The 72089-nt window shown below is 47.5% G+C and overlaps 1 protein-coding gene across 1 annotated transcript; it reads right to left on the reverse strand.

Moving 5' to 3' along the window:
* Nucleotides 1-4829: 4829 nt before the first annotated feature.
* HPX (hemopexin) lies at nucleotides 4830-46760 on the reverse strand. Its single transcript, XM_075851269.1, has 10 exons — nucleotides 46655-46760; nucleotides 44647-44714; nucleotides 39373-39450; nucleotides 38849-38991; nucleotides 11166-11319; nucleotides 10821-11036; nucleotides 9358-9474; nucleotides 8985-9115; nucleotides 7210-7363; nucleotides 4830-5832 (listed from the first exon to the last, which is right to left on the reverse strand). The coding sequence occupies exons 1-10, from the start codon at nucleotides 46717-46719 to the stop codon at nucleotides 5615-5617; spliced, it is 1344 nt and encodes a 447-aa protein (XP_075707384.1). The 5' UTR covers nucleotides 46720-46760; the 3' UTR covers nucleotides 4830-5614.
* Between the last annotated feature and the right edge of the window lie 25329 nt (nucleotides 46761-72089).

A 72089-nucleotide genomic window follows, 5' to 3' on the forward strand; every position in this document is an offset into this window, starting at 1 on the left:
TGTGGACAGGTGAGGTGTATAGCATGGTTATATAGAACTAGTCTATACAGACAGGTGAGAGGTGAATGAGATCTGTGTACAGGTGAGGTGTATAGCATGATTATATAGAACTAGTCTATACAGACAGGTGAGAGGTGAATGAGAACTGTGTACAGGTGAGGTGTATAGCATGGTTATATAGAACTAGTCTATACAGACAGGTGAGAGGTGAATGAGATCTGTGGATAGGTGAGGTGTATAGCAGGGTTATATAGAACTAGTCTATACAGACAGGTGAGAGGTGAATGAGAACTGTGTACAGGTGAGGTGTATAGCATGGTTATATAGAACTAGTCTATACAGACAGGTGAGAGGTGAATGAGATCTGTGGACAGGTGAGGTGTATAGCATGGTTATATAGAACTAGTCTATACAGACAGGTGAGAGGTGAATGAGATCTGTGCACAGGTGAGGTGTATAGCATGGTTATATAGAACTAGTCTATACAGACAGGTGAGAGGTGAATGAGATCTGTGTACAGGTGAGGTGTATAGCATGGTTATATAGAACTAGTCTATACAGACAGGTGAGAGGTGAATGAGATCTGTGGACAGGTGAGGTGTATAGCAGGGTTATATAGAACTAGTCTATACAGACAGGTGAGAGGTGAATGAGATCTGTGGACAGGTGAGGTGTATAGCAGGGTTATATAGAACTAGTCTATACAGGCAGGTGAGAGGTGAATGAGATCTGTGTACAGGTGAGGTGTATAGCATGATTATATAGAACTAGTCTATACAGACAGGTGAGAGGTGAATGAGATCTGTGTACAGGTGAGGTGTATAGCATGGTTATATAGAACTAGTCTATACAGACAGGTGAGAGGTGAATGAGATCTGTGTACAGGTGAGGTGTATAGCAGGGTTATATAGAACTAGTCTATACAGGCAGGTGAGAGGTGAATGAGATCTGTGTACAGGTGAGGTGTATAGCATGGTTATATAGAACTAGTCTATACAGACAGGTGAGAGGTGAATGAGATCTGTGCACAGGTGAGGTGTATAGCATGGTTATATAGAACTAGTCTATACAGGCAGGTGAGAGGTGAATGAGATCTGTGTACAGGTGAGGTGTATAGCATGATTATATAGAACTAGTCTATACAGACAAGTGAGAGGTGAATGAGATCTGTGTACAGGTGAGGTGTAAGTACAGTTATATAGATCTTATTTGTATGGACAGGTGAGATGGAGATGAAGTCTCTGAACAGGTGTGTTGTGTGCTCTATCGATCTTTTATATACAGACAGGTGAGATGGTGATCAGGTAAATGGACAGGTGAGGTATGTCCTCTAGTTATATAGATCTAGGTTATACAGACAGGTAAGATGTGGATGAGATCTATGGACAGGTGACTTCAGGGCCTGGGTTACCTCACCGCCCTGCCTGACGCTTCATCTCGCTCCGCAGATTGGTTATGACCCGTACAGGTTCACGTTCTTTACAGCGTTGCGAGTTATTATCAGCACGATCTGGAGCGATTATGGTTCTGGTGGGATGTTAGGGACCTGGTTTTTATGTTATTCCCTAATAAGTTCTTTAAACTTAAACTGTGAATCTCAATGAGGAAACCATCAGATGAAAACAGAAGTAAACTTTATTGTAGTATATGGAAGATAAACTCATTTTATCTGTGAATGATCCATTGTTCTGGTTTCATTATTGTTTCCCTTCACTTTCTCTGAAGGCCGACTACAACATCGGACCTCATCATGGCTTTGTTCACAAAGGCGTGGGAATCGGTAGGATTTTTCCAGACCGTTAACTCGGTGGTTCTGGGGCTTGTGGCCCAGATCAATAACTCCGCAACATCAGAGGAAATCGAGTTTGTCAAGAAGTCCTTGGAGTCTATTGATCGGCAGTTGGCCATAGGAAAGGGCTTGATGAGAGACTCTGATGTCACCAGGTGTGAGGATGACATCATAGTTGTGTACCAGCAGCTGGCTGCCGTGGTCCGGGCAGGAAAGTCTTACAAAGACAAAGAGAAGGAGGTGTTCATACAATATGTGTACGACTACAAGATTGATAGACAGCTGAATGCGCTGTACAATCGACTTCTCGGAGTTTCTGTCCTGGCAAACCATGTCACTCTCCTACAGCAGGTCATAAAAGACCACCAGCCACGTCGCTGGGAGATGATCGCCTTCTGCCAGCAGGTGAACTTTGTCCTGGCCACTGGCCTGCTTTGTCATTTTGTCCAGGGATCTCTGACCGGAAGAGACACCCAGCTGATGATGGGCCGATGGACAGACAAAATGACTGTTCTTTATAGGAGAATGGAGGATACTTCCAGAGATTGTGCGGCATACTTCAGGGAGCAAGCCCAGGAGGATGTGGAGAAGTATTTGCCCCTCAATGAGTCATTAACAGATGAAGAAAAAGCATCCGGCATATTGAAATTGATGGAGAAGAATTATGACTGGCTGCGCTGGGCAGTGATGGCCTCTCGTTCACCAGTAGATCAGGCGGGAGAGGTTCTAGTGACTGGAAGCTACATCTCAATTAAGGGGGATTGTGGTACTCAGGTGGTGCTGAGTTATAGTGAGAACCCCGTCTCCCTCGACAAGGCAAAGATAAATCAACTGATTGGTGAGCTGGAGTGGAAAATACCAAACCCACCCCCGGATGTTTACGCCAACATTGAGGCTGATCCAGGTTATGCCAAGCGATACCTTGCCCAGCGCATGCTCAAGAAGTTGTCAGAGGGCCTCCGCAAGGGAGTCACCATCCACACTGTGCCGGGGAAGCTGCAGATGAGCGGGAACTTCCCTCCGGCCTCCTGTGTCTTGTATGAGTATAAGCATCGGATGGCATCGGGGACCGTGTGCATCTTCGGCTGAAGGGTTTGACATATTTTACAGATATCTTATGTTATTGAATCATCAACAATTGTATCTTATCTTTTGATTAGGGCCATGATCCCTCCATTAAACCCATGTACAAATAATAGTCTTGCTTTATTTCACCTGGAATCCCACAGCCAGTCTCGTCATACAGACGCTATGTGGCCACACGTCTCACCAGAATTCCTACATTGTTTCTCCATTAGTCCGAGTCCGGAAAGGAGAATACACCAAGAGATCTTTCCCACAATGGGAGGAGCGCTCATACTGTATGGTGAGGAATATCATCCTAGTGTTAATCTGCAGGTATATATATCGTGAAAATAATGCGATCATCCAAGAGTTTACCAAAAAACCAACAAGAAAACGTTTAAAGCATCTGTGATAATTGAGCCGATCAACGCAGCAAATTTCCTGCAGTCACAACCAATCATGTCAACAACATAACCAGGAGGGAATAGTTACATGTGACATCTCATGAAGGCGATGCCTGTCTAGAAGTCCTAGTAAAGCACGTGGGCATCATATGATCAAGTTGATCGCTGGGGGCTTCCGAAGCCAGACCCATGGTGATCAATTGATCGCCAGACCGGCCTCAGTATAAGAAGATGCACTGCAGGAGGTCTCAGTTATAAGATCTATGGCATTATATATGGCCGGTGAAAAGGGCACTTTATTTTGCCCGTCCATGGCAGTACAGTAGTAGAATAAAACACTTAAAATGTCCTTCCAGCTTTCCTTGAACAGCACTGATCTCAGCCCCATAAGAGGGGTGCAGAAAGAGAAGTTATAGGACACTCAGGGGAGAGATCTCGTAGCTCCGGCATCGCGGGCAGATGTGGGTGACGGGGCTTGACAACATTGGCACTGAGCGCCTAAGAGCTTGTTTTAAAGGGTTTGCATCATTACGACAATCCCTGTCCATATTGCCTATTAAGGCATATGGAGGTCATAAGGGGGTCCCCGGCATGAAACCCCCTCTGTGAGCCAGAGCAAAGAGCAACTACAGACTGCGGCCCTTCCATGTATGCCATCTGAATGTCCAGCATGTTAATAGTTGCCAACACTCCTGAATGAGCCGGCACCGTCCCAAATTTAGAGAGACAATCCCGGCAAAATACTGTCCTGGACCGTGTCCCGGCAACATTAACTGGCGACTGCTGTATTCAATTGTATCTGCATCCTCAGGATGCAGATACAATTGAGTACCATGGAGGAGAAGGGAGCCTGCTCTGCCGTTCACTAGGCTTCAGGCCACGTTAGGCCTACAGACTCTAAAACGCTGGGACAGGATTCCGGCGCGATGATGTTACTAGATCGCACCGGACTACGCAAGGATCCTGTCCCAGCGCCTCGTAAGCTGCAGGACTGTGGAGCTCTGTTCTACATGGCAACGGGGTTAGGTAGTATAAGTTTTTTATTTTATTTGTAGTGAACCTGGGCCTTATCTAGAGGGGGACTGTGTGGCACTATAAAGTGGAGGGGTGGCACTATCTACATAGAGGATGTGTGCCACTATCTACAAAGGGGGCCATGTGGCAATATCTACAGGTGTGTTTGTGTGGCATTATCTACAGAGGGACTGTGGCATTATCTACAGGGGGCTGTATGGCACTATCTACAGAGGACACTGGCACTATCTACTGGGAGCCATATGGGGCACCATCTACAAGGAGCACCAAGTGTGGCAGTATCTACAGGGGGCACTGTGCCATTATCTACTGGGGCAGTGTGGAGCACCATCTACAAGGAGCACTGAGTGTGGCACTATCTACGGGGAGCAATGTGGGGCACTATCTATATGGGCAGTGTGGAGCACCATCTACAAGGGGCACTGAGTGTGGCACTATCTACGCTGGCTTTTACGCTGCCAGTAGTGGTCGGCACATATCACCTCACCCTAGTGATAAAGTGAAACATAACCAGAGAGAGACACCGGCCACCACCGTAGTTGTCAGCCAAACTAGTGCAGACATTTTTATTTATTTATTAGTAAGCAGAAATTCTGTGAAGAAAGCCACGCCCAAAACATAAACCACACCCCCATAAGACACACCCACCAGATGTCACACCCTAAGTGTCCCTGTAAAAGAAATTAAAATGTTTGCAGCCATGCATGTAATATTACATATGGGAATGTATGGCGAGCTGCAAACACAGTTAATAGCTGGGGTTTCCGAAGCCAGACCGGTGGTGCTCATTGAATCGCCAGGCCGCCCTCCGTGTAAGAAGGTGCACTGCCGGAGGTCTCACTTAAAAAGGTCTTTAGCATTATATATGACCGGTGAGAAGGGGCGCGTTATTTTGACTGTCTATGGATGTCTCTTAAATAGTGAGACGCCCCCCAGTGGTAGGTGAGGTGCAGCGAAGGGCTCCGTTTTGACAAGTAATCACAATCTGCACAGTATTTGCTCTATAAATATGTTAGACTGGATTTAGGAGACACATGGAAGAGACTTTCAGCAATATGTCCTAATTGTGGCATGGACTTGTTGGAACCAATGGTGGTGAGGCCCCAGTAGAAGAGTGAGGGGGCCCGGCCTACGGGTTTATTGTAGTATGAATGCTGGGGGTCAGACGTGTTGTCAATACATGAAGGTTGATCAGAGCGCTGTATATATTTTATCATTGCTGCTATTGAGATATGGCGGCATTAAGACAACGGGAAAGTCAAGTCAATGTGACGACATCACGTGTATCGTTGTGTATGAGGCCGGGTCCTGGTCCATGGATCTAGCAGTCTAGGAAGTACGACCTCGTGTCCCCGGGGGCCGGAGCTTCCACCGTAGACAGCAGTTCCTCCACATTCTTGTAGTGGTAGAAGGATGGACCATGGAAGAGATACAACCCGTGAGTGTTACACATGGCACTGTCCACCTCGGCGTGGATGAGGGTCTGGTCTTCTCCGAAGCGTTTGCGAGTATTCAGGTCCACAAGGGTGAGCTTCTTCCCTACGTAAAAAATGAAGGCTGGTCAGTGAATAGGCTCAATAACTGCTGCAACGTAACGACTGCTGGACGCCAACGCTCGCCTGTTCTATAGTTACGTAGGTTGAAAAAAAGACACTTCTATCACGTTCAGCCTTTTGACCCAGTTCACACAGTTTTTTGACACGGAAGCCGCATCAGAATAAGTCCGAATACGGACAAAAAAACTTCCGAAACCGCCTCCCATTAATTTTATTGGGAGGTAGGGGCTTTTTTTTTTCCTGGTCAGCTTTTAGCAGCTTGCGGGGGGGGGGGGGGAGCACAATGTCCTTTCTTGCCGCGGTTCCGCCTCTGACCTCCCTTTGAAATCAATGGGAGACAGAAAAAGCGATTTCGCTGCGTTTTTGTTGTGTGAGACGTTGCATAGACACGAGAGCGTTCACACAGCAGCAGCAGTTGTTATACGTTCTCAGCTATTGTAACAATCATTAAAAAGACACTCCAGCCATTTTTTTCATGTAGGGTAGGCCGTCCTCTTACCGGGCGCTTTGTTGCAGAAATATCCCAGCCACATTTATGTCACGTCACCGGTATGAGACGGGCCGATTCCTACAATTTCTGCTGAGTGGACCGGAAGTCTCTTTCACTGTACGTTCCTATGAGACGCGCAATGTGGTTCTCATGGGAATGTGTAGGAACTTCTGGTCGGCACAGTCACGTGGCATAATTGCAGCCGGGATACTTCTGCAACAAAGCACCCGGTAAGAGAATGGCCTGCCCTACCGTTTACCTGGTGTACTGTACACAGGGGGAACACAATAAAAAAAAAATTGCTGAAGTGTCTCTTTAAGTCTCAATGCACCAAAAGATAAAGGCTGAATGGTAAAGCGATCGCTGACGCACCCAGCAATCATCCCTGGGAGCGCGGTCAGTAATGACATGTACATTTATAGGTGCCGCTATGAGGATTACACATGAGCGATGATCGTACTGACCGGGCGTTTAACTAGCAGGAACTTCTGGGATATAAGGAGACGTCAGGAAAGGTGTGAGAAGCTCTGAAGGTAATGAAGATCTGGTGGACGTCAGGTGCCCTCCGACTGCTGCTTATAAAGACCCTTTACACGGCCGATGATCGGGGGACACAATGCTCCTTCATCGGTAATGTGGCACTAAAAATGATAGTTGTCGTCAGGACGTCTGGCCAGAGGATGCACTGCCGATAATGATGTAAAGTATATGGGGACGAACGATGTCACTTATTTCCCTACAGTATAATGATTGCCCCAAGGAAATGGAGCGAAACGCGTCAATCACTGCGCTATATCATCAATCGTTTACTGGCAGGTCTGGCAAATCCCCCCTAGTCCCGGAAATGTTACGTCTGCGCCACACACTTACCCTTGATGAGATATAAATCACTGGAATGGGGGCAGGTAAAAGCAGCATCTACTGCCGTCACCCCGGGCACCTCCCATTCTTCCTGCATCGGCTTCGGATACCCTGCCACTGGGATGTATATTTGATCTGACAAGTAGACAGTGACCTGGGAACCCTAAAGAAAGAGAAGGTACAGAGAAATGATCCTCGTTCTCTAACAGGTCCCACCAAAAACCCTACAAAGTGCCCCATCACTCTGTAGATATGAAGCAGCCATAATGAGCTGCCCCTGCCCCCTCTCTCAGCACGAGTCTCACACATAGGCGGAGGCAGAGAGACGGATATGGTTAAGAACATCTCTAAGGCACACATCCAGACCTGTAACGCGGCCCCATTTTAGCATCCATATTACGGCTGCAAGTCCCGGTTCCTCCACAGTTCATGTGAACTGAACATTGATCACCTAGGGTTCTGCCGGATCGAACCTCAATACGTGAATGATGGGAGTCCGAGTCTTCAGGATGTTACAGACACTAAAACGCGGCAGCATTACAACCGCCTTGATGTGGCCTAAATATGAGAAACTGTCTTATCTTCTGACGGATGAAGGGCCGCTGTGCTCATAACCAAACACTCCGTGGGGTTATTGGCCATTGAAACCTAAAGTCAGGTGAACACAGAACTGACCTCGGCATTTACCCTTATCAAAACTAACAGGAAAACCGCGCTGCCCTGTAATTGGTTTCTATTGGTGACGAGCAGTTCTTCTATGAGCTGTTTTTGATAAATGCGGCCTATTACGGATCTTCACATCCGGTTGTTCATTATCGGACCGCACTGTGCACCAATCTAACCTGTCCATTCCATTTCAGCAGATATTTGTCGGCCGTCAGATTTTTAACCGATAAAAACTTCCCCATGGCTGGCTGTAGTCTAAGGTCTATGGCCTGTCCTAGAGAGGCCTCATCAATGGTTGGATGTTAGATCTGGTCACAACTTCTCTATGGCTGGCTGTAGTCTAAGGTCTATGGCCTGTCCTAGAGAGGCCTCATCAATGGTTGGATGTTAGATCTGGTCACAACTTCTCTATGGCTGGCTGTAGTCTAAGGTCTATGGCCTGTCCTAGAGAGGCCTCATCAATGGTTGGATGTTAGTTCTGGCCACAACTTCTCTATGGCTGGCTGTAGTCTAAGGTCTACGGCCTGTCCTAGAGAGGCCTCATCAATGGTTGGATGTTAGATCTGGTCACAACTTCTCTATGGCTGACTGTAGTCTAAGGTCTATGGCCTGTCCTAGAGAGGCCTCATCAATGGTTGGATGTTAGATCGGGTCACAACTTCTCCATGGCTGGCTGTAGTCTAAGGTCTATGGCCTGTCCTAGAGAGGCCTCATCCATGGTTGGATGTTAGATCGGGTCACAACTTCTCCATGGCTGGCTGTAGTCTAAGGTCTATGGCCTGTCCGAGAGAGGCCTCATCCATGGTTGGATGTTAGATCGGGTCACAACTTCTCCATGGCTGGCTGTAGTCTAAGGTCTATGGCCTGTCCTAGAGAGGCCTCATCCATGGTTGGATGTTAGATCGGGTCACAACTTCTCCATGGCTGGCTGTAGTCTAAGGTCTATGGCCTGTCCTAGAGAGGCCTCATCCATGGTTGGACGTTAGATCTGGCCACAACTTCTCCTTCAATCCATTTAGTTTTCTTATCTATCTACCTTTTTATACTGCACATTATTGCTGATGATGAACCTGCCCCAGCAGACGATGTTCTTGACCCCAACAGCTCCGCCAACACACCTGAATAAAATACATCCGGCTCTCAAAGGTGAAAGCAGCGTCCACCACCCCCTGCAGGGTACTCCAGGTGTGTTTGAGAGGCCAGGCATGCCAGCCGTCCTTATTGCTGTCCAGGCGGAAGTACAAGCCTCCTGGAACAAAGAAAGGGCATCAATGGGTCAGAGATGCTCATGACAGCACACGGGTCAATGTCCTTCCTCACAGTAAAGCCACAAATATCTCCAGCATTGACCAGAGAGCCTCCCACACACGTGGCACAGTATCCGTGGTGGGAGAGCGTGGCACTCCACATTCATTTGCCCACACTCAGCGCGTCTATGTGGACCACTACATGAGCCTCAATCATTCTCTTCATATAGGTCCAGTGTGTCACCTCGGAAAGCGTAGGTCCGGGACCTGTCATCAGAGCTGAAAGCCTCAAACGATCGATTGCTGCAGCGATCTTGGATGGATAGAAGTGTGGCGTTCTTCCGGGCAGCGTGTCCATGTCCTGGGAGGAGACACAAGTCATTAGGTCAAGGAGATGGACATTGGCACCATACAATATATATGCCCTCGCTGAACACCCTCATTTCTGGGGGCCGGCAGTGCAGGGACCTGATGTTCTAGAGGACCATCAGTCCATATTACCTTAACCCCTTAAGGACACAGACAATTTTATTTTCGTTTTTTCCTCCCCTCCTTCCAAAAGCCATAACTTTTTTATTTTTCCATGGATTTTGCCATATGAGGTCTTGTTGATTGCGGGACAAGTTGTAGTTTTTCACAGCATCATTTATTGTACCATTAATTATGGGGTAAAAGCGAATTGGGGCGATACCAAATTGATACGGGTTATTTTAGGTTTTACGACATTTACAAAGAAAAAACTATTTGTTAAAGACAAGTAGTTTTGTCTACATTTTCTGAGAGCCGTAATTTAGTATTTTTTTTGTCGCTGTGCGATGTGACGGCTTATATTTTCCGGGGTGAGCGTAGTTTTTATTGGTACACTTTGGGGTACATGCGACTTTTTGATACATTTTCATTACATTTTTTGGGGGAGCTAAGGTGACCACAAAACCACAATTTGGGCATTTTTCATTAGGCCCCCAGACTGCCAAGACAGCCATAGGCACCCCACGATGGGGGCAATAGACTGAGGAGGGGGCCGCCCCCCTTTCTAACAACTTAGATGCCACGGTCGCTATTGACTGGGTCATATAAGTGGTTAAACAGGCGAAATCAAAGTGATCTTTCATTGCGCCCGTTGCAGTGAGGTGTCGGCTGTATTATACAGCAAACACCCGCTAACTATGGAGCGCGCTCAGCCCGTGGGCCCATTCCATACTACCCCTTAGTGGCTGCCACGTACATGTATATAGCATGTCGTTAAGGGGTTAAGGTTATACCATAAAATATAAAACTTTATACATATCCGGCTAGATCTCATTGGTCATGCGGTGCAGGGTGCTGTGTACATCTCTGACCTGCGGGGGCGCTGTGGATTGTGACTTCTCTAACTGTAGCCCGCTGCGCTGTAAAGCCTGATCCATACGTTTCTCTTATTCACAGCGGTAACGGAGGATCACAACCGATCTCAATTGTCAGATTTTAAATCCATCTTTGTATTGAGAATTATTTTTGTTAGATCCGAAAAGATGCAAATGTGACTCCACAAAATGTATTTTACATGAAGAAGTCGTCGCTGACAGGGGGGGGGACCCAAAGACACCGGATCATATCCTAATCTACAGATATAATGGGACAGAGCGCAGATTATCTATGGGGGGGGGGGTGTCCATGAAATGAGGGAAACCTGTCAGAACCAACTCCACCACCCAGAAACCATCTCACCTCTCCCCGGACACCTCACAAAGTAATCTCTGGTGTCCAGTGGTCGTGGCGACAGGACCTGTCCAGTCACTGGGTCAAATCGAGTAAAGTTGATGCCATTGAAGCAGTAATATCTCTCCAGCCACCTGACTGCAGCCGAACAGGTCCCGAGGGTGGCCCAACGTCGCTGCTTCACTGCAGGCTCCTCATGGAAGCTGTAGATATACACAGTGTCACCTGGCGGAGGGAAGGACAGATACAGGCTCAGTCACTGGTGGCAGAGGTGTGACATCCTATTATGACGTTGTATTGTCCCGGGTGTATAGGGGTTAATCCCGCGTTCTTACTCTCACAGCAGCTTCTCACCTTTAAAGAATATGACACTGTCCGTCCTGCACTCGCCCGGGTGACACTCCACAGCAGCGTCCAGGTGGTCGGGAATCCCAGGAAACGCTTGGCCGATAAGACGTGGGTAACCTTCCAGCAGCTTTCCTTCAAAGTAGCTCCAGACTTGTGTGTCCTGCAACAAATCACAATGTCTGCGGGGAAACTCCAGGCATATAAAACAAGTAACACAAATTATATATATATATTTTGGAAAGTTTGTGTGAAGCCCGATTTTTCATTGTTTTAAAATCAGTCCATGTGACCACTGCAGCCTGTGATTGGCCTGTGATTGGCTGCAGCCTGTGATTGGCTGCAGCCTGTAATTGGCCTGTGATTGGCTGCAGCGGTCACATGGGATGAAACGTCATCCCAGGAGGCCGGACCGGAGGAAGAAGCAGGGAGTTCTGGGTAAGTTAACTTTTAATACTTTTAACTCCAGCGGTAGTCACTGTCCCGGGTTCTGAGTTACTGCCGATCAGTTAACTCTTTCAGCACCCTGGACAGTGACTATCCCCTGACGTCGCCTAGCAACGCTCCCGTAATTACTGGAGCCCCATAAACTTCTATGGGCCTGCCCGTGCCGTAATTACGGGAGCCCCATAGACTTTTAGGCCTCATGCACACTTCCATCACCGTTTCCACGGCCGTTTTTCACAGATCCATGTGTCCGTGATTGGATCAGTGTGCTTCCCATGTGTACTCCGTGTACACTTCTGTGTTTCAGTTTTTGAGAGGAAACTGAAACCCGTTCACACTATGTACACAATATTGTGAGCGCTGCACATGGCTGGCCTTAGCTATGTTCGACCAGTGCGGTCGCACAGGGCGCCAGCCACCACACTGCAAGAGGGGCACCATTGAGTGTGTGTATCCCCGCGCCTTTGCAACTACCAGCGGGGATACACACACTAACTGCAGTCGTCTTTCTACCCGGGCGCTTCTTCACTTAGTGGCCGTCGCTACCGCTGTAGCAGCCATAGCGGCTGCTAGAGGTGACACCGGGCATGAAGACGGTGGAGCCGCTAGCATCTGCTGCAGCTGCTATAGCGGTAGCGACGGCACTATAGCAGAGCAGGGAGATATCTCCCTGCTCTGCTGTCTACTAGCGCCAATGCAGCTCCCTGAAGGAGCGGAATCCCCGTGTGGCCGGGGATTCCACTCCTGGAGCGCTGCTTGATGTCTCTGTCCATATATGGACAGTGACATCAGGGGAAACTCCTAAAGCGGAATCCCCGGTTACAGTGGTGCAGACTCTATGACCGGGGATTCCACTCCAAAAGAAGCCAATGACGTCATGGACACAGACGACAGGAGCTTTTCCTGGAGTGGAATCGACGGTCACAGCGTCAGCAACACTGTAACCGGGGATTCCGCTTTAGGAGTTTCCCCTGATGTCACTGTCCATATATGGACAGAGACATCAAGCAGCGCTCCAGGAGTGGAATCCCCGGTCACACGGGGATTCCGCTCCTTCGGGGAGCTTCAGTGGCGCTATCTATACTGGAAGGGGGGGGGGGGTTGCTATCTATAGGGGGGCTGTGGGCTTTGTGGCACTACCTACAAAGGACAACTGTGCAGGAGCACACAAAATACCCAGCTTTCCCGGGTATAAAAAAAAAAGTGTGGAAATAAACTAAGATATAACTTTTATTTAATCTATCTGAAAGGGTTAATCCTTTACTCAGACTAAATAAAAGTTATATCTTAGTTTATTCCCACACATTTATTTGATAGCCGGGAAAGCTGGGTATTTTGTGTGCTCCTGCACAGTTGTCCTTTTTTGAATGTCTATTGCCCGCCAGCTATCAGGGTCATTTCGTAGTCCTTGCACTACCAACCAGGGGGCTGTGGGCTGTGTGCCACTACCTACCAGGGGGCTGTGTGCCACTACCTACCAGGGGGCTGTGTGGCACTACCAACCAGGGGGCTGTGTGGCACTACCAACCAGGGGGCTGTGTGGCACTACCAACCAGGGGGCTGTGTGGCACTACCAACCAGGGGGCTGTGTGGCACTACCAACCAGGGGGCTGTGGGCAGTGTGGCACTACCTACCAGGGGGCTGTGTGCCACTACCTACCAGGGGCCTGTGTGCCACTACCTACCAGGGGGCTGTGGACTGTGTGGCACTACCTACCAGGGGGCTGTGGACTGTGTGGCACTACCTACCAGGGGGCTGTGGGCTGTGTGCCACTACCTACCAGGGGGCTGTGGGCTGTGTGCCACTACCTACCAGGGGGCTGTGTGCCACTACCTACCAGGGGGCTGTGTGGCACTACCAACCAGGGGGCTGTGTGGCACTACCAACCAGGGGGCTGTGTGGCACTACCAACCAGGGGGCTGTGTGGCACTACCAACCAGGGGGCTGTGTGGCACTACCAACCAGGGGGCTGTGGGCAGTGTGGCACTACCTACCAGGGGGCTGTGTGCCACTACCTACCAGGGGCCTGTGTGCCACTACCTACCAGGGGGCTGTGGACTGTGTGGCACTACCTACCAGGGGGCTGTGGACTGTGTGGCACTACCTACCAGGGGGCTGTGGGCTGTGTGCCACTACCTACCAGGGGGCTGTGGGCAGTGTGGCACTACCTACCAGGGGGCTGTGTGCCACTACCTACCAGGGGCCTGTGTGCCACTACCTACCAGGGGGCTGTGGACTGTGTGGCACTACCTACCAGGGGGCTGTGGGCTGTGTGCCACTACCTACCAGGGGGCTGTGGGCAGTGTGGCACTACCTACCAGGGGGCTGTGTGCCACTACCTACCAGGGGCCTGTGTGCCACTACCTACCAGGGGGCTGTGGACTGTGTGGCACTACCTACCAGGGGGCTGTGGACTGTGTGCCACTACCTACCAGGGGGCTGTGGGCTGTGTGCCACTACCTACCAGGGGGCTGTGGGCTGTGTGGCACTACCTACCAGGGGGCTGTGGGGCACTACCAACCAGGGGGCTGTGGGCAGTTTGGCACTACCAACCAGGGGGCTGTGTGGCACTACCTACCAGGAGGCTGTGAGGCACTACCAACCAGGGGGCTGTGTGGCACTACCAATCAGGGGGCTGTGTGGCACTACCTACCAGGGGGCTGTGGGCTGTGTGGCACTACCTACCAGGGGGCTGTGGGCTGTGTGCCACTACCTACCAGGGGGCTGTGGGCTGTGTGGCACTACCTACCAGGGGGCTGTGGGCTGTGTGCCACTACCTACCAGGGGGCTGTGGGCTGTGTGGCACTACCTACCAGGGGGCTGTGGGCTGTGTGCCACTACCTACCAGGGGGCTGTGGGCTGTGTGGCACTACCTACCAGGGGGCTGTGGGGCACTACCAACCAGGGGGCTGTGGGCAGTTTGGCACTACCAACCAGGGGGCTGTGTGGCACTACCTACCAGGAGGCTGTGAGGCACTACCAACCAGGGGGCTGTGTGGCACTACCAATCAGGGGGCTGTGTGGCACTACCTACCAGGGGGCTGTGGGCTGTGTGGCACTACCTACCAGGGGGCTGTGGGCTGTGTGGCACTACCTACCAGGGGGCTGTGGGGCACTACCAACCAGGGGGCTGTGTGGCACTACCAACCAGGGGGTTGTGTGGCACTACCAACCAGGGGGCTGTGTGCCACTACCTACCAGGGCGCTGTGGGCTGTGTGCCACTACCTACCAGGGGGCTGTGGGCTGTGTGGCACTACCTACCAGGGGGCTGTGGGGCACTACCAACCAGGGGGCTGTGGGCACTACCAACCAGGGGGCTGTGGGCAGTGTGGCACTACCAACCAGGGGGCTGTGTGGCACTACCTACCAGGGCGCTGTGGGGCACTACCAACCAGGGGGCTGTGTGGCACTACCAACCAGGGGGCTGTGTGGCACTACCAACCAGGGGGCTGTGTGCCACTACCTACCAGGGGGCTGTGGGCTGTGTGGCACTACCTACCAGGGGGCTGTGGGCTGTGTGGCACTACCTACCAGGGGGCTGTGGGGCACTACCAACCAGGGGGCTGTGTGGCACTACCAACCAGGGGGCTGTGGGCTGTGTGCCACTACCTACCAGGGGGCTGTGGGCTGTGTGGCACTACCTACCAGGGGGCTGTGGGGCACTACCAACCAGGAGGCTGTGGGCACTAAAGGGGCATTATAATTTTTTTATGGGGCATTTTTTTTTTTTAATGATGGGGTGGGGCGCCGAAAGATAATTTCGCACAGGGCGCCATCTATTCTAGGACCGGCCCTGGCGCCGCACATGCTATTCCCTGTCCAGCGGTACTCACTGTCCCGGGTGCTGAAAGAGTTACTGCCGATCAGTGCACCCCTTTAACTCTTTCAGCACCCTGGACAGAGACGACCGCTGGACAGGGAATAGCATGTGCGGCGCTTACAATATAGATTAATAGTTCATTAAAAAAACAAAAAAACGCAACAATAAATAAAGTTCCTACTTACCCAGAACTCCCTGCTTCTGTCTCCAGTCCGGCCTCCCAGGATGACGTTTCAGCCCATGTGACCGCTGCAGCCAATCACAGGCCAATCACAGGCTGCCGCGTCATCCAGGGAGGTCGGACTGGATGTCAGAAGAGGGACGCGTCACCAAGACAACGGCCGGGGTACGTATGAACTTCTTTTTCTTAATATCGCTGCGTTCCAGCACTGTTCAGCAGCCTCTTCTCTCTAATAGTGCTGACAGAGATTAGGGGCTGCCGATTAGTGCAGTATCTGTCTGTATGTGTACCTCTGCCCACCCGGCCGTTGCTAGGCAACGGCTCCGTCACACACGGACGGCACACGGATGCCTTCCGTGTGCCTTCAGTTTTTTTGACGGCCCCATTGACTTGCATGGACCTCACGGTCACAGAATCTCAGACCAAAGTAGGACACGCTGTACTGTCGGAACGGAGCAACGGGACGGTCAAAAAAACTGAAGTGTGCCTGGCCCCACTGAAATGAATGGATCAGGGTACTAGCCATCAGAAAAACAGCCATTACCCTGAAGAAAGCAGCTAGCCCCCTGAAGAAAGCAGCTAGCCCCCTGAAGAAAGCAGCTAGCCCCCTGAAGAAAGCAGCTAGCCCCCTGAAGAAAGCAGCTAGCCCCCTGAAGAAAGCAGCTAGCCCCCTGAAGGATAAGACTGAAGTGTGCATGAGGCCTTATATTGCCCTGCCCGTACTGTAATTACTGCCTGAAATAGGACATGTTCTATATTCTTCAATAGCCCGGGCACCTTCCTGTAAGCAAACGAGAAGGTACCCGTGGCCAATAGGAGTCTCCGGGCCTAAATCTGTCATGAATATTTTGCTTCATTTCATTCCTTTTCTGCTTCCAATATCATTCTTTACACTCTCTAGCAATTAAATTCATACTGAGAGGTATTTAAATAATGAGCTTTTACTCTATCCATACCGTAAGTCACCCTCCCGAGCAACGCCGGGTATAAAAGCTAGTATATATATATATATATATATATATATATATATATATATATATATATATGTATGTATCTCTATACAGTATATTGCATTGTAAGCCTGTGGCTGGGGAGGTACTGGAGGGGGTGTATTTCCCACCTGGCTGGGTGAGACGAGCCTTCCAGGTAAGTTGGTGTAAAGGATCTGCCAGGCACTACGTCTGGGTATACTCCCAGGATTAATCAGTCGACACCTGAGGCCAGACCTCTGAGACTGACACCTGCTCCCACCAATCAGGGTGGCAGGCTCAGGAGTGGGAGAGCCTATCGCGGCCTGGTCAGTCAGAGTTAGCTCCGCCCCCTGTCCATTTATACCTGCCGTTTTCTCTTCCTCCTTGCTTGTTATTCTTCTTGGATTCCTGGCCCCACTGCTGCCTTGCTCCAGCCTGCTTCTGCCGTGCTTCTGCCTTGCTTCAGTTCCGTTTATCCTGCGTTGCTCTGCCCCTGGCTTGCTTCTGCTCCGTGCTCCCGTTTGTATACTCCACTACTTCCTGATCCTGACTGGCTCATTCACCGCTCCGTTTCCTGGCGGCGTTCCGTGGGCTACAGTATTCCCTTGCGTGTTCCCTGTTTGTACTCCCTTGCACTTAGACAGCGTAGGGACCGCCGCCAAGTTGTACCCCGTCGCCTAGGGCGGGTCGTTGCAAGTAGGCAGGGACAGGGCGGTGGGTAGATTAGGGCTCACTTGTTCCCTTCACCTCCTTCCTGCCATTACATAATAACAAGCCCTTACCTAGTCTACCATTTCTTCTACGCTGACGCTATCATGGACCCCCTTGAGACCCTGACCCAGCAGATGCAGGGCCTCTCCCTACAGGTCCAGGCCCTGGCTCAGAGGGTCAATCAGTCTGACGCTGCCTTTGTAGTACCCCTCACCTCACCTTTAGAACCCAACCTCAAGTTACCTGACCGGTTCTCAGGGGACCGTAAGACTTTTCTCTCCTTCCGGGAGAGTTGCAGACTTTATTTCCGCCTAAGACCTCACTCCTCAGGTTCCGAGAACCAGCGGGTGGGTATCATTATATCCCGACTCCAGGAAGAGCCCCAAGAGTGGGCCTTCTCCTTGGCTCCTGACGCCCCTGAACTTTCCTCCGTTGATCGGTTTTTCTCTGCCCTCGGTCTCATTTACGACGAGACTGACAGGACTGCCTTAGCCGAGAGTCAGCTGGTGACCTTACGTCAGGGTAGGAGACCTGTTGAGGAATACTGTTCTGATTTTAGAAAGTGGTGCGTAGCTTCTCGGTGGAACGACCCGGCCCTAAAGTGCCAGTTTAGGTTAGGATTATCTGACGCCCTGAAGGATCTGCTGGTTAGCTACCCCTCTTCTGACTCCCTAGACCAGGTTATGGCCCTAGCAGTACGACTTGACCGACGTCTCAGGGAACGTCAGCTTGAACGTTTCAATGTTTTCCCCTCTGACTGCCCTGCGATTCCCCCCGAGGTCCCGTCTCCTCGCTCTTCCACGGAGGACTCGGAGGTACCTATGCAACTCGGGGCCTCCATGTCCCCTCGACAACGTAGAGAGTTCCGCAGGAAGAATGGTCTCTGCTTCTATTGTGGGGACGACAAGCATCTACTGAACACCTGTCCCAGGCGCAAGAATAAGCAGCCGGAAAACTTCCGCGCCTAAGTGATCATCGGGGAGGTCACTTGGGCGCACAGGTATTTCCCGTTAATACTAAACGCAATAAGATTTTGCTTCCCTTTAAGGTCTCGTTTGCTGGCCGGTCTGCCACTGGCAGTGCCTTCGTGGATTCGGGCTCATCTGCTAATATCATGTCTGTGGAATTTGCTATGTCTCTAAAAATGCCTTTTATTGATTTACCTTATCCTATCCCGGTAGTGGGTATCGACTCCACTCCTCTTGCTAATGGTTATTTTACTCAGCATACCCCTGTTTTTGAACTCCGTGTTGGCTCCATGCATTTGGAGCAGTGCTCTGTACTGGTGATGCAGGGATTATCGTCCAATCTGGTATTAGGTCTTCCCTGGTTGCAGTTGCATAATCCCACGTTTGATTGGAATACTGGGGATCTCACCAAATGGGGTAGTGAATGTCTTATGTCATGTCTTTCTGTTAACTCTATTTCTCCCCGGGAGGAGGTAAACACGCTTCCTGAGTTTGTTCAGGACTTCGCCGATGTGTTTTCTAAGGAGGCCTCCGAGGTGTTGCCCCCTCATAGAGATTACGATTGCGCCATCGATTTGGTGCCTGGTGCCAAGCTTCCTAAGGGGAGGATATTTAATCTTTCATGTCCTGAACGTAAAGCTATGAGGGAGTATATCCAAGAATGCCTGGCCAAGGGTTTCATTCGCCCCTTGACTTCTCCTGTAGGTGCTGGCTTCTTCTTCGTGGGGAAGAAGGATGGTGGTTTTAGGCCGTGCATTGATTATCGGAACTTGAATAAGGTCACAGTAAGGAACCAGTATCCCCTTCCTTTGATTCCGGATCTTTTTAATCAGGTTCAGGGGGCCCAATGGTTCTCTAAGTTCGATCTACGGGGGGCATATAACCTTATCCGCATCAAAGAGGGGGATGAGCGGAAAACTGCGTTCAACACGCCCGAAGGTCATTTCGAATACCTGGTCATGCCCTTTGGGTTGTGTAATGCCCCTGCAGTCTTCCAGAATTTTATTAATGAAATTCTGAGAGATTACCTGGGTAATTTTCTTGTAGTGTACCTTGATGACATACTGGTGTTTTCCAAGGACTGGTCCTCGCACGTGGAGCATGTCAGGAAGGTCCTCCAGGTCCTTCGGGAAAATAATCTGTTTGCGAAGACCGAAAAATGTGTGTTTGGGGTACAGGAGATACCATTTTTAGGTCAAATCCTCACTCCTCATGAATTCCGCATGGACCCTGCCAAGGTTCAGGCTGTGGCGGAATGGGTCCAACCTGCCTCCCTGAAGGCGCTACAGTGTTTTTTGGGGTTCGCTAACTATTACAGGAGATTTATTGCCAACTTCTCGGTCGTCGCTAAGCCTCTTACGGACCTCACTCACAAGGGTGCTGATGTCCTCCATTGGCCCCCTGAGGCTGTCCAGGCTTTTGAGACCCTCAAGAAGTGCTTTATCTCGGCCCCCGTGCTGGTTCAGCCCAACCAAAGGGAGCCATTTATTGTGGAGGTTGACGCGTCCGAGGTGGGAGTGGGGGCCGTCTTGTCCCAGGGTACCAGCTCCCTCACCCATCTCCGCCCCTGTGCTTACTTCTCTAGGAAGTTTTCACCCACGGAGAGTAACTATGATATTGGCAACCGCGAACTTTTAGCCATTAAATGGGCTTTTGAAGAGTGGTGTCACTTCTTGGAGGGGGCCAGACACCAGGTAACGGTCCTTACTGACCACAAGAATCTGGTTTTCCTATAATCTGCCCGGAGGCTTAATCAAAGACAAGCTCGTTGGGCACTATTCTTTACCAGATTTAATTTCTTGGTTACCTATAGGGCTGGGTCCAAAAATATTAAGGCTGATGCTCTGTCACGTAGTTTCATGGCCAATCCTCCTTCTGAGAAGGATCCTGCTTGTATTTTACCCCCTGGTATAATTGTTTCTGCCACTGATTCTGACTTAGCCTCTGACATCGCGGCTGATCAAGGTTCAGCTCCCGGGAACCTCCCTGGGGACAAACTGTTTGTCCCCCTGCAATACCGGCTAAGGGTACTCAGGGAAAACCATGACTCCGCACTATCTGGTCATCCTGGCATCTTGGGTACCAAACTCCTCATTACCAGAAACTATTGGTGGCCTGGGTTGCCTAAAGACGTTAGGGCTTACGTCGCCGCTTGTGAGGTCTGTGCTAGGTCCAAGACCCCTAGGTCCCGACCTGCGGGCTTACTGCGTTCCTTGCCCATTCCCCAGAGACCTTGGACCCATATCTCCATGGATTTTATCACCGATTTGCCTCCATCTCAGGGCAAGTCGGTGGTGTGGGTGGTAGTAGACCGCTTCAGCAAGATGTGCCACTTTGTGCCCCTTAAGAAACTACCTAACGCCAAGACGTTAGCTTCTTTGTTTGTGAAACACATTCTGCGTCTCCATGGGGCCCCAGTCAATATCGTTTCGGACAGAGGGGTACAATTTGTTTCCTTATTTTGGAGAGCTTTTTGTAAAAAGTTGGAGATTGATCTATCCTTCTCCTCCGCCTTCCATCCCGAAACTAATGGCCAAACGGAAAGGACTAACCAATCCCTGGAACAATATTTAAGGTGTTTCATTTCTGACTGTCAATTTGATTGGGTCTCATTCCTTCCCCTCGCCGAATTTTCCCTTAATAACCGGGTCAGTAACTCGTCAGGGGTTTTCCCGTTTTTCTGTAATTTCGGGTTTAATCCTAGGTTCTCCTCAGTTTCCCCTGGTTGTTCCAATAATCCCGAGGTAGAGGACGTTCATCGGGAACTGTGCACAGTCTGGGCCCAGGTTCAGAAGAACCTAGAGGCGTCCCAGAGCGTACAAAAGATTCAGGCTGATTGTAGACGTTCTGCTAACCCCCGGTTTGTCGTCGGGGATTTGGTGTGGTTGTCGTCGAGGAACTTGCGCCTTAAGGTCCCGTCCAGGAAGTTTGCTCCCCGATTTATTGGACCTTATAAGGTCATTGAAGTCCTCAACCCTGTATCCTTCCGTCTGGAGCTGCCCCCATCCTTTCGCATACACGACGTCTTCCATGCCTCCCTCCTGAAACGCTGCTCCCCGTCCTGGTCCCCCTCGAGGAAACCTCCCATTCCCGTTCTCACCCCTGAGGGGGTGGAATTCGAGGTGGCCAAGATTGTGGACAGTAGGATGATCCAGGGCTCCCTCCAGTACCTGGTCCATTGGAGAGGATACGGGCCGGAGGAGAGGACTTGGGTACCTGCTCGAGATGTTCACGCTGGGGTATTGATCAGGAGGTTCCACCTTCTCTTCCCCACTAAACCGGGTCCTCTTAGTAAGGGTCCGGTGGCTCCTCATAAAAGGGGGAGTACTGTAAAGGATCTGCCAGGCACTACGTCTGGGTATACTCCCAGGATTAATCAGTCGACACCTGAGGCCAGACCTCTGAGACTGACACCTGCTCCCACCAATCAGGGTGGCAGGCTCAGGAGTGGGAGAGCCTATCGCGGCCTGGTCAGTCAGAGTTAGCTCCGCCCCCTGTCCATTTATACCTGCCGTTTTCTCTTCCTCCTTGCTTGTTATTCTTCTTGGATTCCTGGCCCCACTGCTGCCTTGCTCCAGCCTGCTTCTGCCGTGCTTCTGCCTTGCTTCAGTTCCATTTATCCTGCGTTGCTCTGCCCCTGGCTTGCTTCTGCTCCGTGCTCCCGTTTGTATATTCCACTACTTCCTGATCCTGACTGGCTCATTCACCGCTCCGTTTCCTCGCGGCGTTCCGTGGGCTACTGTATTCCCTTGCGTGTTCCCTGTTTGTACTCCCTTGCACTTAGACAGCGTAGGGACCGCCGCCAAGTTGTAACCCGTCTCCTAGGGCGGGTCGTTGCAAGTAGGCAGGGACAGGGCGGTGGTTAGATTAGGGCTCACTTGTTCCCTTCACCTCCTTCCTGCCATTACAGTTGGGTTTCTCAGCAGAGCTTGGCTTGTTGAGGACTTTGTGAAGTCTGTTTTCCGGTTTTGGATTTTTATGGAACGGTGGGTAGGATTGATAGAAGGACTTGCCATTCCCTCTCCGCTCCAGTGTAGGGTTTTCCCTGGTATATATCAGTACAGGTTTGCTCACTGGGCTATTTAGGGCTGCAGCCAATGTGGCCCAGTGTCAGAGCCCGGGAATCCACACAAGGATAGTGTAGAAAGTCTGATCCAAGGAAACTGCTCATGCTTTATAATAGGTGCCTCCATGATGTCCCTGAAGCACGATCACCACCGAGGGGCGCTAGACCTGTGACATCTTCTGGTAATAAGTTCCATTTTTTAAAAGAGAGTGGAAACCCGCTGTTTAGTCAGTGCCCAGACGGGCCGGGCCTATTATATTTATATGCTGCAAATCTTGAATGCTGGATAAGCACTGGTTTATTTTTGGGACTGTAATAAAGCGTGGACCTAAAACCTGACCGGTATTGACATTTTTCATCGCCAACCATAACCATCCATATGCACAGATCCCAACAGTTAATGGAGGATGCGGACAATGGTTGCTATGAGCAACGGCGTGACAACTGAAAGTGATGTATGTCCTGGGTAAAGTCGGCGGCTGCACAACAAAGTCAGTCAAATGCCATGGAAGAGCCAATCGAGGAACTGGCGCCGGCCAACGGGCAACAAATCAACCAGTTGCTGATGGAGGAAATTTCTGCACTTTGAGGGACTCAGATGATCCATCCAGAAAGAGGAGGACAGGTCTCCTGAGATCTTACATGTGAGGAAAGCTGTGGAACGTGCCTAACAAAAAATGCCACCAGAGGAGGACACGGAGGCCTAGCTAACCATGTTTGACAGAGTTGCTGAACGATAGGGGCTCCCGGCTGTTCTCGCACCTTTCCTGACCACTGAACCTCAAAAAGCATATTATGGCCTCAGCGAGCCGGATATCAAGGACTATGCGAAGCTGACAGCAAAGATTTTTGCCCATCTAGGAGTTACAGCTGCTGTTCGTGCCTGGAGGGTCTATAATTGTAGTGACAGCATGGACAAGCCTGCCAGGAACCAAATATATTGAAAATATATAACCCCAGCACTCACAGAGGTACGCAAAAGATCCAGATGCAAACAAATTTAAGTTTTATTGCAACAAAAGATGGTAAAGTTGAGGTGGAAAGCGACTTGGTCGCTTTCCACCTCAACTTTACCATCTTTTGTTGCAATAAAACTTAAATTTGTTTGCATCTGGATCTTTTGCGTACCTCTGTGAGTGCTGGGGTTATATATTTTCAATATTGTGGGATTCTCGTCCCTACCTTACTAGCACCACGCCAATTGATTGAGGAGTGCATCCCAATATCTATTTTTGAGGAACCAAATATATGACCTCGTCCGCCTAGCAGGAAAATGTCTGGAACCAGATTCTTCTGCCCTTGCACAGATTGTGGAGAAGGTGGTTGTGGACGCTATATCTGGGCCCTTCCTGCTGATTGGCATCGCTGGGTCAGGTATGGAGACCCCACAGACGCAGACCAACTCGTGGACCTATTAGAAACGTTCCTCGCGATCGACTAGTACCTCTGTAATGTCCCTGTAGCATGATCACTTCCCAGGAGCGCCCGACCTGCGACATCTTCTGTTAAAAAGTTCCATAAAGGAGAGTGGAAGAGGGAAAAGGGCCCTAGAGGTTTCTCGTGGGCAAAAGACTGGTGGTTATCCCAAGTGGTCAAATGGCCCTAGAAAGAATCCCCCTCAAGGAGACCAGGGCTGATCCAGGGCTGGAGATGCCATGAAGTAGGACATATAGCTGACCATTTCCCTCTTTCCTCAGAGCTCGTGGAGTGTGACATGGATCGGCGTCAGTTGCTGTTTGCGGAGCCAGTTTGTCTTGTATCACCAGGACTAGACATATTTTCATGTCTACAACATTGTGGTGAACCCCTGTCCTGTAGGGTCCTTGTTGGACTCAGTAGCCTTGTCACCTTGGTTCATGCCAGTTTATTATTCCTGACAAACATGTGAGTGGGCTTTACATCCATGGAGATACTGAGGTTTATCCCAAAGCCCTCGCTAAACTTGAGACTGTGTTTGGTTGTGTCACCTATGAAGTTGGTGTGGTGAGAAATCTAATATATACTGTGATACTGGGGTGAGACTTCCCCTTACTTTGGGATTTGTGAGGAAAAGGTAAATTCCCTGAAGGGGGTGCGGAAACTCCTGGAGAAAATGTCCTTCCCTGTAAATGTCACATAGGTGGAGAAATGCAGGATGACGAGGACAATTCACCATTGCAGGTCTTACCTGGAGAGGGAGGGGATCCTCCTCCTGATCAGAACGCACCTGATGTAGAGGTGTCCCCAGATACGGCGGAGATCCTGTTCTCATAAACGCTCAGGAAGGAATTACGGTCATAAATGGCGCGCCACAGGAACCAGATACTGACACAATTCCCACGTCTCTTGTATAGAGTTACTAAGGATCACAGTGAAATAGTGGAACAGCTTCAGGTACCTCGGCCCTACAGACGCCCGGCGCTGGTCATGTAATCCTGTACTTGGGGGACATTTATGGACTGACAAAACACAGAAGAGAATTCTGCAAAGGTTTTTCTGGCCAGAATCATATAAGGAAGTGAAGAAATCCTGCGAGTCGTGCCCCACAAGTCAGAGAAGTGCCCTATAGTCACACTTTCGTAGCCCCCTGGTTCCCCTTCCAATTATTGAGGTAACGTTTGAGAGGATTGCTAAGCATGTGGTGGGTCCCATTGTCAAGTCAGATAGAGGACACCAATATAGTTTGGTTATTATGGATTATGCAAGTCGCTATCCTGAAGCCGTGCCCTTACGAAAGATTGAAAAGGATAGTGGAGGAATTGTAAAGGAACATTTAGAGGGAGAGAGAGGCTCAAAGCAGAATCTACAGTCGGTCCAAAAGTCAATGATTTCAGTGCTTATCTTCTACCCACTGTAGGAAGGAAGGTTTTGGCCAAGTGGCCAGGCCCCTATGAGGATGTGGCAAAGATTGATGAAGTAAACTACAAAGTTCACCGGCCAGGCAGAAGGAAGACCCTGTCACCTCCACAACTACAAGAAGCCAAACAATTCCTCCAACAAAACAAACAGAATTCTTCTGAACTACAGGGGGGGGGGGGGGGTACTAAACTGAGGCCAAAACCAAAATTAATCTTAAGCCATACTGATTTCCTGAGGCGCGTGGAGAGACAGTCTGGGGTCAGACGTATGATTAACCCGGGTGTGATGGTGAGTGGGCAAAACCAATTGTTTTAATTCTAGAGCTTAATAGTTCTTGGAGGTTTTGTGATGACTTTAGAAAACTGAATGAGTGTAAAGGATTTGCCAGACACAGGTTCTGTGTCGACGCCCGTGGGCAATCAGTCTGCACCTGCTCCTATGTCTGTGAGACTGACTCCATCTTCCACCACTCAGGATGGCAGGCTTAGGAGTGGGAGAGCCTATCACAGCCTGGCCAGACGGAGCTAGTTCCCGCCCACTGTCTATTTATACCTGCCTTTCCTGTTCCTCCTTTGCCTGTGATTCTTCTAGGCTTGTTTCCTGGCTTGCTGCTGCTGCTTGTACTACTGATCCTCTGCTTGTTATTGACCTTGGCTTTCTGAACACTCTCCTGCTCAGCGTTTTGTACCTCGCTCACTCCTGGTTTGACTCGGCTCGTTCACCACTCTTGTTGCTCACGTTGTCTCCGTGGGCAGCTGCCCCGTTTCCCTAGCTTCTGTGTACCCTTGTCTGTTTTGTCTGTCTTGCACTTACTGAGCGTAGGGACCGTCGCCCAGTTGTACCCCGTCGCTTAGGACGGGTCGTTGCAAGTAGGCAGGGACTGAGTGGCGGGTAGATTAGGGCTCACCTGTCTGTCTCCCTACCTTGTCATTACAATGAGGTTTCAATATTTGAGGCTTATCCTTGGGTTGGGTAACGCACAACGCTTCATCCTACAGAAGGTTTAGGCTGGATTCACACGACCAGGTTACGTCCGTAATGGACGGAACGTATTTCGGCCGCAAGTCCCAGACTGAACACACTGCAGGGAGCCGGGCTCCTAGCATCATAGTTATGTACGACGCTAGGAGTCCCTGCCTCCCTGTAATCATGTTTTCAGTACGAGACAGTTGTCCGGCAGCGAGGCAGGGACTCCTAGCATCGTACATAACTATGATGCTAGGAGCCCGGCTCCCTGCACTGTGCTTGGTCCGGGACTTCCGGCCGAAATACGTTCCATCCATTACGGACGTAATCTGGTCGTGTGAATCCAGCCTAAAGCCAAATCCTGTTAACAGATAAGGCTAAACAAGAGATGGCCTTCTCAACCACAGAGGGGTTCTTCCAGTGTGTACAGTGTGTAGCGATGCCGCTCGGATTCTTCCAGTGTGTACAGTGTGTAGCGATGCCGCTCGGGTTGTTCCAGTGTGTACAGTGTGTAGCGATGCCGCTCAGGTTCTTTCAGTGTGTACAGTATGTAGCGATGCCGCTCAGGTTCTTTCAGTGTGTACAGTATGTAGCGATGCCGCTCAGGTTCTTTCAGTGTGTACAGTATGTAGCGATGCCGCTCAGGTTCTTTCAGTGTGTACAGTATGTAGCGATGCCGCTCAGGTTCTTTCAGTGTGTACAGTATGTAGCGATGCCGCTCAGGTTCTTTCAGTGTGTACAGTATGTAGCGATGCTGCCCAGGTTCTTTCAGTGTGTACAGTATGTAGCGATGCCGCTCAGGTTCTTTCAGTGTGTACAGTATGTAGCGATGCCGCTCGGGTTCTTCCAGTGTGTACAGTATGTAGCGATGCCGCTCGGGTTCTTTCAGTGTGTACAGTATGTAGCGATGCCGCTCAGGTTCTTTCAGTGTGTACAGTATGTAGCGATGCCGCTCAGGTTCTTTCAGTGTGTACAGTATGTAGCGATGCCGCTCAGGTTCTTTCAGTGTGTACAGTATGTAGCGATGCTGCCCAGGTTCTTTCAGTGTGTACAGTATGTAGCGATGCCGCTCAGGTTCTTTCAGTGTGTACAGTATGTAGCGATGCCGCTCAGGTTCTTTCAGTGTGTACAGTATGTAGCGATGCCGCTCAGGTTCTTTCAGTGTGTACAGTATGTAGCGATGCCGCTCAGGTTCTTTCAGTGTGTACAGTATGTAGCGATGCTGCCCAGGTTCTTTCAGTGTGTACAGTATGTAGCGATGCCGCTCAGGTTCTTTCAGTGTGTACAGTATGTAGCGATGCCGCTCGGGTTCTTCCAGTGTGTACAGTATGTAGCGATGCTGCCCAGGTTCTTTCAGTGTGTACAGTATGTAGCGATGCCGCTCAGGTTCTTTCAGTGTGTACAGTATGTAGCGATGCCGCTCAGGTTCTTTCAGTGTGTACAGTATGTAGCGATGCCGCTCAGGTTCTTTCAGTGTGTACAGTATGTAGCGATGCTGCCCAGGTTCTTTCAGTGTGTACAGTATGTAGCGATGCCGCTCAGGTTCTTTCAGTGTGTACAGTATGTAGCGATGCCGCTCAGGTTCTTTCAGTGTGTACAGTATGTAGCGATGCCGCTCAGGTTCTTTCAGTGTGTACAGTATGTAGCGATGCCGCTCGGGTTCTTCCAGTGTGTACAGTATGTAGCGATGCCGCTCGGGTTGTTCCAGTGTGTACAGTGTGTAGCGATGCCGCTCAGGTTCTTTCAGTGTGTACAGTATGTAGCGATGCCGCTCAGGTTCTTTCAGTGTGTACAGTATGTAGCGATGCCGCTCAGGTTCTTTCAGTGTGTACAGTATGTAGCGATGCCGCCCAGGTTCTTTCAGTGTGTACAGTATGTAGCGATGCCGCTCAGGTTCTTTCAGTGTGTACAGTATGTAGCGATGCCGCTCGGGTTCTTCCAGTGTGTACAGTGTGTAGCGATGCCGCTTGGGTTCTTCCAGTGTGTACAGTGTGTAGCGATGCCGCTCGGATTCTTCCAGTGTGTACAGTGTGTAGCGATGCCGCTCGGATTCTTCCAGTGTGTACAGTGTGTAGCGATGCCGCTCGGGTTGTTCCAGTGTGTACAGTGTGTAGCGATGCCGCTCAGGTTCTTTCAGTGTGTACAGTATGTAGCGATGCCGCTCAGGTTCTTTCAGTGTGTACAGTATGTAGCGATGCCGCCCAGGTTCTTTCAGTGTGTACAGTATGTAGCGATGCCGCTCAGGTTCTTTCAGTGTGTACAGTATGTAGCGATGCCGCTCAGGTTCTTTCAGTGTGTACAGTATGTAGCGATGCCGCTCAGGTTCTTTCAGTGTGTACAGTATGTAGCGATGCCGCTCGGGTTCTTTCAGTGTGTACAGTATGTAGCGATGCCGCTCGGGTTCTTCCAGTGTGTACAGTATGTAGCGATGCCGCTCAGGTTCTTTCAGTGTGTACAGTATGTAGCGATGCCGCTCAGGTTCTTTCAGTGTGTACAGTATGTAGCGATGCCGCTCAGGTTCTTTCAGTGTGTACAGTATGTAGCGATGCCGCTCAGGTTCTTTCAGTGTGTACAGTATGTAGCGATGCCGCTCAGGTTCTTTCAGTGTGTACAGTATGTAGCGATGCCGCTCGGGTTGTTCCAGTGTGTACAGTGTGTAGCGATGCCGCTCAGGTTCTTTCAGTGTGTACAGTATGTAGCGATGCCGCTCAGGTTCTTTCAGTGTGTACAGTATGTAGCGATGCCGCTCAGGTTCTTTCAGTGTGTACAGTATGTAGCGATGCCGCTCAGGTTCTTTCAGTGTGTACAGTATGTAGCGATGCCGCTCAGGTTCTTTCAGTGTGTACAGTATGTAGCGATGCCGCTCAGGTTCTTTCAGTGTGTACAGTATGTAGCGATGCCGCTCAGGTTCTTTCAGTGTGTACAGTATGTAGCGATGCCGCTCAGGTTCTTTCAGTGTGTACAGTATGTAGCGATGCCGCTCAGGTTCTTTCAGTGTGTACAGTATGTAGCGATGCCGCTCAGGTTCTTTCAGTGTGTACAGTATGTAGCGATGCCGCTCAGGTTCTTTCAGTGTGTACAGTATGTAGCAATGCCGCTCAGGTTCTTTCAGTGTGTACAGTATGTAGCGATGCCGCTCGGGTTCTTCCAGTGTGTACAGTATGTAGCGATGCCGCTCAGGTTCTTTCAGTGTGTACAGTATGTAGCGATGCCGCTCAGGTTCTTTCAGTGTGTACAGTATGTAGCGATGCCGCTCGGGTTCTTCCAGTGTGTACAGTGTGTAGCGATGCCGCTCGGGTTGTTCCAGTGTGTACAGTGTGTAGCGATGCCGCTCAGGTTCTTTCAGTGTGTACAGTATGTAGCGATGCCGCTCAGGTTCTTTCAGTGTGTACAGTATGTAGCGATGCCGCTCAGGTTCTTTCAGTGTGTACAGTATGTAGCGATGCCGCTCAGGTTCTTTCAGTGTGTACAGTATGTAGCGATGCCGCTCAGGTTCTTTCAGTGTGTACAGTATGTAGCGATGCCGCTCAGGTTCTTTCAGTGTGTACAGTATGTAGCGATGCCGCTCAGGTTCTTTCAGTGTGTACAGTATGTAGCGATGCCGCTCGGGTTCTTCCAGTGTGTACAGTATGTAGCGATGCCGCTCAGGTTCTTTCAGTGTGTACAGTATGTAGCGATGCCGCTCAGGTTCTTTCAGTGTGTACAGTATGTAGCGATGCCGCTCGGGTTCTTCCAGTGTGTACAGTGTGTAGCGATGCCGCTCGGGTTGTTCCAGTGTGTACAGTGTGTAGCGATGCCGCTCAGGTTCTTTCAGTGTGTACAGTATGTAGCGATGCCGCTCAGGTTCTTTCAGTGTGTACAGTATGTAGCGATGCCGCTCAGGTTCTTTCAGTGTGTACAGTATGTAGCGATGCCGCTCAGGTTCTTTCAGTGTGTACAGTATGTAGCGATGCCGCTCAGGTTCTTTCAGTGTGTACAGTATGTAGCGATGCCGCTCGGGTTCTTCCAGTGTGTACAGTATGTAGCGATGCCGCTCAGGTTCTTTCAGTGTGTACAGTATGTAGCGATGCCGCTCAGGTTCTTTCAGTGTGTACAGTATGTAGCGATGCCGCTCAGGTTCTTTCAGTGTGTACAGTATGTAGCGATGCCGCTCAGGTTCTTTCAGTGTGTACAGTATGTAGCGATGCCGCTCGGGTTCTTCCAGTGTGTACAGTGTGTAGCGATGCCGCTCGGGTTGTTCCAGTGTGTACAGTGTGTAGCGATGCCGCTCAGGTTCTTTCAGTGTGTACAGTATGTAGCGATGCCGCTCAGGTTCTTTCAGTGTGTACAGTATGTAGCGATGCCGCTCAGGTTCTTTCAGTGTGTACAGTATGTAGCGATGCCGCTCAGGTTCTTTCAGTGTGTACAGTATGTAGCGATGCCGCTCAGGTTCTTTCAGTGTGTACAGTATGTAGCGATGCCGCTCAGGTTCTTTCAGTGTGTACAGTATGTAGCGATGCCGCTCGGGTTCTTCCAGTGTGTACAGTGTGTAGCGATGCCGCTCGGGTTGTTCCAGTGTGTACAGTGTGTAGCGATGCCGCTCAGGTTCTTTCAGTGTGTACAGTATGTAGCGATGCCGCTCAGGTTCTTTCAGTGTGTACAGTATGTAGCGATGCCGCTCAGGTTCTTTCAGTGTGTACAGTATGTAGCGATGCCGCTCAGGTTCTTTCAGTGTGTACAGTATGTAGCGATGCCGCTCAGGTTCTTTCAGTGTGTACAGTATGTAGCGATGCCGCTCAGGTTCTTTCAGTGTGTACAGTATGTAGCGATGCTGCCCAGGTTCTTTCAGTGTGTACAGTATGTAGCGATGCCGCTCAGGTTCTTTCAGTGTGTACAGTATGTAGCGATGCCGCTCAGGTTCTTTCAGTGTGTACAGTATGTAGCGATGCCGCTCAGGTTCTTTCAGTGTGTACAGTATGTAGCGATGCCGCTCAGGTTCTTTCAGTGTGTACAGTATGTAGCGATGCCGCTCAGGTTCTTTCAGTGTGTACAGTATGTAGCGATGCCGCTCAGGTTCTTTCAGTGTGTACAGTATGTAGCGATGCCGCTCGGGTTCTTTCAGTGTGTACAGTATGTAGCGATGCCGCTCGGGTTCTTTCAGTGTGTACAGTGTGTAGCGATGCCGCTCAGGTTCTTTCAGTGTGTACAGTATGTAGCGATGCCGCTCAGGTTCTTTCAGTGTGTACAGTATGTAGCGATGCCGCCCAGGTTCTTTCAGTGTGTACAGTATGTAGCGATGCCGCTCAGGTTCTTTCAGTGTGTACAGTATGTAGCGATGCCGCCCAGGTTCTTTCAGTGTGTACAGTATGTAGCGATGCCGCTCAGGTTCTTTCAGTGTGTACAGTATGTAGCGATGCCGCCCAGGTTCTTTCAGTGTGTACAGTATGTAGCGATGCCGCTCAGGTTCTTTCAGTGTGTACAGTATGTAGCGATGCCGCTCGGGTTCTTCCAGTGTGTACAGTGTGTAGCGATGCTGCTTGGGTTGCATGGACTTCCTGCTATTTTTCAGAGGTTATAGGACCTGAACTTGCGGCCACATTGAGACTATGCAGCTGCCGACCTGGTCAGGTGCTCAAGTTCAGCTCGGATTAGAAAAGTCACCTTTGAAACGTGCATTAGGGTTGGAGGAAGCCGGATACCTTGGACACATCATTGGCAGAGGGTCAATCAAGTCACAGGTAAATAAAGTTAAGGCAGTACCACTGGCCGAGGCCTCTCACAAAGAAACAGGTCAGGACTTTCTCGGCATCACCGGCTACTATCGTAGGTTTGTGACAAATTTTGCCTTTATTGCAGCTCCATTGACTTGACAAAAGGTGGGGAGTGAGTAATGGTGACGTGGATCCCATAGGCAAAGCCTGAAGTCTACTCTATGCCAACAGCCAGTGCTCATTACCCCTGAGCTTAGGAAGGATGCTTCTACTTTGGGTCTGGGCGCGGCTGTCACTAGTAGTGAGTGAGGAGGAACACCGGCCACGTACTTGAGTAGGAAGTTGACTTCTGCTGAGTAAAATGATGTCAATATTGAGCGCGAATGCTTGGCAGTCAAGTGGGCACTCGAAGTATTACCTACTGTCAGATCATGCCTCCCGGCATGGATAAAGCACAATAAGGAGAAAAATGTCAGGGTGACCAAGTTATATTTATCTGCTGCAAGTCTTGTACGCTGGATAAGCTCCGGTTTATTTCTGGACTGAAATGAAGCCAAGCGTGGACTTAAACTTGAACGGTATCGACAACCATTGCCCTGACAGCGGTCAGTGACTACATGTTGGGTGTAGTGTATAATCAGGGGCGTAACTAGGAAAGACAAGATAACACCCCACTCTACCCTTGTAGACAGTGCCATATAGCCCCCCTGTAGATAGTGCCCCGACCTCCCACTTGTAGATAGTGTCATACAGTCCCCCTCTAGATAGCGCCATACAGCCCCCCTGTAGATAGCGCCATACAGCACCCCTGTAGATAGTGTCATACAGCCCCTCTAGATAGCGCCATACAGCCCCCCTGTAGATAGCGCCATACAGCACCCCTGTAGATAGCGCCATACAGCACCCCTGTAGATAGCGCCATACAGCCCCCCTGTAGATAGCGCCATACAGCCCCCTCTGTAGATAGCGCCATACAGCCCCCCTGTAGATAGTGTCATACAGTCCCCCTGTAGATAACGCCATACAGCCCCCCTGTAGATAGTGTCATACAGTCCCCCTCTAGATAGCGCCATACAGCCCCCCTGTAGAAAGCGCCATACAGCCCCCCTGTAGATAGTGTCATACAGTCCCCCTCTAGATAGCGCCATACAGCACCCCCTGTAGATAGCACCATACAGCCCCCCTGTAAATAGTGCCTTACAGCCCCCCTGTAGATAGCGCCATACAGCCCCTCTGTAGATAGCGCCATACTGCCCCCCTGTAGATAGCGCCATACAGCCCCCTCTGTAGATAGCGCCATACTGCCCCCCTGTAGATAGTGTCATAGAGTCCCCTGTAGATAACGCCATACAGACCCCCTGTAGATAGTGTCATACAGTCCCCCTCTAGATAGCGCCATACAGCCCCCCTGTAGATAGTGCCTTACAGCCCCCCTGTAGATAGCGCCATACAGCACCCCTGTAGATAGCGCCATACAGCCCCCCTGTAGATATCGGCCGACCTCCCCCCTGTAGATAGTGTCATACAGCCCCCCTGTAGATAGCGCCATACAGCCCCCCTGTAGATAGCGCCCCGACCTCCCACTTGTAGATAGTGTCATACAGCCCCCCTGTAGATAGCGCCATACAGCCCCCCCTGTAGATAGTGCCCTCGACCTCCCATTTGTAGATAGCGCCATACAGCCCCCCCTGTAGATAGCGCCATACAGCCCCCCTGTAGATAACGCCATACAGCCCCCTGTAGATAACGCCATACAGCCCCCCTGTAGATAGCGCCATACAGCCCCCTGTAGATAACGTCATACAGCCCCCCCTGTAGATAGCGCCACACAGCCCCCCCTGTAGATAGCGCCATACAGCCCCCCTGTAGATAGCGCCATACAGCCCCCCTGTAGATAACGCCATACAGCCCCCCTGTAGATAACACCATACAGCCCCCTGTAGATCAGGCCCAACCTCCCATTTGTAGATAGTGTCATACAGCCCCCCCTGTAGATAGTGTGATACAGCCCCCCTGTAGATAGCGCCATACAGCCCCCCTGTAGATAGCACCATACAGCCCCCCTGTATATAGCGCCATACAGCCCCCCTGTAGATAATGCCACACAGTCCCCCCTGTAGATAACGCCCTCGACCTCCCATTTGTAGATAGTGTCATACAGCCCCCTGTAGATAGCGCCATACAGCCCCCCTGTAGATAGCGCCATACAGCCCCCCCTGTAGATAGCACCATACAGACCCCCCTGTAGATAGCGCCATACAGCCCCCCTGTAGATAGCGCCATACAGCCCCCCCTGTAGATAGCGCCATACAGCCCCCCTGTAGATAGCACCATACAGGCCCCCCCTGTAGATAGCGCCATACAGCCCCCCTGTAGATAGCGCCATACAGCCCCCCTGTAGATAGCGCCATACAGCCCCCCTGTAGATAGCACCATACAGACCCCCCTGTAGATAGCGCCATACAGCCCCCCCTGTAGATAGCGCCATACAGCCCCCCTGTAGATAGTGTCATACAGCCCCCCTGTAGATAGCGCCATACAGCCCCCTCTGTAGATAGCGGCATACAGCCCCCCTGTAGATAGCGCCATACAGCCCCCCTGTAGATAGTGCCATGCAGTCCCCTCTGTAGATAGCGCCATACAGCCCCCCTGTAGATAACACCATACAGCCCCCCCTGTAGATAGCGCCATACAGCCCCCCTGTAGATAGCACCATACAGACCCCCCTGTAGATAGCGCCATACAGCCCCCCCTGTAGATAACACCATACAGACCCCCCTGTAGATAGTGTCATACAGCCCCCTGTAGATAGCGCCATACAGCCCCCTCTGTAGATAGCGGCATACAGCCCCCCTGTAGATAGCGCCATACAGCCCCCCTGTAGATAGTGCCATGCAGTCCCCTCTGTAGATAGCGCCATACAGCCCCCCCTGTAGATAGCGCCATACAGCCCCCCCTGTAGATAGCGCCATACAGCCCCCCTGTAGATAACGCCATACAGCCCCCCTGTAGATAGCGCCATGCAGTCCCCTCTGTAGATAGCGCCATACAGCCCCCCTGTAGATAACGCCATACAGCCCCCCTGTAGATAGCGCCATACAGCCCCCCTGTAGATAGCGCCATACAGACCCCCTGTAGATAGCGCCATACAGCCCCCCCTGTAGATAGCGCCATACAGCCCCCCTATAGATAACGCCACACAGCCCCCCCTGTAGATAGCGCCATACAGCCCCCTGTAGATAGCGGCATGCAGCCCCCTGTAGATAGCGCCATGCAGCCCCCCTGTAGATAGCGCCATACAGCCCCCCTGTAGATAGCGTCATACAGCCCCCCTGTAGATAGCGCCATACAGCCCCCCTGTAGATAGCGCCATACAGACCCCCCTGTAGATAGCGCCATACAGCCCCCCTGTAGATAGCGCCATACAGCCCCCCTGTAGATAGCGCCATACAGCCCCCCCTGTAGATAACACCATACAGACCCCCCTGTAGATAGTGTCATACAGCCCCCCTGTAGATAGCGCCATACAGCCCCCTCTGTAGATAGCGGCATACAGCCCCCCTGTAGATAGCGCCATACAGCCCCCCTGTAGATAGCGCCATACAGCCCCCCTGTAGATAGTGCCATGCAGTCCCCTCTGTAGATAGCGCCATACAGCCCCCCCTGTAGATAGCGCCATACAGCCCCCCCTGTAGATAGCGCCATACAGCCCCCCTGTAGATAACGCCATACAGCCCCACTGTAGATAGCGCCATGCAGTCCCCTCTGTAGATAGCGCCATACAGCCCCCCTGTAGATAACGCCATACAGCCCCCCTGTAGATAGCGCCATGCAGCCCCCCTGTAGATAGCGCCATGCAGTCCCCCTGTAGATAGCGCCATGCAGCCCCCTCTGTAGATAACACCATACAGCCCCCCCACCATGCAGCCCCCACTGTAGATAACGCCATACAGCCCCCCTGTAGATAGCGCCATACAGCCCCCCTGTAGATAGCGCCATACAGACCCCCCTGTAGATAGCGCCATGCAGCCCCCCTGTAGATAGCGCCATACAGCCCCCCTGTAGATAGTGCCATGCAGTCCCCTCTGTAGATAGCGCCATACAGCCCCCCCTGTAGATAGCGCCATGCAGTCCACTCTGTAGATAGCGCCATACAGCCCCCCTGTAGATAACGCCATACAGCCCCCCTGTAGATAGCGCCATGCAGCCCCCCTGTAGATAGCGCCATGCAGTCCCCCTGTAGATAGCGCCATACAGCCCCCTGTAGATAGCGCCATACTGCCCCCCTGTAGATAGCGCCATACAGCCCCCCCTGTAGATAACACCATACAGCCCCCCTGTAGATAGCGCCATACAGCCCCCCCTGTAGATAACACCATACAGTCCCCCTGTAGATAGTGTCATAGAGTCCCCCTGTAGATAGCGCCATACAGCCCCCCTGTAGATAGTCATACAGTCCCCCTGTAGATAACGCCATACAGCCCCCTGTAGATAGCGCCATGCAGCCCCCCCTGTAGATAGCGCCATGCAGCCCCCCTGTAGATAGAGCCATGCAGCCCCCCCTGTAGATAGCGCCATGCAGCCCCCCCTGTAGATAGCGTCATACAGCCCCCCTGTAGATAGCGCCATGCAGCCCCCCCTGTAGATAGCGTCATACAGCCCCCCCTGTAGATAGCGCCATACAGCCCCCCTGTAGATAGCGCCATGCAGCCCCCCCTGTAGATAGCGTCATACAGCCCCCCTATAGATAACGCCACACAGCCCCCCCTGTAGATAGCGCCATACAGCCCCCTGTAGATAGCGTCATACAGCCCCCCTGTAGATAGCGCCATACAGCCCCCCTGTAGATAGCACCATACAGCCCCCCTGTAGATAGCGCCATGCAGCCCCCCCTGTAGATAGCGCCATGCAGCCCCCCCTGTAGATAGCGCCATGCAGCCCCCCCTGTAGATAGCGCCATGCAGCCCCCCTGTAGATAGCGCCATGCAGCCCCCCCTGTAGATAGCGCCATACAGCCCCCTCTGTAGATAGCGCCATACTGCCCCCCTGTAGATAGCGCTATACAGCCCCCCTGTAGATAGCGCCATGCAGCCCCCTGTAGATAGCGCCATACAGCCCCCCTGTAGATAGCGCCCTCGACCTCCCATTTGTAGATAGTGTGATACAGCCCCCCTGTAGATAGCGCCATACAGCCCCCCTGTAGATAGCGTCATACAGCCCCCCTGTAGATAGCGTCATACAGCCCCCCTGTAGATAGCGCCATACAGCCCCCCTGTAGATAGCGCCATACAGCCCCCCTGTAGATAGCGCCATACAGCCCCCCTGTAGATAGCGTCATACAGCCCCCCTGTAGATAGAGCCATACAGCCCCCCTGTAGATAGCGCCATACAGCCCCCCTGTAGATAGCGTCATACAGCCCCCCTGTAGATAGCGTCATACAGCCCCCCTGTAGATAGCGCCATACAGCCCCCCTGTAGATAGCGTCATACAGCCCCCCTGTAGATAGCGCCATACAGCCCCCCTGTAGATAGCGTCATACAGCCCCCCTGTAGATAGAGCCATACAGCCCCCCTGTAGATAGCGCCATGCAGCCCCCCTGTAGATAGAGCCATACAGCCCCCCTGTAGATAGCGCCATGCAGCCCCCCTGTAGATAGCGCCATACAGCCCCCCTGTAGATAGCGCCATACAGCCCCCCTGTAGATAGCGCCATACAGCCCCCCCCTGTAGATAGCGCCATGCAGCCCCCCTGTAGATAGCGCCATACAGCCCCCCTGTAGATAGCGCCATACAGCCCCCCTGTAGATAGCGCCATGCAGCCCCCCTGTAGATAGCGCCATACAGCCCCCCTGTAGATAGCGCCATACAGCCCCCCCTGTAGATAGCGCCATGCAGGCCCCCTGTAGATAGCGCCATGCAGCCCCCCCTGTAGATAGCGCCATGCAGCCCCCCCTGTAGATAGCACCATACAGCCCCCCCACCATACAGCCCCCACTGTAGATAACGCCATACAGCCCCCCTGTAGATAGCGCCATACAGCCCCCCTGTAGATAGCGCCATACAGCCCCCCTGTAGATAGCGCCATACAGCCCCCTCTGTAGATAGCGCCATGCAGCCCCCCCTGTAGATAGCGCCATACAGCCCCCCTGTAGATAGCGCCATACAGCCCCCTGTAGATAGCGCCATACAGCCCCCTGTAGATAGCGCCATACAGCCCCCCTGTAGATAGCGCCATACAGCCCCCCTGTAGATAGCGCCATACAGCCCCCCCTGTAGATAGCGCCATGCAGCCCCCCTGTAGATAGCGCCATACAGCCCCCCTGTAGATAGCGCCATACAGCCCCCTGTAGATAGCGCCATACAGCCCCCCTGTAGATAGCGCCATGCAGCCCCCCTGTAGATAGCGCCATACAGCCCCCCTGTAGATAGCGCCATACAGCCCCCCCTGTAGATAGCGCCATACAGCCCCCCTGTAGATAGCGCCATACAGCCCCCCCTGTAGATAGCGCCATGCAGCCCCCCCTGTAGATAGCACCATGCAGCCCCCCTGTAGATAGCGCCATGCAGCCCCCCCTGTAGATAGCACCATACAGCCCCCCCACCATACAGCCCCCACTGTAGATAACGCCATACAGCCCCCCTGTAGATAGCGCCATACAGCCCCCCTGTAGATAACACCATACAGCCCCCACTGTAGATAACGCCATACAGCCCCCCTGTAGATAGCGCCATACAGGCCCCCTGTAGATAACACCATACAGCCCCCACTGTAGATAACGCCATACAGCCCCCCTGTAGATAGCGCCATACAGCCCCCCTGTAGATAACACGATACAGCCCCCCTCTATAGATAGCGCCTGCTAGATGCACCACCAGGCGTCGGGGGGCGTTGACGGGGGGCGGCACTGGCCCCCTCATTCTGCGGGCCCCGTAGCAGCCGCTATTCCTGCTTCAGCGGTACTTACGCCACTGTGTATAATGACTCAGGACGTACCGGTGACTACTGTTGATGTGCAGAGGTCGTGTCCTCACCTTGAAGAGATAAATTCTCTGATGTTCCAGTGGCCTCTTCTCATTGTAGTTCCTGAATGCGGCATCTATAGGTCCGGACACCCCGTGCCAGGTCTCACTTAGATTTTGGGTAGGTCCCTGGAATCCCGTCCATGTAGAATCTCCTGATAATATAATAATGTCGCGGTCAGTCTTACCCTGTGATCACCGGCTTCTCCATGGAATCTTACAATCCATTTCACCTGGAAATTGTCACCGACATTTTATCATCCACAGCATGAAGAGGTGCCGACCGTGTCAGCGTCTGGGGTCCAATGTACAACCATCCAGAACACAACCTGTGAACCCGGCTGATATCCCCGCACACTCGCGGGTCGCGGTCAGCTTTGGGTTAAGCACTGCTGATGACTGAGTTGGCCGTGTCGACCATGTTGGGCGTTTTTAGCCAATTATTGTTTTGTACTTTTTTCGGAACATTTCCCTGATTGGTCATTCGGGCACATTGAGGGTCAGATGGGTCGTATGATCAGTGCTGGATGATTTACCTCTGAAGTAATGCATGACTCCTTTATCATCCAACGTGATGGCTCCAAATCCTTCATCTGTGCAGCGCTCCGCCGTTCCTGAGGAGACATCGAGACCAACGACTGAGCAAACACCAAACTGGTATATTCCTGAAAAGAGGACTACAACTACCAGCAGTCTCAATCTAAAACTGCTAGAGTGCGAGAGTGGAATAAAAGATGTTAAAGGGAACGTCTCATGTCTGTGATTTTAGTGTCATTGTTATAGTAATAGTATTGCATACCTCCCAACAGTCCCGGATTCAGCGGGACAGTCCCAGATTCTGGCCAGGGGTATGTCCCGCTGTCAACTGTATCTGCATCCTCAGGACGCAGATACAGTTAAACCCAATTCTGAAGCAGCTCTTCAGAGCGGAGGAGCAGAGGGAGCTCCTCCGCTCACCGAGGACTCCTCCTTGAGTGGAATCCCCGTTGCCGATGATCTGGCCGGGGATACCGCTCCTAGAAGAAACCCGAGGTCGCTGTCCAAATATGTACATTGACATCAGCTGCTCATCTTGGAGAGGAATCTCCGGCCAGAATCGGCAACGGAGATTCCGCTCAAGGAGTAACCACTGACGTCACTGTCCTTATATAGACAGTGATATCAGGACTTCCCTCTAGGAGCAGAATCCTCGGCCTATGCTCTGGCTGGCGATTCTGCTCCTATAGGGAGTCCCAGTGGCGCTATCTACAGGGGGGGGGGGGGCAGCGCTATCTTCAAGGGGTGTGTGGCACTAGCTACATGGACACAGGAGCTACCTACAGATCATATCAGATTATAGGGTTACTATTATGGTATCACACGCAAACTCAAGGGAACACAGCTCATGATTTTCAGACGTTTTTTAAGCCACTCGCATTTTTCGCCTTCTCCTATTCACTGCAATACCTGTGAATCGCCACTACATCCTTGTCGACGACTCACAGTGAGCAAGAAGAAATGAAGGGGAAGCATTGCTCATACGGGCGTTGCAGCCCCTTCAAAACAGCTGATCGTCGGGGGTCCCGAAAGTCAGAGCCGACCCATCAGCTATTGATGGCCTATCCTGAGGATTTAGTGGCTGGAAAACCCCTGTAACCCGAATACACATGTTTGATCTTATTATGCAAAAATATCCGGCACTTGTTATTGTCAGACAAAGTATTACGGTCCGCAATTATGGAGATTTTTTTACGGTCGTGTGCATGGGGCTTAAGCCTGTGGTATTTCGGCATTATGGCACATAGTTTCAATCCTACCTTATCGAAGCCAAAAGCAGTACCATTGAGTTGCATTCCTCCAAACATTTTAATTAGAGGGACAATTTTAAAGCTACACCATCGAAAAGCCAAGAAACAACTACTTTAGGGATCATTTGCATAAGCCACACCCCGATGGAGGTCCTTTTCCAGGACAATTTGGAAGTATATAGTGGTCAAATCCCCTGCAAACTATGTCCCAATCTATGCAGAAAAGCTGGCACGTGAGATACAGAAAACATCCGGCTATAGTGTCCTCTGCTGTCCAGACTGAGAACTGCAATATTTTAAGATTATTAATATTAAATTACTTATTTCTTTTTTACTACTAAAATAACAAAAACAAGTCTAAAGTGAAGACATGATGTGTAATTGTCTAATGTGGTATATCAGTGATGTCAGTAACAGGGGGCGGGGCTGTGACAACCTCTCACACATGATATACAGGCTGGTTGTCAGTAGTAATAGATGAATAGCTGTTACTGTATATAAGATGTGTGGATCTCATGTCTGATCACAGTGTAATAATATTATATATCAGTGATGTCAGTAACAGGGGGCGGGGCTGTGACAACCTCTCACACATGATATACAGGCTGGTTGTCAGTAGTAATAGATGAATAGCTGTTACTGTATATAAGATGTGTGGATCTCATGTCTGATCACAGTGTAATTATATTATATATCAGTGATGTCAGTACAGGGGGCGGGGCTGTGACAACCTCACACATGATATACAGGCTGGTTGTCAGTAGTAATAGATGAATAGCTGTAACTGTATATAAGATGTGTGGATCTCATGTCTGATCACATGTAATTATATTATATATCAGTGATGTCAGTAACAGGGGGCGGGGCTGTGACAACCTCTCACACATGATATACAGGCTGGTTGTCAGTAGTGATAGATGAATAGCTGTTACTGTATATAAGATGTGTGGATCTCATGTCTGATCACAGTGTAATTATATTATATATCAGTGATGTCAGTAACAGGGGGCGGGGCTGTGACAACCTCTCACACATGATATACAGGCAGGTTGTCAGTAGAAATAGATGAATAGCTGTTACTGTATATAAGATGTGTGGATCTCATGTCTGATCACAGTGTAATTATATTATATATCAGTGATGTCAGTAACAGGGGGCGGGGCTGTGACAACCTCTCACACATGATATACAGGCTAGTTGTCAGTAGTAATAGATGAATAGCTGTTACTGTATATAAGATGTGTGGATCTCATGTCTAATCACAGTGTAATTATATTATATATCAGTGATGTCAGTAACAGGGGGCGGGGCTGTGACAACCTCTCACACATGATATACAGGCTGGTTGTCAGTAGTAATAGATGAATAGCTGTTACTGTATATAAGATGTGTGGATCTCATGTCTGATCACATGTAATTATATTATATATCAGTGATGTCAGTAACAGGGGGCGGGGCTGTGACAACCTCTCACACATGATATACAGGCTGGTTGTCAGTAGTAATAGATAAATAGCTGTCACTGTATATAAGATGTGTGGATCTCATGTCTGATCACAGTGTAATTATATTATATATCAGTGATGTCAGTAACAGGGGGCGGGGCTGTGACAACCTCTCACACATGATATACAGGCTGGTTGTCAGTAGTAATAGATGAATAGCTGTGACTGTATATAAGATGTGTGGATCTCATGTCTGATCACAATGTAATTATATTATATATCAGTGATGTCAGTAACAGGGGGCGGGGCTGTGACAACCTCTCACACATGATATACAGGCTGGTTGTCAGTAGTAATAGATGAATAGCTGTTACTGTATATAAGATGTGTGGATCTCATGTCTGATCACAGTGTAATTATATTATATATCAGTGATGTCAGTAACAGGGGGCAGGGCTGTGACAACCTCTCACACATGATATACAGGCTAGTTGTCAGTAGTAATAGATGAATAGCTGTGACTGTATATAAGATGTGTGGATCTCATGTCTGATCACAATGTAATTATATTATATATCAGTGATGTCAGTAACAGGGGGCGGGGCTGTGACAACCTCTCACACATGATATACAGGCTGGTTGTCAGTAGTAATAGATGAATAGCTGTTACTGTATATAAGATGTGTGGATCTCATGTCTGATCACAATGTAATTATATTATATATCAGTGATGTCAGTAACAGGGGGCGGGGCTGTGACAACCTCTCACACATGATATACAGGCTGGTTGTCAGTAGTAATAGATGAATAGCTGTTACTGTATATAAGATGTGTGGATCTCATGTCTGATCACAGTGTAATTATATTATATATCAGTGATGTCAGTAACAGGGGGCGGGGCTGTGACAACCTCTCACATATGATATACAGGCTGGTTGTCAGTAGTAATAGATGAATAGCTGTGACTGTATATAAGATGTGTGGATCTCATGTCTGATCACAGTGTAATTATATTATATATCAGTGATGTCAGTAACAGGGGGCGGGGCTGTGACAACCTCTCACACATGATATACAGGCTGGTTGTCAGTAGTAATAGATGAATAGCTGTTACTGTATATAAGATGTGTGGATCTCATGTCTGATCACAATGTAATTATATTATATATCAGTGATGTCAGTAACAGGGGGCGGGGCTGTGACAACCTCTCACACATGATATACAGGCTGGTTGTCAGTAGTAATAGATGAATAGCTGTGACTGTATATAAGATGTGTGGATCTCATGTCTGATCACAATGTAATTATATTATATATATTAGTGATGTCAGTAACAGGGGGCGGAGCTGTGACAACCTCTCACACATGATATACAGGCTGGTTGTCAGTAGTAATAGATGAATAGCTGTGACTGTATACAAGATGTGTGGATCTCATGTCTGATCACAATGTAATTATATTATATATCAGTGATGTCAGTAACAGGGGGCGGGGCTGTGACAACCTCTCACACATGATATACAGGCTGGTTGTCAGTAGTAATAGATGAATAGCTGTTACTGTATATAAGATGTGTGGATCTCATGTCTGATCACAGTGTAATTATATTATATATCAGTGATGTCAGTAACAGGGGGCGGAGCTGTGACAACCTCTCACACATGATATGCAGGCTGGTTGTCAGTATAATAGATGAATAGCTGTTACTGTATATAAGATGTGTGGATCTCATGTCTGATCACAATGTAATTATATTATATATCAGTGATGTCAGTAACAGGGGGCGGGGCTGTGACAACCTCTCACATGATATACAGGCTGGTTGTCAGTAGTAATAGATGAATAGCTGTTACTGTATATAAGATGTGTGGATCTCATGTCTGATCACAATGTAATTATATTATATATATTAGTGATGTCAGTAACAGTGGGCGGAGCTGTGACAACCTCTCACACATGGTATACAGGCTGGTTGTCAGTAACAGGGGGCGGGGCTGTGACAACCTCTCACACATGATATACAGGCCGGTTGTCAGTAGTAATAGATGAATAGCTGTTACTGTATATAAGATGTGTGGATCTCATGTCTGATCACATGTAATTATATTATATATCAGTGATGTCAGTGACAGGGGGCGGGGCTGTGACAACCTCTCACACATGATATACAGGCTGGTTGTCAGTAGTAATAGATGAATAGCTGTTACTGTATATAAGATGTGTGGATCTCATGTCTGATCACAATGTAATTATATTATATATCAGTGATGTCAGTAACAGGGGGCGGGGCTGTGACAACCTCTCACACATGATATACAGGCTGGTTGTCAGTAGTAATAGATGATTAGCTGTTACTGTATATAAGATGTGTGGATCTCATGTCTGATCACAATGTAATTATATTATATATCAGTGATGTCAGTAACAGGGGGCGGGGCTGTGACAACCTCACACACATGATATACAGGCTGGTTGTCAGTAACAGGGGGCGGAGCTGTGACAACCTCTCACATATGATATAAAGGCTGGTTGTCATTAACAGGGGGTGGGGCTGTGACAACCTGTCAGCTGTGCTCACCTGGTACGTAGGTGGGGTCAGGAGCAGAGAGCAGGTTGGTTCCAGTATTATTGCGTCTTCCCTTTAATCTGTAATAGAGGAGATGGCAGGTTGATGATGATGCTCGGCTGCTGGATGTGCATTATATGGTATATATTATATACGTTCTGCGGTGAGTGGTGGGGGGGGCTCCGCCTGGAAGACGCTGCTGCCTTTTACTGTTATTCTAGTGGGTGAGGAAACCAAGAAAGAGCGTACGTCACCCCCCAGTGGCGGATCACCATAGTGGAACTTGGGGCGGCGGCCGCCTGAGGGTCTCATTGGGTTCATGACCACACAAATAATAAAAGTACATTGCAAAACTTACAACAAAAACCGCAGCAAAACGACCTGCAGACATAAGGTCACATGACTATGCGGGGAGAGTAGAGCGGCAGGACCCCACAGATAAGAATGTGAGCCGCTATTTAAGTGTATGGGGTCTGTATTAGTTTAGGGGTCTGGTCTGGGGTCTTTATTAGTTTAGGGGTCTGGTCTGGGGTCTTTATTAGTTTAGGGGTCAGGTCTGTATTAGTTTAGGGGTCTGGTCTGTGGTTTGTATTATTTTCGGGGTCTGGTCTGGGGTTTGTATTAGTTTAGGAGTCAGGTCTGTATTAGTTTAGGTGTCTGGTCTGGGGTCTGTATTAGTTTAGGGGTCTGATCTGGGGTCTGTATTAGTTTAGGGGTCTGATCTGGTGTCTGTATTAGTTTAGTGATCTGGTCTGTGGTCTGTATTAGTTTAGGGGTCTGGTCTGGGGTCTGTATTAGTTTAGGGGTCTGGTCTGGGGTCTGTAGTAGTTTAGGGGTCTGGTCTGGGGGTCTGTTAGTTTAGGGATCTTGGCTGGGGTCTGTATTAGTTTAGGGGTCTGGTCTGGGGTCTGTAGTAGTTTTGGGGTCAGGTCTGTTTTAGTTTAAGGGGTCTGGTCTGTATTAGTTTAGGGGTCTGGTCTGGGGTCTTTATTAGTTTAGGAGTCTGGTCTGTATTAGTTTAGGGGTCTGGTCTGGGTTCTGTATTAGTTTAGGAGTCTGGTCTGGGGTCTTTATTAGTTTAGGAGTCTGGTCTGTATTAGTTTAGGGGTCTGGTCTGGGTTCTGTATTAGTTTAGGAGTCTGGTCTGTGGTCTTTATTAGTTTAGGAGTCTGGTCTGGGGTCTGTATTATTTTAGGAGTCTGGTCTGGGGTCTTTATTAGTTTAGGGGTCTGGTCTGGGGTCTGTATTATTTTAGGAGTCTGGTCTGGGGTCTTTATTAGTTTAGGGGTCTGGTCTGGGGTCTTTATTAGTTTAGGAGTCTGTTCTGTTTTAGTTTAGGAGTCTGGTCTGGGGTCTATATTAGTTTAGGAGTCAGGTCTGTATTAGTTTAGGGGTCTGGTCTGTATTAGTTTAGGGGTCTGGTCTGGGGTCTGTATTAGTTTAGGAGTCAGGTCTGTATTAGTTTAGGGGTCTGGTCTGTATTAGTTTAGGGGTCTGGTCTGGGGTCTGTATTAGTTTAGGGTTCTGGTCTGGGGTCTGTATTAGTTTAGGGATCTTGGCTGGGGTCTGTACTAGTTTAGGGATCTGGTCTGCGGTCTGTATTATTTTAGGGGTCTTGTCTGTATTAGTTTAGGGGGTCTTGCCTTGGGTCTGTAATACTGTGACCAGGGGCCACACAAAAATCGGACCGGGCCCCCGGCAAGAACTGTGAGTGGTCCATGGTTCTCCAGTCCCTGACGGGACACAGGCAATGGCAAGCAGGTGGAGAAGGAAGCCCCCCCCGCTTATATCACACAGAATCACCGAATCTTCTCGGACTAGATACACAGCTCGGCAGTCAGTATCACACATGATAGGATTAGATACACAACTCAGAAGACAGTATCACACATAATGGGATTAGATACAGGGCTCAGCAGACAGTATCACACATGATAGGATTAGATACACAGCTCAGCAGACAGTATCACACATGATAGGATTAGATACATAATTATTTGCAGCTACAGGTGGTACTCACAGCGGGTAGGAGAAGACCAGGGGCAGGAGGCAGAGGAGAGCTGTGGGTATCCGGCCGTTCTTCATGCTGAGGGTCCGCTGTGGTGACGATCACTGTGATTTCCTATTTATAATACTAACAATCTGATTGCACAATCTCTTTCCCAGCAGCAGCTGAGACCACACGACCTCTGAGCCAAGTTACATAACCGGTTCCTGGCAGGTAAAGATCCTGACCCCAAAATGTCAGCACCTTAATGAGGAGGAGGAGGAGGATTCCGCTCATCCAATACTCCCATCATTCTGATATCAGATCATTGGGGATGATTAGAGTTGTTTCTATTATATTTCGTGTGTCCATTATATGTTATATACTATACAGCCTCATAGACAGTAATATAAGATGTAAGATACCGGACTCAGACCGTACGCCCTAGAAATGACCAGCACCCCAGACTATATCAACACTCCGGCATGGTTCTCCTCCGCCGCCCGGCATGGTTCTCCTCCGCCGCCCGGCATGGTTCTCCGCCGCCCGGCATGGTTCTCCGCCGCCGCACGGCATGGTTCTCCGCCGCCGCCCGGCATGGTTCTCCGCCGCCGCCCAGCATGGTTCTCCGCGGCCGCCCAGCATGGTTCTCCGCCGCCATCCGCCTTGTTCTCCACCGCAAGCCCGGCCTTGTTCTCCGCCGCCGCCCGGCCTTGTTCTCTGCCGCCGCCCGGCCTTGTTCTCCGCCGCCGCCCGGCCTTGTTCTCCGCCGCCGCCCGGCCTTGTTCTCCGCCGCCGCCCGGCCTTGTTCTCCGCCGCCGCCCGGCCTTGCTCTCCGCCGCCGCCCGGCCTTGTTCTCCGCCGCCGCCCGGCCTTGTTCTCCGCCGCCGTCCGGCCTTGTTCTCCGCCGCCGTCCGGCCTAGTTCTCCTCCGCCGCCCGGCCTAGTTCTCCTCCGCCATCTAGCATGGTTTTCTATCCCTGTGCAAGATTGCTCTTCTCTACCATCCATCAATGCTCCCCTCTAGTACCGGTTTTAGACAAAGTGTGGCCCTGGGCAATGTTAAAAGTGGGTGTAATGATGGGGGTAAGAAACAGACAAGTGAGCCCTAATCTACCCGCCACTCAGTCCCTGCCTACTTGCAACGACCCGCCCTAGGCGACGGGGTACAACTGGGCGACGGTCCCTACGCTCAATAAGTGCATGACAGACAAACAGACAAGGGTACACAGAAGCAAGGGAAAAGGGACAGTTGCCCACGGCAACACCGTGAGCAACAAGAGTGGTGAACAAGCCGAGTCAAACCAGGAGTGTACGAGGTACCAAACGCAGAGCAGGAGAGTAGTCAGTAAGCCAGGGTCAATATGAAGCAGGGTCAAATAGTTCAAGAAGCTGCAGCAGGGCCAGGAAACCAACAGAGAAGAATCACAAGCACTGGAGGAACAGGAAAGGCAGGTATAAATAGACAGAGGGCGGGAGCTAGCTCCGTCTGGCCAGGCTGTGATAGGCTCTCCCACTCCTAAGCCTGCCATCCTGAGTGGTGGAAGATGGAGTCAGTCTCACAGACATAGAAGCAGGTACAGACTGATTACCTATGGGCGTAGACACAGAAGCTGTGCCTGGCAGATCCTTAACAGTGGGACTGAATTAGTGCCTGTTCATACTGTTACTGAATAATACCGCCACACCATAACCACATAGTGACTGAATAATACACCCATATTGTTACTGAATAATACCCCCATACTGTTACTGAATAATACCACCACACCACTACCGCATAGTGACCGAATAATACCGCCATACTGTTACTGAATAATACCGCCACACCATAACCATATAGTGACTGAATAATACCACCATACTGTTACTGAATAATACCTCCACACCATAGCCACATAGTGACTGAATAATACCCCCACACTGTTACTGAATAATACCTCCACACCATAACCACATAGTGACTGAATAATACCCCCATACTGTTACTGAATAATACCTCCACACCATAACCACATAGTGACTGAATAATACCCCCATACTGTTACTGAATAATACCGCCACACCATAACCACATAGTGACGGAATAATACCCCCGTACTGTTACTGAATAATACCACCACACCATAACCACATAGTGACTGAATAATACCCCCATACTGTTACTGAATAATACCTCCACACCATAACCACATAGTGACTGAATAATACCCCCATACGGTTACTGAATAATACCCCCATACTGTTACTGAATAATACCTCCACATCATAACCACATAGTGACTGAATAATACCCCCATACTGTTACTGAATAATACCACCACACCATAACCACATAGTGACTGAATAATACCCCCATACTGTTACTGAATAATACCACCACACCATAACCACATAGTGACTGAATAATACCCCCATACTGTTACTGAATAATACCTCCACACCATAACCACATAGTGACTGAATAATACCTCCCATACTGTTACTGAATAATACCACCACACCATAACCACATAGTGACTGAATAATACCACCATACTGTTACTGAATAATACCCCCATACTGTTACTGAATAATACCACTACACCATAACCACATAGTGACTGACTAATACCCCCATACTGTTACTGAATAATACCACCACACCATAACCACATAGTGACTGAATAATACCCCCATACTGTTACTGAATAATACCTCCATACTATAACCACATAGTGACTGAATAATACACCCATACTGTTACTAAATAATACCACCACACCATAACCACATAGTGACTGAATAATACCACCATACTGTTACTGAATAATACCCCCATACTGTTACTGAATAATACCCCCATACTGTTACTGAATAATACCACTACACCATAACCACATAGTGACTGACTAATACCCCCATACTGTTACTGAATAATACCACCACACCATAACCACATAGTGACTGAATAATACCCCCATACTGTTACTGAATAATACCTCCATACTATAACCACATAGTGACTGAATAATACACCCATACTGTTACTAAATAATACCACCACACCATAACCACATAGTGACTGAATAATACCACCATACTGTTACTGAATAATACCCCCATACTGTTACTGAATAATACCCCCATACTGTTACTGAATAATACCACTACACCATAACCACAGTGACTGACTAATACCCCCATACTGTTACTGAATAATACCACCACACCATAACCACATAGTGACTGAATAATACCCCCATACTGTTACTAAATAATACCGCCACACCATAACCACATAGTGACTGAATAATACCCCCATACTGTTACTGAATAATACCCCCACACCATAACCACATAGTGACTGAATAATACCCCCATACTGTTACTGAATAATACCACTACACCATAACCACATAGTGACTGACTAATACCCCCATACTGTTACTGAATAATACCTCCACACCATAACCACATAGTGACTGAATAATACCCCCATACTGTTACTGAATAATACCTCCACACCATAACCACATAGTGACTGAATAATACCCCCATATGGTTACTGAATAATACCCCCATACTGTTACTGAATAATATCTCCACACCATAACCACATAGTGACTGAATAATACCCCCATACTGTTACTGAATAATACCTCCACATCATAACCACATAGTGACTGAATAATACCCCCATACTGTTACTGAGTAATACCACCACACCATAACCACATAGTGACTGAATAACACCACCATACTGTTACTGAATAATACCGCCACACCATAACCACATAGTGACTGAATAATACCCCCATACGGTTACTGAATAATACCGCCACACCATAACCACATAGTGACTGAATAATACCACCATACTGTTACTGACTAATACCACCACACCATAACCACATAGTGACTGAATAATACCCGCATACTGTTACTGAATAATACCACCACACCATAACCACATAGTGACTGAATAATACCCCCATACTGTTACTGAATAATATCACCAAACCATAACCACATAGTGACTGAATAATACCACCATACTGTTACTGAATAATACCACCACACCATAACCACATAGTGACTGACTAATACCTCCATACTGTTACTGAATAATACCTCCACACCATAACCACATAGTGACTGAATAATACCCCCATACTGTTACTGAATAATATCACCACACCATAACCACATAGTGACTGAATAATACCCCATACTGTTACTGAATAATACCACCACACCATAACCACATAGTGACTGAATAATACCTCCATACTGTTACTGAATAATACCGCCACACCATAACCACAGTGACTGAATAATACCCCCATACTGTTACTGAATAATACCACCACACCATAACCACAGAGTGATACTGAATAATACCTCCACACCATAACCACATAGTGACTCAATAATACCACAATACTGTTACTGAATAATACCACCACACCATAACCACATAGTGACTAAATAATACCCCCATACTGTTACTGAATAATACCGCCACACCACATAGTGACTTAATAATACCACCATACTGTTACTGAATAATACCACCACACCATAACCACATAGTGACTGAATAATACCCCCATACAGATACTGAATAATACCGCCACACTATAACCACATAGTGACTGAATATTACCCCCATACTGTTACTGAATAATACCACCACACCATAACCACATAGTGACTGACTAATACCACCACTACACCATAACCACATAGTGACTGACTAATACCCCCATACTGTTACTGAATAATACCACCACAACATAACCACATAGTGACTGAATAATACTCCCATACTGTTACTGAATAATACCCCCATACTGTTACTGAATAATACCTCCACACCATAACCACATAGTGACTGAATAATACCACAATACTGTTACTGAATAATACCACCACACCATAACCACATAGTGACTGAATAATACCTCCATACTGTTACTGAATAATACCTCCACACCATAACCACATAGTGACTGAATAATACTCCCATACTGTTACTGAATAATACCACCCAACCGTTACCACATAGTGACTGAATAATAACTCCATACTGTTACTGAATAATACCACCACACCATAACCATATAGTGTCGGAATAATACCCCCATACTGTTACTGAATAATACCACCACACCATAACCACGTAGTGACTGAATAATACTGCCATACTGTTACTGAATAATACCTGCACACCATAACCACATAGTGACTGAATAATACCCCCATACAGTTACTGAATAATACCTGCACACCATAACCACATAGTGACTGAATATTACCCCCATACTGTTACTGAATAATACCGCCACACCGTAACCATATAGTGACTGAATAATACCCCCATACTGTTACTGAATAATACCTCCACACCATAACCACATAGTGACTGAATAATACCACCACACCATAACCACGTAGTGACTGAATAATACCACTGAATAATACCACCATACTGTTACTGAATAATACCACCATACTGTTACTGAATAATACCTGCACACCATAACCACATAGTGACTGAATAATAACCCCATACTGATACTGAATAATACCTCCACACCATAACCACATAGTGACTAAATAATACCCCCATACAGTTACTGAATAATACCGCCACATCATAACCACATAGTGACTGAATAATACCCCCATACTGTTACTAAATAATACCTCCACACCATAACCACATAGTGACTGAATAATACCCCCATACTGTTACTGAATAATACCACCACACCATAACCACATTGTTATGGCAGGAAGGAGGTGAAGGGAACAAATGAGCCCTAATCTACCCACCGCCCTGTCCCTGCCTACTTGCAACGACCCGCCCTAGGCGACGGGGTACAACTTGGCGGCGGTCCCTACGCTGACTAAGTGCAAGGGAATACAAACAGGGAACAAGCAAGGGAAGGGGCAGTAGCCCACGGAACACCGTGAGGAAACGGAGTGGTGAACGAGCCAGTCAGGATCAGAGTATACAAACGCAGAGCACGGAGCAGGAAGCAAGCCAGGGGCAGAGCGAAGCAGGACAAGCGGAACTGAAGCAAGGCAGAAGCAGGCTGGAGCAAGGCAGCAGTGGGGCCAGGAATCCAAGAAGAATCACAAGCAATGAGGAAGAGAAAACCGCAGGTATAAATGGACAGGGGGCGGAGCTAACTCCGACTGACCAGGCCGCGATAGGCTCTCCCACTCCTGAGCCTGCCACCCTGATTGGTGGGAGCCGGTGTCAGTCTAAGAGGTCTGGCCTCAGGTGTCGACTGATTAATCCTGGGAGTATCCACAGACGTAGTGCCTGGCAGATCCTTTACAGTACTCCCCCTTTTATGAGGAGCCACCGGACCCTTACTAAGAGGACCCGGTTTAGTGGGAAAGAGAAGGTGGAACCTCCTGATCAATACCCCAGCGTGAACATCTCGAGCAGGTACCCAAGTTCTCTCCTCCGGCCCGTATCCTCTCCAATGGACCAGGTACTGGAGGGAGCCCTGGATCATCCTACTGTCCACAATCTTGGCCACCTCGAATTCCACCCCCTCAGGGGTGAGAACGGGAACAGGAGGTTTCCTCCAGGGGGACCAGGACGGGGAGCAGCGTTTAAGGAGGGAGGCATGAAAGACGTTGTGTATGCGAAAGGATGGGGGCAGCTCCAGACGGAAGGATACAGGGTTGAGGACTTCAATGACCTTATAAGGCCCAATAAATCGGGGAGCAAACTTCCTGGACGGGACCTTAAGGCGCAAGTTCCTAGACGACAACCACACCAGATCCCCGATGACAAACTGGGGGTTAGCAGAACGTCTTCTATCAGCCTGAATCTTTTGTACGCTCTGGGACGCCTCTAGGTTCTTCTGAACCTGGGCCCAGACTGTGCACAGTTCCCGATGAACGTCCTCTACCTCGGGATTATTGGAACAACCAATAGAAACGGAGGAGAACCTTGGATTAAACCCGAAATTACAGAAAAACGGGGAGACCCCTGACGAGTTACTGACCCGGTTATTCAGGGAAAATTCGGCGAGGGGAAGGAATGAGACCCAATCAAATTGACAGTCAGAGATGAAACACCTTAAATATTGTTCCAGGGATTGATTAGTCCTTTCCGTTTGGCCATTAGTTTCGGGATGGAAGGCGGAGGAGAAGGACAGATCAATCTCCAACTTTTTACAAAAAGCTCTCCAAAATAAGGAAACAAATTGTACCCCTCTGTCAGAAACGATATTGACTGGGGCCCCATGGAGACGCAGAATGTGTTTAACAAACAAAGAAGCTAACGTCTTGGCGTTAGGTAGTTTCTTAAGGGGCACAAAGTGGCACATCTTGCTGAAGCGGTTTACTACAACCCACACCACCGACTTGCCCTGAGATGGAGGCAAATCGGTGATAAAATCCATGGAGATATGGGTCCAAGGTCTCTGGGGAATGGGCAAAGAACGTAGTAAGCCCGCAGGTCGGGACCTAGGGGTCTTGGACCTAGCACAAACCTCACAAGCGGCGACGTAAGCCCTAACGTCTTTAGGCAACCCAGGCCACCAATAGTTTCTGGTAATGAGGTGTTTGGTACCCAAGATGCCAGGATGACCAGATAGTGCGGAGTCATGGTTTTCCCTGAGTACCCTTAGCCGGTATTGCAGGGGGACAAACAGCTTGTCCCCAGGGAGGTTCCCGGGAGCTGAACCTTGATCAGCCGCAATGTCAGAGGCTAAATCAGAATCAGTGGCAGAAACGATTATACCAGGGGGTAAAATACAAGCAGGATCCTTCTCAGAAGGAGCATTGGCCATGAAACTACGTGACAGTGCATCAGCCTTAATATTTTTGGACCCAGCCCTATAGGTATCCAAGAAGTTAAATCTGGTAAAGAATAGCGCCCATCGAGCTTGTCTCGGGTTTAGCCTCCGGGCAGATTCTAGGAAAACCAGATTCTTATGGTCAGTAAGGACCGTTACCTGGTGTCTGGCCCCCTCCAGGAAGTGACGCCACTCTTCAAAAGCCCATTTAATGGCTAAAAGTTCGCGGTTGCCAATATCATAGTTACTCTCCGTGGGTGAAAACTTCCTAGAGAAGTAAGCACAGGGGCGGAGATGGGTGAGGGAGCTGGTACCCTGGGACAAGACGGCCCCCACTCCCATCTCGAACGCGTCAACCTCCACAATAAATGGCTCCCTTTGGTTGGTCTGAACCAGCACGGGGGCCGAGATAAAGCACTTCTTGAGGGTCTCAAAAGCCTGGACGGCCTCAGGAGGCCAGTGGAGGACATCAGCACCCTTGTGAGTGAGGTCCGTAAGAGGCTTAGCGACGACCGAGAAGTTGGCAATAAATCTCCTGTAATAGTTAGCGAACCCCAAAAAACACTGTAGCGCCTTCAGGGAGGCAGGTTGGACCCATTCCGCCACAGCCTGAACCTTGGCAGGGTCCATGCGGAATTCATGAGGAGTGAGGATTTGACCCAAAAATGGTATCTCCTGTACCCCAAAACCCACATTTTTCGGTTTTCGCAAACAGATTATTTTCCCGGAGGACCTGGAGGACCTTCCTGACATGCTCCACGTGGGAGGACCAGTCCTTGGAAAACACCAGTATGTCATCAAGGTACACTACAAGAAAATTTCCCAGATAATCTCTCAGAATTTCATTAATAAAATTCTGGAAGACGGCAGGGGCATTACACAACCCAAAGGGCATGACCAGGTATTCGAAATGACCTTCGGGCGTGTTGAACGCAGTCTTCCACTAATCCCCCTCTTTGATGCGGATAAGGTTATATGCCCCCCGTAGATCGAACTTAGAGAACCATTGGGCCCCCTGAACCTGATTAAAAAGATCCGGAATCAAAGGAAGGGGATACTGGTTCCTTACTGTGACCTTATTCAAGTTCCGATAGTCAATGCACGGCCTAAGACCACCATCCTTCTTCCCCACGAAGAAGAAGCCAGCACCTACAGGAGAAGTCGAGGGGCGAATGAAACCCTTGGCCAGGCATTCTTGGATATACTCGATCATAGCTTCACGTTCAGGACATGAAAGATTAAATATCCTACCCTTAGGAAGCTTAGCACCTGGTACCAAATCGATGGCGCAATCGTAATCTCTATAAGGGGGCAACACCTCGGAGGCCTCCTTAGAAAACACATCAGCGAAGTCCTGAACAAACTCAGGTAGCGTGTTTACCTCCTCACGGGGAGAAATAGAGTTAACCGAAAGACATGACGTCAGGCAATCACTACCCCATTTGGTGAGATCCCCAGTATTCCAATCAAACGTAGCATTATGCAGCTGCAACCAGGGAAGACCTAATACCAGATCGGACGATAATCCCTGCATCACCAGTACAGAGCACTGCTCCAAATGCATGGAGCCAACAAGGAGTTCAAAAACAGGAGTATGCTGAGTAAAATAACCATTAGCAAGAGGAGTGGAGTCGATACCCACTACCGGGACAGGATAAGGTAAATCAATAAAAGGCATTTTTAGAGACATAGCAAATTCCACAGACATGATATTAGCAGATGAGCCAGAATCCACGAAGGCACTGCCAGTGGCAGACCGGCCAGCAAACGAGACCTGAAAGGGAAGCAAAATTTTATTGCGTTTCATATTAACGGGAAATACCTGTGCGCCCAAGTGACCTTCCCGATGATCACTTAGGTGTGGAAGTTTTCCGGCTGCTTATTCTTGCGCCTGGGACAGGTGTTCAGTAGATGCTTGTCGTCCCCACAATAGAAGCAGAGACCATTCTTCCTGCGGAACTCTCTACGTTGTCGAGGGGACATGGAGGCCCCGAGTTGCATAGGTACCTCCGAGTCTTCCGTGGAAGAACGAGGAGACGGGACCTCGGGGGGAATCGCAGGGAAGTCAGAGGGGAAAACATTGAAAAGTTCAAGCTGACGTTCACTGAGACGTCGGTCAAGTCGTACTGCTAGGGCCATAACCTGGTCTAGGGAGTCAGAAGAGGGGTAGCTAACAAGCAGATCCTTCAGGGCGTCAGATAATCCTAACCTAAACTGGCACCTTAGGGCCGGGTCGTTCCACCGAGAAGCTACGCACCACTTTCTAAAATCAGAACAGTATTCCTCAACAGGTCTCCTACCCTGACGTAAGGCTGACTCTCGGCTAAGGCAGTCCTGTCAGTCTCGTCGTAAATGAGTCCGAGGGCAGAGAAAAAACGATCAACGGAGGAAAGTTCAGGGGCGTCAGGAGCCAAGGAGAAGGCCCACTCTTGGGGCCCTTCCTGGAGTCGGGATATAATGATACCCACCCGCTGGTTCTCGGAACCTGAGGAGTGAGGTTTTAGACGGAAGTAAAGTCTGCAACTCTCCTGGAAGGAGAGAAAAGTCTTACGGTCCCCTGAGAACCGGTCAGGTAACTTGAGGTCGGGTTCTAGAGGTGAGGTGAGGGGTACTACTATGGCAGCGTCAGACTGGTTGACCCTCTGAGCCAGGGCCTGGACCTGTAGGGAGAGGCCCTGCATCTGCTGGGTCAGGGTCTCAAGGGGGTCCATGATAGCGTCAGCGTAGGAGAAATGGTAGACTAGGTATAGGCTTGTGATTATGTTATGGCAGGAAGGAGGTGAAGAGAACAAGTGAGCCCTAATCTACCCACCGCCCTGTCCCTGCCTACTTGCAACGACCCGCCCTAGGCGACGGGGTACAACTTGGCGGCGGTCCCTACGCTGACTAAGTGCAAGGGAATACAAACAGGGAACAAGCAAGGGAAGGGGCAGTAGCCCACGGAACACCATGAGGAAACGGAGTGGTGAACGAGCCAGTCAGGATCAGGATGTAGTGGAGTATACAAACGCAGAGCACGGAGCAGGTAGCAAGCCAGGGGCAGAGCGAAGCAGGATAAGCGGAACTGAAGCAAGGCAGAAGCACGGCAGAAGCAGGCTGGAGCAAGGCAGCAGTGGGGCCAGGAATCCAAGAAGAATAACAAGCAATGAGGAAGAGAAAACGGCAGGTATAAATGGACAGGGGGCGGAGCTAACTCCGACTGACCAGGCCGCGATAGGCTCTCCCACTCCTGAGCCTGCCACCCTGATTGGTGGGAGCCGGTGTCAGTCTAAGAGGTCTGGCCTCAGGTGTCGACTGATTAATCCTGGGAGTATCCACAGACGTAGTGCCTGGCAGATCCTTTACACACATAGTGACTGAATAATACCCCCATACTGTTACTGAATAATACCACCACACCATAACCACATAGTGACTGAATAATACCCCCATACTGTTACTGAATAATACCACCACACCATATCCACATAGTGACTGAATAATACCACCATACTGTTACTGAATAATACTGTCACACCATAACCACATAGTGACTGAATAATACCCCCATACAGTTACTGAATAATATCTCCACATCATAACCACATAGTGACTGAATACTACCCCCATACTGTTACTGAATAATATCTCCACACCATAACCACATAGTGACTGAATAATACCTCCACATCATAAACACATAGTGACTGAATAATACCCCCATAATGGTACTGAATAATACCACCACACCATAATCACATAGTGACTGAATAATACCACCATAGTGTTACTGAATAATACCAAAACACCATAACCATATAGTGACTGAATAATACCCCCATACTGTTACTGAATAATACCTCCACACCATAACCACATAGTGACTGAATAATACCCCCATACTGTTACTGAATAATACCTCCACACCATAACCACATAGTGACTGAATAATACCCCCATACTGTTACTGAATAATACCACCACACCATAACCACATAGTGACTGAATAATACCACCATAGTGTTACTGAATAATACCAAAACACCATAACCATATAGTGACTGAATAATACCCCCATACTGTTACTGAATAATACCTCCACACCATAACCACATAGTGACTGAATAATACCCCCATACTGTTACTGAATAATACCTCCACACCATAACCACATAGTGACTGAATAATAACCCCATACTGTTACTGAATAATACCGCCACATCATAACCACATAGTTACTGAATAATACCCCCATACTGTTACTGAATAATACCTCCACACCATAACCACATAGTAACTGACTAATACCCCCATACTGTTATTGAATAATACCACCACACCATAACCATGTAGTGACTGAATAATACCCCTATACTGTTACTGAATAATGCCCCCACACCATAACCACATAGTGACTGAATAATAACCCCATACTGTTACTGAATAATACCGCCACACCATAATCTCATAGTGACTGACTAATACCCCCATACTGTTACTGAATAATACCCCCATACTGTTACTGAATAATACCCCCACACCATAACCACATAGTGACTGAATAATACCCCATACTGTTACTGAGTAATACCGCCACATCATAACCACATAGTGACTGAATAACACCCCCATACTGTTACTGAATAATACCTCCACACCATAACCACATAGTGACTGAATAATACCCCCATACTGTTACTGAATAATACCACCACAGCATAACCACATAGTGACTGAATAATACCCCCATACTGTTACTGAAAAATACCTCCACACCATAACCACATAGCGACTGACTAATACCCCCATACTGTTACTGAATAATACCACCACACCATAACCACATAGTGACTGAATAATACCCCCATACTGTTACTGAATAATACCTCCACACCATAACCACATAGTGACTGAATAATACCCCCATACTGTTACTGAATATCTCCACACCATAACCACATAGTGATTGAATAATACCCCCCATACTGTTACTGAATAATACCACCACACCATAACCACATAGTGACTGAATAATACCACCATACTGTTACTGAATAATACCACCACACCATAACCACATAGTGACTGACTAATACCATCATACTGTTACTGACTAATACCACCACACCATAACCACAAAGTGACTGAATAATACCCCCATACTGTTACTGAATAATACCTCCACACCATAACTACATAGTGACTGAATAATACCCCCATACTGTTACTGAATATCTCCACACCATAACCACATAGTGACTGAATACCCCCATACTGTTACTGAATATCTCCACACCATAACCACATAGTGACTGAATAATACCCCCATACTGTTACTGAATAATACCCCCACACCATAACCACATAGAGACTGAATAATACCCCATACTGTTACTGAATAATACCGCCACACCATAACCACATAGTGACTAAATAATACCCCATACTGTTACTGAATAATGCCTCCACACCATAACCACATAGTGACTGAATAATACCCCCATACTGATACTGAATAATACCCCCACACCATAACCACATAGTGACTGAATAATACCCCCATACTGTTACTGAATAATACCACCACACCATAACCACATAGTGACTGAATAATACCCCCATACTGTTACTGAATAATACCTCCACACCATAACCACATAGTGACTGAATAATACCCCCACACTGTTACTGAATAATACCCCCACACCATAACCACATAGTGACTGAATAATTCCCCCATACTGTTACTGTATAATACCTCCACACCATAACCACATAGTGACTGAATAATACCCCCATACTGTTACTGAATAATACCTCCACACCATAACCACATAGTGACTGAATAATACCCCCATACTGTTACTGAATAATACCTCCACACCATAACCACATAGTGACTGAATAATACACCCATACTGTTACTGAATAATACCACCACACCATAACCACATAGTGACTGAATAATACCCCCATACTGTTACTGAATAATACCGCCACATCATAACCACAAAGTGACTGAATAATACCCCCATACTGTTACTGAATAATACCACCACACCATAACCACATAGTGACTGAATAATACCCCCATACTGTTACTGAATAATACCACCACACCATAACCACATAGTGACTGACTAATACCTCCATACTGTTACTGAATAATACCTCCACACCATAACCACATAGTGACTGAATAATACCCCCATACTGTTACTGAATAATACCTCCACACCATAACCACATAGTGACTGAATAATACCCCCATACTGTTACTGAATAATACCTCCACACCAAAACCACATAGTGACTGAATAATACACCCATACTGTTACTGAATAATACCACCACACCATAACCACATAGTGACTGAATAATACCCCCATACTGTTACTGAATAATACCGCCACATCATAACCACAAAGTGACTGAATAATACCCCCATACTGTTACTGAATAATACCACCACACCATAACCACATAGTGACTGAATAATACCCCCATACTGTTACTGAATAATACCCCTATACTGTTACTGAATAATACCACCACACCATAACCACATAGTGACTGAATAATACCCCCATACTGTTACTGAATAATACCTCCACACCATAACCACATAGTGACTGAATAATACCTCCATACTGTTACTGAATAATACCCCCACACCATAACCACATAGTGACTGAATAATACCTCCATACAGTTACTGAATAATACCGCCACACCATAACCACATAGTGACTGAATAATACCCCCATACTGATACTAAATAATACCGCCACACCATAATCACATAGTGACTGAATAATACCCCCATACTGTTACTGAATAATACCTCCACACCATAACCACATAGTGACTGAATAATACCCCCATACTGTTACTGAATAATACCTCCACACCATAACCAGATAGTGACTGAATAATACCCCCATACTGTTACTGAATAATACCACCATACTGTTACTGAATAATACCACCACACCATAACCACATAGTGTCTGAATAATACCCCCATACTGTTACTGAATAATACCCCCACACCATAACCACATAGTGACTGCATAATACCACCATACTGTTACTGAATAATACCTCCACACCATAACCACATAGTGACTGAATAATACCCCCATACTGTTACTGAATAATACTGCCACACCATAACCACATAGTGACTGAATAATACCCCCATACTGTTACTGAATAATACTACCACACCATAACCACATAGTGACAATAATACCTTCATACTGTTACTGAATAATACCGCCACACCATAACCACATAGTAACTGAATAATACCACCACACCATAACCACATAGTAACTGAATAATACCCCCATACTGTTACTGAATAATACTGCCACACCATAACCACATAGTGACTGAATAATACCCCCATACTGTTACTGAATAATACTACCACACCATAACCACATAGTGACAATAATACCTTCATACTGTTACTGAATAATACCGCCACACCATAACCACATAGTGACTGAATAATACCCCCATACTGATACTAAATAATACCGCCACACCATAACCACAGTGACTGAATAATACCCCCATACTGATACTGAATAATACCTCCACACCATAACCACATAGTAACTGAATAATACCCCCATACTGTTACTGAATAATACCTCCACACCATAACCACATAGTGACTGAATAATACCCCCATACTGTTACTGAATAATACTGCCACACCATAACCACATAGTGACTGAATAATACCCCCATACTGTTACTGAATAATACTACCACACCATAACCACATAGTGACAATAATACCCCCATACTGTTACTGAATAATACCTCCACACCATAACCACATAGTGACTGAATAATACCCCCATACTGTTACTGAATAATACCTCCACACCATAACCACATAGTGACTGAATAATACCCCCTTACTGTTACTGAATAATACCACCACACGATAACCACATAGTGACTGAATAATACCCTTATACTGTTACTGAATAATACCTCCACACCATAACCACATAGTGACTGAATAATACCCCCATACTGTTAATGAATAATACCACCTCACCATAACCACATAGTGACTGAATAATACCCCCATACTGTTACGGAATAATACCTCCACACCATAACCACATAGTGACTGAATAATACCCCCTTACTGTTACTGAATAATACCACCACACCATAACCACATAGTGACTGAATAATACCCCCATACTGTTACTGAATAATACCTCCACACCATAACCACATAGTGACTGAATAATACCCCCATACTCTTACTGAATAATACCACCTCACCATAACCACATAGTGACTGAATAATACCCCCATACTGTTACGGAATAATACCACCACACCATAACCACATAGTGACTGAATAATACCCCCATACTGTTACTGAATAATACCTCCACACCATAACCACATAGTGACTGAATAATACCCCCATACTGTTACTGAATAATACCACCACACCATAACCACATAGTGACAATAATACCTCCATACTGTTACTGAATAATACCGCCACACCATAACCACATAGTGACTGAATAATACCCCCATACTGTTACTGAATAATACCTCCACACTATAACCACATAGTGACTGACTAATACCCCCATACTGTTACTGAATAATACCTCCACACCATAACCACATAGTGACTGAATAATACCCCCTTACTGTTACTGAATAATACCACCACACCATAACCACATAGTGACTGAATAATACCCCCATACTGTTACTGAATAATACCTCCACACCATAACCACATAGTGACTGAATAATACCCCCATACTGTTACTGAATAATACCTCCACACCATAACCACATAGTGACTGAATAATACCCCCATACTGTTACTGAATAATACCACCACACCATAACCACATAGTGACTGAATAATACCCCCATACTGTTACTGAATAATACCTCCACACCATAACCACATAGCGACTGAATAATACCCCCATACTGTTACGGAATAATACCTCCACACCATAACCACATAGTGACTGAATAATACCCCCATACTGTTACTGAATAATACCACCACACCACAACCACACAGTGACTGACTAATACCCCCATACTGTTACTGAATAATACCTCCACACCATAACCACATAGTGACTGAATAATACCCCCATACTGTTACTGAATAATACCACCTCACCATAACCACAGTGACTGAATAATACACCCATACCGTTACTGAATAATACTGTCACACCATAACCACATAGTGACTGACTAATACCCCCATACTGTTACTGAATAATACCACCTCACCATAACCACATAGTGACTGAATAATACCCCCATACTGTTACTGAATAATACCACCACATCATAAACACATAGTGACTGAATAATACCACCATACTGTTACTGAATAATAACCCTACACCATAACCACATAGTGACTGAATAATACCCCCATACTGATACTGAATAATAACCCTACACCATAACCACATAGTGACTGAATAATACCCCCATACTGTTACTGAATAATACCTCCACACCATAACCACATAGTGACTGAATAATACCCCCATACTGTTACTGAATAATACCACCACACCATAACCACATAGTGACTGAATAATATCCCCATACTGTTACTGAATAATACCTCCACACCATAACCACATAGTGACTGAATAATACCCGCATACTGTTACTGAATAATACCACCACACCATAACCACATAGTGACTGAATGATACCCCCATACTGATACTGAATAATACCTCCACACCATAACCACATAGTGACTGAATAATACCTCCCATACTGTTACTGATACCACCACACCATAACCACATAGTGACTGAATAATACCCCCATACTGTTACTGACTAATACCACCATACCATAACCACATAGTGACTGAATAATACCCCATACTATTACTGACTAATACCACCACACCATAACCACATAGTGACTGAATAATACCCCCATACTGTTACTGAATAATACCACCACACCATAACCACATAGTGACTGAATAATACCCCATACTGTTACTGAATAATACCACCACACCATAACCACATAGTGACTGAATAATACCCCCATACTGTTACTGAATAATACCGCCACACCATAACCACATAGTGACTGACTAATACCAACATACTGTTACTGAATAATACCACCACACCATAACCACATAGTGACTGAATAATACCACCATACTGTTAATGAATAATAGCCCCACACCATAACCACATAGTGACTGAATAATACCCCCATACTGTTACTGAATAATACCTCCACACCATAACCACATAGTGACAGAATAATACCCCCATACTGTTACTGAATAATACCACCACACCATAACCACATAGTGACTGAATAATACCCCCATACTGTTACTGAATAATACCACCACACCATAACCACATAGTGACTGAATAATACCACCATACTGTTACTGAATAATATCTCTACACCATAACCACATAGTGACTGAATAATACCCCCATACTGTTACTGAATAATACCCCCACACCATAACCACATAGTGACTGAATAATACCCCCATACTGTTACTGAATAATACCTCCACACCATAACCACATAGTAACTGAATAATACCTCCACACCATAACCACATAGTGACTGAATAATACCCCCATACTGTTACTGAATAATACCCCCACACCATAACCACATAGTGACTGAATAATACCCCCATACTGTTACTGAATAATACCACCACACCATAACCACATAGTGACTGAATAATACCCCCATACTGTTACTGAATAATACCTCTACACCATAACCACAGTGACTAAATAATACCCCCATACTGTTACTGAATAATACCCCCACACCATAACCACATAGTGACTGAATAATACCCCCATACTGTTACTGAATAATACCTCCACACCATAACCACAGTGACTAAATTATACCCCCATACTGTTACTGAATAATACCACCACACCATAACCACATAGTGACTGAATAATACCCCATACTGTTACTGAATAATACCGCCAAACTATAACCACATAGTGAATGAATACCCCCATACTGTTACTGAATAATACCCCCACACCATAACCACATAGTGACTGAATAATACCCCCATACTGTTACTGAATAATACCCCCACACCATAACCACATAGTGACTGAATAATACCACCATACTGTTACTGAATAATACCACCACACCATAACCACATAGTGACTGAATAATACCACCATACTGTTACTGAATAATACCGCCACACCATAACCACATAGTGACTGACTAATACCCCCATACTGTTATTGAATAATACCACCACACCATAACCACATAGTGACAGACTAATACCTCCATACTGTTACTGAATAATACCTCCACACCATAACAGATAGTGACTGACTAATACCCCCATACTGTTACTGAATAATTCCACCACACCATAAACACATAGTGACTGAATAATACCCCCATACTGTTACTGAATAATACCACCAAACCATAACCACATAGTGACTGAATAATACCCCATACTGTTACTGAATAATACCACCTCACCATAACCACATAGTGACTGAATAATACCCCCATACTGTTACTGAATAATACCCCCACACCATAACCACATAGTGACTGAATAATACCCCCATACTGTTACTGAATAATACCACCTCACCATAACCACATAGTGACTGAATAATACCCCCATACTGTTACTGAATAATACCGCCACAGCATAACCACATAGTGACTGAATAATACCCCCATTCTGTTACTAAATAATACCACCACACCACAACCACACAGTGACTGACTAATACCCCCATACTGTTACTGAATAATACCTCCACACCATACCCACATAGTGATTGAATAATACCCCCATACTGTTACAGATAATACCACCACACCATAACCACATAGTGACTGAATAATACCCCATACAGTTACTGAATAATACCTCCACACCATAACCACATAGTGACTGAATAATACCCCCATACTGTTACTGAATAATACCACCACACCATAACCACATAATGACTGAATAATACCCCCATACTGTTACTGAATAATACCACCACACCATAACCACATAGTGACTGAATAATACCACCATACTGTTACTGAATAATACCACCACACCATAACCACATAGTGACTGAATAATACCCCCATACTGTTACTGAATAATATCACCACACCATAACCACATAGTGACTGACTAATACCCCCATATTGTTACTGAATAATACCACCACATCATAACCACATAGTGACTAAATAATACCCTATACTGTTACTGAATAATACCTCCACACCATAAGCACATAGTGACTGAATAATACCCCCATACTGTTACTGAATAATACCGCCACACCATAACCACATAGTGACTGAATAATACCCCCATACTGTTACGGAATAATACCTCCACACCATAACCACATAGTGACTGAATAATACCCCCATACTGTTACTGAATAATACCACCACACCATAACCACATAGTGACAATAATACCTCCATACTGTTACTGAATAATACCGCCACACCATAACCACATAGTGACTGAATAATACCCCCATACTGTTACTGAATAATACCTCCACACTATAACCACATAGTGACTGACTAATACCCCCATACTGTTACTGAATAATACCTCCACACCATAACCACATAGTGACTGAATAATACCCCCTTACTGTTACTGAATAATACCACCACACCATAACCACATAGTGACTGAATAATACCCCCATACTGTTACTGAATAATACCTCCACACCATAACCACATAGTGACTGAATAATACCCCCATACTGTTACTGAATAATACCTCCACATCATAACCACATAGTGACTGAATAATACCCCCATACTGTTACTGAATAATACCACCACACCATAACCACATAGTGACTGAATAATACCCCCATACTGTTACTGAATAATACCTCCACACCATAACCACATAGCGACTGAATAATACCCCCATACTGTTACGGAATAATACCTCCACACCATAACCACATAGTGACTGAATAATACCCCCATACTGTTACTGAATAATACCACCACACCACAACCACACAGTGACTGACTAATACCCCCATACTGTTACTGAATAATACCTCCACACCATAACCACATAGTGACTGAATAATACCCCCATACTGTTACTGAATAATACCACCTCACCATAACCACAGTGACTGAATAATACACCCATACCGTTACTGAATAATACTGTCACACCATAACCACATAGTGACTGACTAATACCCCCATACTGTTACTGAATAATACCACCTCACCATAACCACATAGTGACTGAATAATACCCCCATACTGTTACTGAATAATACCACCACATCATAAACACATAGTGACTGAATAATACCACCATACTGTTACTGAATAATAACCCTACACCATAACCACATAGTGACTGAATAATACCCCCATACTGATACTGAATAATAACCCTACACCATAACCACATAGTGACTGAATAATACCCCCATACTGTTACTGAATAATACCTCCACACCATAACCACATAGTGACTGAATAATACCCCCATACTGTTACTGAATAATACCACCACACCATAACCACATAGTGACTGAATAATATCCCCATACTGTTACTGAATAATACCTCCACACCATAACCACATAGTGACTGAATAATACCCGCATACTGTTACTGAATAATACCACCACACCATAACCACATAGTGACTGAATGATACCCCCATACTGATACTGAATAATACCTCCACACCATAACCACATAGTGACTGAATAATACCTCCCATACTGTTACTGATACCACCACACCATAACCACATAGTGACTGAATAATACCCCCATACTGTTACTGACTAATACCACCATACCATAACCACATAGTGACTGAATAATACCCCATACTATTACTGACTAATACCACCACACCATAACCACATAGTGACTGAATAATACCCCCATACTGTTACTGAATAATACCACCACACCATAACCACATAGTGACTGAATAATACCCCATACTGTTACTGAATAATACCACCACACCATAACCACATAGTGACTGAATAATACCCCCATACTGTTACTGAATAATACCACCACACCATATCCACATAGTGACTGAATAATACCCCCATACTGTTACTGAATAATACCACCACACCATAACCACATAGTGACTGACTAATACCAACATACTGTTACTGAATAATACCACCACACCATAACCACATAGTGACTGAATAATACCACCATACTGTTAATGAATAATAGCCCCACACCATAACCACATAGTGACTGAATAATACCCCCATACTGTTACTGAATAATACCTCCACACCATAACCACATAGTGACAGAATAATACCCCCATATTGTTACTGAATAATACCACCACATCATAACCACATAGTGACTAAATAATACCCTATACTGTTACTGAATAATACCTCCACACCATAAGCACATAGTGACTGAATAATACCCCCATACTGTTACTGAATAATACCGCCACACCATAACCACATAGTGACTGAATAATACCCCCATACTGTTACGGAATAATACCTCCACACCATAACCACATAGTGACTGAATAATACCCCCATACTGTTACTGAATAATACCACCACACCATAACCACATAGTGACAATAATACCTCCATACTGTTACTGAATAATACCGCCACACCATAACCACATAGTGACTGAATAATACCCCCATACTGTTACTGAATAATACCTCCACACTATAACCACATAGTGACTGACTAATACCCCCATACTGTTACTGAATAATACCTCCACACCATAACCACATAGTGACTGAATAATACCCCCTTACTGTTACTGAATAATACCACCACACCATAACCACATAGTGACTGAATAATACCCCCATACTGTTACTGAATAATACCTCCACACCATAACCACATAGTGACTGAATAATACCCCCATACTGTTACTGAATAATACCTCCACACCATAACCACATAGTGACTGAATAATACCCCCATACTGTTACTGAATAATACCACCACACCATAACCACATAGTGACTGAATAATACCCCCATACTGTTACTGAATAATACCTCCACACCATAACCACATAGCGACTGAATAATACCCCCATACTGTTACGGAATAATACCTCCACACCATAACCACATAGTGACTGAATAATACCCCCATACTGTTACTGAATAATACCACCACACCACAACCACACAGTGACTGACTAATACCCCCATACTGTTACTGAATAATACCTCCACACCATAACCACATAGTGACTGAATAATACCCCCATACTGTTACTGAATAATACCACCTCACCATAACCACAGTGACTGAATAATACACCCATACCGTTACTGAATAATACTGTCACACCATAACCACATAGTGACTGACTAATACCCCCATACTGTTACTGAATAATACCACCTCACCATAACCACATAGTGACTGAATAATACCCCCATACTGTTACTGAATAATACCACCACATCATAAACACATAGTGACTGAATAATACCACCATACTGTTACTGAATAATAACCCTACACCATAACCACATAGTGACTGAATAATACCCCCATACTGATACTGAATAATAACCCTACACCATAACCACATAGTGACTGAATAATACCCCCATACTGTTACTGAATAATACCTCCACACCATAACCACATAGTGACTGAATAATACCCCCATACTGTTACTGAATAATACCACCACACCATAACCACATAGTGACAGACTAATACCTCCATACTGTTACTGAATAATACCTCCACACCATAACAGATAGTGACTGACTAATACCCCCATACTGTTACTGAATAATTCCACCACACCATAAACACATAGTGACTGAATAATACCCCCATACTGTTACTGAATAATACCACCAAACCATAACCACATAGTGACTGAATAATACCCCATACTGTTACTGAATAATACCACCTCACCATAACCACATAGTGACTGAATAATACCCCCATACTGTTACTGAATAATACCCCCACACCATAACCACATAGTGACTGAATAATACCCCCATACTGTTACTGAATAATACCACCTCACCATAACCACATAGTGACTGAATAATACCCCCATACTGTTACTGAATAATACCGCCACAGCATAACCACATAGTGACTGAATAATACCCCCATTCTGTTACTAAATAATACCACCACACCACAACCACACAGTGACTGACTAATACCCCCATACTGTTACTGAATAATACCTCCACACCATACCCACATAGTGATTGAATAATACCCCCATACTGTTACAGATAATACCACCACACCATAACCACATAGTGACTGAATAATACCCCATACAGTTACTGAATAATACCTCCACACCATAACCACATAGTGACTGAATAATACCCCCATACTGTTACTGAATAATACCACCACACCATAACCACATAATGACTGAATAATACCCCCATACTGTTACTGAATAATACCACCACACCATAACCACATAGTGACTGAATAATACCACCATACTGTTACTGAATAATACCACCACACCATAACCACATAGTGACTGAATAATACCCCCATACTGTTACTGAATAATATCACCACACCATAACCACATAGTGACTGACTAATACCCCCATATTGTTACTGAATAATACCACCACATCATAACCACATAGTGACTAAATAATACCCTATACTGTTACTGAATAATACCTCCACACCATAAGCACATAGTGACTGAATAATACCCCCATACTGTTACTGAATAATACCGCCACACCATAACCACATAGTGACTGAATAATACCCCCATACTGTTACGGAATAATACCTCCACACCATAACCACATAGTGACTGAATAATACCCCCATACTGTTACTGAATAATACCACCACACCATAACCACATAGTGACAATAATACCTCCATACTGTTACTGAATAATACCGCCACACCATAACCACATAGTGACTGAATAATACCCCCATACTGTTACTGAATAATACCTCCACACTATAACCACATAGTGACTGACTAATACCCCCATACTGTTACTGAATAATACCTCCACACCATAACCACATAGTGACTGAATAATACCCCCTTACTGTTACTGAATAATACCACCACACCATAACCACATAGTGACTGAATAATACCCCCATACTGTTACTGAATAATACCTCCACACCATAACCACATAGTGACTGAATAATACCCCCATACTGTTACTGAATAATACCTCCACATCATAACCACATAGTGACTGAATAATACCCCCATACTGTTACTGAATAATACCACCACACCATAACCACATAGTGACTGAATAATACCCCCATACTGTTACTGAATAATACCTCCACACCATAACCACATAGCGACTGAATAATACCCCCATACTGTTACGGAATAATACCTCCACACCATAACCACATAGTGACTGAATAATACCCCCATACTGTTACTGAATAATACCACCACACCACAACCACACAGTGACTGACTAATACCCCCATACTGTTACTGAATAATACCTCCACACCATAACCACATAGTGACTGAATAATACCCCCATACTGTTACTGAATAAT

The sequence above is a fragment of the Rhinoderma darwinii genome, chromosome 2, assembly GCF_050947455.1.
Source record: "Rhinoderma darwinii isolate aRhiDar2 chromosome 2, aRhiDar2.hap1, whole genome shotgun sequence".
Lineage (NCBI taxonomy): Eukaryota > Metazoa > Chordata > Amphibia > Anura > Rhinodermatidae > Rhinoderma > Rhinoderma darwinii.

Coding starts and splice junctions, on each gene's coding strand:
- HPX (XM_075851269.1), bottom strand. CDS start 46,719: ATGAAGAACGGCCGGATACCCACAGCTCTCCTCTGCCTCCTGCCCCTG. Junction 9,116..9,357: donor CCGGACCTACGCTTTCCGAG/GTGACACACTGG, acceptor TCTTTGTTCCAG/GAGGCTTGTACTTCCGCCTG. Junction 5,833..7,209: donor TGATTTATATCTCATCAAGG/GTAAGTGTGTGG, acceptor TTTTTTACGTAG/GGAAGAAGCTCACCCTTGTG.